This window comes from Zea mays, chromosome 7 (genome assembly GCF_902167145.1).
Source record: "Zea mays cultivar B73 chromosome 7, Zm-B73-REFERENCE-NAM-5.0, whole genome shotgun sequence".
NCBI classification, from domain to species: Eukaryota; Viridiplantae; Streptophyta; class Magnoliopsida; order Poales; family Poaceae; genus Zea; species Zea mays.
In genome coordinates, this window is record NC_050102.1 from 174,459,899 (window position 1) to 174,530,037 (window position 70,139).

The 70,139-nt window shown below is 45.3% G+C and overlaps 6 protein-coding genes and 2 non-coding genes across 8 annotated transcripts; 3 read left to right on the forward strand and 5 right to left on the reverse strand.

The window, feature by feature from the left end:
- Window positions 1–4,655: 4,655 nt before the first annotated feature.
- On the reverse strand, window positions 4,656–5,542 carry LOC100276535 (uncharacterized). Its single transcript, NM_001150299.2, has one exon. It carries the CDS (start codon window positions 5,388–5,390, stop codon window positions 4,923–4,925), a length of 468 nt encoding a protein of 155 aa, NP_001143771.1. The 5' UTR covers window positions 5,391–5,542; the 3' UTR covers window positions 4,656–4,922.
- A 468-nt stretch (window positions 5,543–6,010) lies between these two features.
- On the reverse strand, window positions 6,011–10,908 carry LOC100283940 (proteasome subunit alpha type 6). Its single transcript, NM_001156838.2, has 9 exons — window positions 10,732–10,908; window positions 10,516–10,625; window positions 10,328–10,409; window positions 9,001–9,097; window positions 8,501–8,559; window positions 8,266–8,351; window positions 7,487–7,582; window positions 6,669–6,728; window positions 6,011–6,569 (listed from the first exon to the last, which is right to left on the reverse strand). The coding sequence occupies exons 1-9, from the start codon at window positions 10,850–10,852 to the stop codon at window positions 6,423–6,425; spliced, it is 858 nt and encodes a 285-aa protein (NP_001150310.1). The 5' UTR covers window positions 10,853–10,908; the 3' UTR covers window positions 6,011–6,422.
- An 833-nt stretch (window positions 10,909–11,741) lies between these two features.
- On the forward strand, window positions 11,742–11,937 carry LOC111589881 (U2 spliceosomal RNA). The gene has a single exon (XR_004851702.1). It is a non-coding gene; the product is annotated as a U2 spliceosomal RNA (small nuclear RNA).
- Window positions 11,938–20,735: 8,798 nt separating this feature from the next.
- LOC103633419 (uncharacterized) lies at window positions 20,736–29,555 on the forward strand. The gene is made up of 13 exons (XM_020540929.3): window positions 20,736–21,601; window positions 22,899–23,048; window positions 23,143–23,355; window positions 23,447–23,536; window positions 23,686–23,799; window positions 24,059–24,328; window positions 24,426–24,582; window positions 24,873–24,950; window positions 26,833–26,933; window positions 27,500–27,670; window positions 28,090–28,164; window positions 28,628–28,723; window positions 28,963–29,555. The coding sequence occupies exons 1-13, from the start codon at window positions 21,194–21,196 to the stop codon at window positions 29,290–29,292; spliced, it is 2,253 nt and encodes a 750-aa protein (XP_020396518.1). The 5' UTR covers window positions 20,736–21,193; the 3' UTR covers window positions 29,293–29,555.
- Window positions 29,556–35,551: 5,996 nt separating this feature from the next.
- LOC103634391 (uncharacterized) lies at window positions 35,552–37,894 on the forward strand. The gene is made up of 6 exons (XM_008655924.2): window positions 35,552–35,794; window positions 35,919–36,000; window positions 36,173–36,750; window positions 36,975–37,167; window positions 37,308–37,372; window positions 37,492–37,894. The coding sequence occupies exons 1-5, from the start codon at window positions 35,789–35,791 to the stop codon at window positions 37,325–37,327; spliced, it is 879 nt and encodes a 292-aa protein (XP_008654146.1). The 5' UTR covers window positions 35,552–35,788; the 3' UTR covers window positions 37,328–37,372; window positions 37,492–37,894.
- Window positions 37,895–45,645: 7,751 nt separating this feature from the next.
- LOC100282885 (elongation factor 1-delta 1) lies at window positions 45,646–48,151 on the reverse strand. The gene is given in 8 exon segments (NM_001155791.2): window positions 45,646–45,852; window positions 45,986–46,147; window positions 46,251–46,364; window positions 46,533–46,656; window positions 46,903–46,987; window positions 47,071–47,187; window positions 47,267–47,380; window positions 48,065–48,151. Coding segments are annotated over 7 exon segments (690 nt in total). The 5' UTR covers window positions 47,353–47,380; window positions 48,065–48,151; the 3' UTR covers window positions 45,646–45,850.
- A 9,189-nt stretch (window positions 48,152–57,340) lies between these two features.
- Window positions 57,341–58,751, reverse strand: LOC103633422 (uncharacterized). The gene is made up of 4 exons (XM_020540906.1): window positions 58,555–58,751; window positions 58,180–58,487; window positions 57,972–58,044; window positions 57,341–57,894 (listed from the first exon to the last, which is right to left on the reverse strand). Exons 1-4 carry the CDS (start codon window positions 58,691–58,693, stop codon window positions 57,341–57,343), a joined length of 1,074 nt encoding a protein of 357 aa, XP_020396495.1. The 5' UTR covers window positions 58,694–58,751.
- Window positions 58,752–62,035: 3,284 nt separating this feature from the next.
- Window positions 62,036–62,232, reverse strand: LOC111589874 (U2 spliceosomal RNA). Its single transcript, XR_004851701.1, has one exon. It is a non-coding gene; the product is annotated as a U2 spliceosomal RNA (small nuclear RNA).
- Window positions 62,233–70,139: the final 7,907 nt, after the last annotated feature.

The following is a 70,139-nucleotide window of genomic DNA, read 5'->3' on the forward strand; positions in this document are numbered from 1 at the left end:
ATGGCGCTTCCTGTTGACGTGGCGGGTCTGTGCCCTAGGCAGGGTGACGTGGGGGCTCCTTCGAAGCCGAGGTTGAGTCTGTCCTCTGTTGCCGAGGCCGAGCCCGAGCCATGGGGTCGGGCGAGGCAGAAGTCGTTCGGCCGAGGCCAGGGCGGAGTCCGAGCCCTGGGGTCGGGCGAGGCGGAGTTTCGTCGTCTTCCGGGTCTTAGCCCGAGTCCGAGCCCTGGGGTCGGGCGAGGCGGAGTTTCGTCGTCTTCCGGGTCTTAGCCCGAGTCCGAGCCCTGGGGTCGGGCGAGGCGGAGTTTCGTCGTCTTTCGGGTCTTAGCCCGAGTCCGAGCCCTGGGGTCGGGCGGAGCGGAGTTCGCCGTCTTCCGGGTCTTAGCCCGAGTCCGAGCCCTGGGGTCGGGCGGAGCGGAGTTCGCCGTCTTCCGGGTCTTAGCCCGAGTCCGAGCCCTGGGGTCGGGCGGAGCGGAGTTCGCCGTCTTCCGGGTCTTAGCCCGAGTCCGAGCCCTGGGGTCGGGTGGTGCGGAGTTCGCCGTGGCGCCTTTGGCAAGGCCTGACTGCCTGTCAGACTCACTCTGTCGAGTGGCACCGCAGTCGGAGTGGCGCAGGCGGCGCTGTCCTTCTGTCAGACTGGTCAGAGGAGCGGTGGAGTGACGGCAGTCATTTCGGCTCTGCCGGGGGGGCGCGCGTCAGGATAAAGGTGTCAGGCCACCTTTATGTTAAATGCTCCTGCAATTTGGTCAGTCGGTGTGGCGATTTAGTCAGGGTTGCTTCTGAGCGAAGCCAAGGCCTCGGACGAGCCGGTGATGTGTCCGCCGTAAAAAGGGGGGCCTCGGGCGAGACAGAAGTCTCTCGAGGTCGGCTGCCCTTGGCCGAGGCTAGGCTCGGGTGAAGCGTGATCGAGTCACTCGTGTGGACTGATCCCTGACTTAATCGTACCCATCAGGCCTTTGCAGCTTTATGCTGATGGGGGTTACCAGCTGAGAATTAGGCGTCTTGAGGGTACCCCTAATTATGGTCCCCGACAAACACAGAACTAAGACACGTCCGACCATAATGACAACCAAAAACTCCATTCATCTAGAAATGCGTCGATCACTCGGACTTTATCCAGAAATGCGTCGATCACTCGGACTCCATCCGTACGCCCGGCAAAGCACTTCACTTGCTATCTTTCTGATTAATTTGCTTCCTTGGACCACCATCTTTTTTTCCTTCTCTTTCTAACGAATAGCCCAGGAATCCAACCAAAAGCAACTGAGAAAAACGACGTTAGAAGGATCAAGCAAAAAAATCTCCAAAGCACCAATCGTTTCTGGTTCTCCAAATTGCCCAAAACACAGCACCACAACCAAACAGTAGCAAATTGGTGACTTTAATCTTAGGATTGTTCATCCAACTATCACAGAGCTCTCTGGTGTTTTTTGGAATGAAATCCAAATTTAAGGCGACTTGAATCACTCTCCACACATATCTTGCAATATAACATTTAAAGAATAGATGATCAATCGATTCAGAGCAACCACAGAAACAACAATCTCCAGAACCGCGTCAATTTCTTTTTTTAAGTTGTCTTTTGTGAAAATTTTGTTTCTCACCACCAGCCAGATAAATTTTTTGATTTTATGTGGTAATTTTGATTTCCACAAGAACCTATATGGCACCGCCACTTGATCACTCATCTTCTTTTTATACAAAGAGTTCACAGAAAAAACATTTTTTACCAAGTGACCAAACAATTCTATCTTCCTGGTCAGACAAAGTCTGATTATTGCAACACCCCAAAAGCTCCTCATACATCAAGTTCAAATTACCAATAATCATCCTAAAAGAGAGGGCTTCAAAATTAGAATACAAGACTTTATTAACTGAAATGTCCTTATCATAAGCCAAATCAAATAGACAAGGGAATTTGCCAGCCAAAGGATAATCACCTGTCCAGGAATTTTTCCAGAAACTAGTTTTCCTGCCATTACCAACAATTATTTTACAGTGCCTATAAAATACTTTCCTGCCATTACCAACAATTATTTTACAGTGCCTATAAAATACATCTCTCAGACTCAGTATCTTTTTCCAAAAATGAGAATCATCTTGTTTTTGTCTAACCGAAATAAGGGGTTTTCCCTTAATATATGTTTCTTTAATGATTTTTTAATATTCGAAAGCCATTTAGCCATCAAAAGCATCATTCATGGTTTCAAGATTCAAGACACCTAAACCTCCTTGACTTTTAGGAGATCAAACAGTGTTCCATTTGACATGGTGAAATTTTTTTTATTGATGACCTCCTTTCCACAAAAGCTTTTTCTTGTGAATGTCCAATTTCCTAATAACTGACTTAGGAGCAGGATAAATGGATAACATATACAGAGGCACATTGAAAAGACAACTATTTAATAAAGTCAATCTACCACCCAAACTCAAAAATCTTCCTTGCCAACCTGCAAGCATTTTCTCCATTTTTTATTCCATGGAGCACCAAAGGTTTTTGTTAAGTTTTTTGTTATCAATTGGAACTCCAAGATATTTTATAGGGAGATTACCAATATGACAAGTGCAAATATCATCATACAATTCTTCAATTTCCTTAGCCTCCCCCAAACAATAAATTTCACTCTTGTGGAAATTGATTTTAAGACCAGACATGCGTTCAAAAAGACAAAGAATGAATTTAAGATTTCTAGCACATTCCAAACAATCTTGAATGAAGAAAATAGTGTCATCAGCGTACTGAAGGCAACAACAACCATTCTGAATGATATGGGTAATAAGACCTTCAATAAGGCCCTCATCTTGAGCTTTATGGATCAGACAAGCCAGGCCATCTGCAACCAGATTAAAAAGGAGGGGAGAGAAATGATCCCCTTGTCTCACCCCTTTATGAGTGGTAAAATAAGGACCCATAACATCATTAGTCTTGATGGCGACTTTGCCACCTCTAACAGTTCTCATAACCCAAGTGCACCAAGTACTCCCAAATCCTTTTTTTCCAGCATGCAGTACAGAAAATGTCAGTTGATTTTATCATAGGTTTTTTTAAAGTTAATTTTGAGCACCACTCCACTATGTTTTTTCTTTTTCACCTCATGAAGAATCTCATTGAGAGATACCACACCATCCATTATGTATCTGCCTTGAATAAAACCATACTGAGATTCACTTATCACTTTAGTGATACAAAAGGCCAATCTGTTGTTTAAAACCTTGGTAATGATTTTATAGCACAAAAGACTGATAGGCCTAAAAATTTTCATTTCAACAACATTATTCACCTTAGGAAAAAGAGTCACCATCCCATAATTTAATCTTTAAATATCAAGATTCCCACCATAAAAGTATTCGAATAAATTCCAAAGATCAAGATAAATAAGCTCCCAAAAATCTTGAAAGAATTCAGCGGGTAAACCATCGGGACCAAGAGCGTTGTTATGTTTTAGATCAAACACCACCTTTTTAATCTCATCGACGCCAAATGGATGTTTTTATATCATATAGCAATAAAAATAAGTGACCAACATGTATGAACGTGTGAGTACTTTGTTTTGAAAAGAAAAAAAGGAAATAAGTCTGATCAATGCAGTCCTCGGCATGCTCGTCCGTGGCACGACACGTCTCGGCCGAACCAGACAGGTTACCGTGGCTCGTGCCTAGTACTGCTCCAGCATCTTTGCGAACGCCGACAGATTAGCCGTTAATTCTGGCCTGAAGATCTGACTGAGAAGATAAAGACACTGCAGTACTGCTCTGCCTCTAAATAAAACCAACACTTAAATTGTATCAAATCAACCTTTTTAACAAGCAAAATTTTAATACAAAACATTGTTATTCACGTCAAAAAATAATCATACAATAAACATGTACTCACTCCGTCCCAGAATAGTACTACATCCATATTTTTCATTTGTCGCGTTTTAGTTCAAAAATAAACTAGCCGACGACAAATATTCGAGAACGGATGTAGTATTCGTTTTAGAGTGTTAATTAATAGATTTATATAATATATTTAATATATGTGTTTGTTATCTATTTGAATAAAAATAGAAAGATAAGACGAATAATATTTTGGGATGGAACGTCGATATAATATTTAGTGCCACAAATAATTATGTGATCTGTGAATTCACTATGACCTAGATTTGTTCTGGGTTTACGACTCTAGAAGTTGATCGGGAGTACTAGGCTACTAGCAGTAGTATACTAAGGAACGATCGAGATGGCAGTAGATGGAGTGCGCGGATTTGATAGCGAGCTTGGAGCCTGCGTCAAGGCAGCTAGCTAGCTAGCTTCGACGCGCGATGCACGGGCAGCGATTCGCGCGATCAGCGTCAGCGAGACCGCCCGATGAAAAACTACTGGCGCGTCGCTGTGGTTGTACGCCTAACGCCTGTGCTCGTTCGGTTCCGTATCTATTCCGCATACCTCTTGCCTGTGGATGCTCCGATGCAAGTGCAACCCATAAAAAAAACTGAAGCTGAAATCGTTTTGGATGCTTTGCTGTGCTCTCGGTTTGGGAGCAGAGGTCATCTTCTCCTTGAAGCTGAAACCAGAACCTGACTTGTGCATTATTGTACCCAAGCAGAATATTGCGTTCGAAAAAAAAAAGCGCAGGAGCAGAATCACAAATGAAGCGGAGTGTAGACTCTCACTGATCCGTGCCTGAGAAAAACATGGAATTACTTCCTTTTTCTCATACAAGTGTATACTATATCATAAATAACACAGATCGTCGTCGATCTTCCTCCCCATCATATATATATATACACGGATGTTTATTGGCACCTCTAGTACTACTACCTACGCACTCCTCCATAGATAGAAACGAGCAGAAATACATTACACATTGAAGGCAAAATAGAGAGAGAGAGAGACTACCCTGATCTTTTCCCCTTCCGTCAGTCCGTCCTCGTTTCCCCTTCTCATTCGACGAGCGCGGCGAAGCAGCTCCCCGTGCGCGCCAGCGAGCTCCGGGACGCCCCCGCGGCGAGGGCGGAGACGCCGGGGTCGGCGGCGTCGCGCGTCGGGCTGCTCGGCGTGGACCGCGCCTTCCTCGACGCCGGCGGGGACCCGAGCCTGCGGCGCAGCAGCAGGCGCAGCGCAGCGATGAGCCCGTCGGGGCTGCCCGCGGGCGACGGCGGCGCGGACGCCCCGCGGCAGGCGCGGGCGTGCCGGTCCAGCGCCTCGGCGGGGGAGATGGGCGGGGTCCCCGCGCGCCCCAGCTCCTCGCCCACCGCGTCCCCGCACAGCCCGCAGATCCACCGCCCGCCGAACCGCGCGCGCACGCCCGCGATGTACGGCGCCGTGCACTCCTCCGTGAAGCCGCAGCACTCGCACGCCACCTCCTCCTCGTCGTCGTCCTCCTCCTCGACCGCCGGCTCCCTCTCCATGGCCTCCAGAGCTCCCGCCTCACGGGACACGCGCGCAACTAGGAATAGGTCAGATCGGCGGCTCCTCGCCCTCCGCTGCTGTTACGGTGACAAGCTGCCGGTCGTGGCCGTGGCCGCCGCCTGCTTCCATCTACTTCCCCTTCCCCGTGAGCGCGTGATTGGCAATTGGCGCTGGCTTTTAACGTGGGACGCTGGCGGCGCCCACACGGGCTGGGAGCTGGGAGTGAATTATGGAGCGGGGCCCGCCCCTCTTCCCGCCACGTCGGACGGGGCCACGGGACGCGGCCCGGGTGGGCAGCTGTCGCCACTGAGCTCGCTTCCTTCCTGCCGTGACGTCTCTCCGCGTTGCGTTGAGCGTGCCCGCGGCCGTTTCGTGCGCCGGGGTTTGCTTGCCCGACGAAAGCACGGCACTGGTCTTATCGCCTTGTTGTTTAATACGGAGTATATAAATAGTCGAAAGGTTGTCCACAGGACGGCAGCACCGTGGCGCACTGCATTATATTTATATGTATTTGCAGTAACGACATCATTCGACAGCCATTATGCAGGGCTGTACACGTAACGGTATTGCTCGGCGATTGGACATGGGCAGGGTCTCGTGGAACATGAAGGGGCATATATTTCTTAAGGAAGAAAAGTAACGGGGAAACCATAATAATTACCACGTTCATAGCTAGTGCTATGGTCATTGCTTGGATATGGTACGGCTAAAGAACATTTTAGATGTCAGTATTGCTCGGTATTGCTCGGTGATGCATGAATTGGCCCGGCCGTCCGCTGAGGGACGGTAGACGGCGGCTGTGATACCACGTCGTCAAGCACTGACCGCGCGGGGCTCGCCTGACTTGGCGGATGGCCGGTCGTGTGTGCCCAGTAGGTTTACCAAACCGTTTTTCCACTGAAAACCGCTAGTCACTGGAACGAAAAAACCGCCCAAAAACCGCTAATCCAATGTCCATAGAGCCGTCGTAAAGAACCACATGAAAGCTTTGACTTTCCGGTGCCCAAAATGCAGCTGAGGTCGCCATGGTTTCAGTTCTCCAATGTCAGTTTATCCCGGAATAAACCGGGGAGCATTTCAGAGTGCCGCGGCTCTGGGTTGATGGCTTCCAGATGCTCATCGATTTCAGCTTCTGTCAGCACTCTGAAAGTTGGATCATCCGTCCTGACAACCCCAACCTGGAACAGCGGTTACTAGTTATATACGCTTGCATTGTTCAGAGCATGATGGTGGCTGAATATGACAGCGTATCAACAGAAGTTAAAAATGATAAGTACCTCGACTTCCGAGGCTTTGAGGTCAGCCTTCAGGGCGAACTGCAATGCTGATATTGCCATCTGGAAACGAGAGGAGAAGAATAAATCAAAATTGGACCGAACCACCAAGTCAGGAATCTGGTCGCGGTGCTATAAGGATAAAGGCCAAATCAGCTCACAGACAGATGCAATAATACTATCGAGTCCAACATGGATTCACAAACTAATAGGCAAACTAGGCGTTAAACTGTAAACAAGCTTCTGAAGCAAGTGTTAGAAGAAACAAATAACAAAGTGGCATTTAGTAGTTTATTATAACAATAATGAAGTCTCCAGATACAGTTTTATTGGACTTGCTAAATCATCCCGGAAAGTGATCTATAATAACAGAAAAAAACGCCCAAAAGTTCAGCAAGTGTTTGGAGATTACCTGGTTTTCCTTTTCAAAAAAGATTACCTGGTTTTGATATGATTTTTCAATAGCATGTGTAGACAACCAACAAAATGGAATTCCTGATTTTCTATAATAATGTTCACTAGAGATATCCTACAGTGTTATTGTTATACACACTACCTCTTGTCTTAAAAATGCTTACTACTGCAATGGTAAGAACCATGCTGTATAAAATGCATGCTGTCGTAAACACAGACTATGGAATCAATATGATATTAAAAAACATGTAAAAAACAACTCAAGTAAAACGGTCATGTTCAAGGTAATTTAAAAAGACATCAGGAAGATGGTCATGTGCAGTAAATCAATTATTCAAGTCTTTATTGACCCAGATGTGTTGCATACCTTCATTGAGTCCGCTCTTAAGAAATAAAAACACACGCACCTGAATGGTTTCCTGAAATGGTAGTGAAGGATTGTTCTTCATTTTCTTCTCAAGAAAGTTGACAGCCTCCGTATCTCTTTGGCCAGCACTTGCTGCCTGAGAAGAATGCATGGGAGAAGTCATGTCTTTCTGATATAGAATGTTATGTGGGGCGCAATGTATAAGCGCGGGCCACAGCCGCCCCCATCCGATGAGAAAGAATAGGACTGGCCAACAGGAGGTTAGAGAAAGAATAGGAGAAGGTAGAATTGAGTAGTTGAGACAATTTAGGGATAAGAGATAGATTGGACCGGCCAGCACTTAGAGAAATAATATGAGAAAGTTTAGCGATAAGCAGCAGTAGCCGCAGGTCCCCTAGGCCTATTTATTGTAACCGGATGTGAAGGAAAAGCAAGCAAGAAGTTCATTCTAAACCCTCCCCTACTCTTCTAGTCTCTCCCCTGCTGTCAACATAGATCGTCGGCCCCCTGCTGACGATCGTCCCTGCCTGCACAGCCAAGGGCCGGCGCCCAGTCCCCCATCGTTACCTCCCTATCGCCGGGGTCGTAACATAGAATGTATTCCAAATTGATGCATGTACAATGGGATGATATAAGCTTATCTATCGAGAATGTTTATCAAGGTTATAAACTGAAGAAGTTTCTACAGAATTTATAAATAAAGACTGTCTTGTTTGGAGAGGTGAAAATCATCCAAAACAGAAACGGTTAGCTTGCATTACGAGTTGGATGAACCAAGGAAGTCAGTGAGTAGCTCAGATTTCCTTGAATAATAATTACCTTGTGACCGAAAAAATACCCAGCAGGATCACATGTAAAGAGTTGTGGAGTTCCTTTCTCATCATCAATGCCCAGAATCATGGCAACTGCGTGGGAGAGTACAAGGGCGGTCTAAGGCTCTAAGCATTAAGATATATAACAGAAAATAGTAAAACATGGCTACAGGTTCCACCACTCCCATTTTGTTGTGGGGAAGGAACACCGCCCTCAAATATGTAAGTCTCATTGCACTAACCAACTCCAGAAGGTCTCTTGGAAACATACTGGGTCCAGATCTGTGCTCTGTCTGCAATCCTGTGAATAAACAAGCATATGCAGTTGGTTACATGCAGAAGAACCCTGTTTAAATACAGAAGCATGCCAGGTTACTGAAAAATATCATGTTTATATATAAATTATCATTGATGAAAGAAAAAAACATTATACATAGTAAATATAAAGATAGTTTTGGTTTGTGACGACCGCTCCCTGTACTGTACAGGTGTGTGAAATTCACAGGCCCCACTTAATTTCTTTCCTTCACCTTAATGTGCAGGATCAACAGACAGACAAAATATATGCATAAATCAGGATAAATACTTTCGAGAGGATATCTCAGTGTCCTCTCATACATCCAACACGACACTGAACATGAGTGAGATTTAACTAATGTTACAGACAGAATTATTTTCATGTCATCAAACAATTATAGGCACTGCCAGTCTGAAGTCCTGATATACTAAACTCATTTTTTACCATTGTGCCAAAACATCAGGAGGCATTTCATATCCCCAATTGAAACGAAATTCTGCAGTTTGATTCCTTGCCTCATGTGCCAATGCTCTCCCCTCACCTGTAATGATGATTGAAGAAAAAAATATGATTATCAGCATTCTAAAACAAACATGCAAATAAAAATAACTATTATGTCATGTTTTGATGTTACCATCTTTGGTGCTCCACGCGGCAGTACTGGTAATGGTGATTCGAGTTGGTTCAAATTTGAACAGCAAATTCTAAACCATTTCAGGTGTTAAATTTAATGGCAATTGTGTGATGTTTAACAAGGTACCAAGCCAATGGTCAGATGCAATGGTGATTAGAAACAGAAGTAATAAAGTGGCAGAGCCACCTTGCTTCAAGTGGTGTCAAGCTAGCAATAATGCATTCCATGCTCATGAACATAAGGCAGAAATAGCTCACATCAATCAGTAAAACCAAACAGATCATTAGAATTTAGACCAACTTCTACAAAGTGATGCATTAATGCATTATATGTCTGCGTTAATGATGACAGTCGAATTGACCCTCTTCTGTGTATGACCAAAGGTTTCAGATTATCAAATTGAATATGATTACAGCATGTTGGTGTGTCAACGAACCAAAATGCAAGTCTAAAGAACTCAATTTAAAAAGGTTCATAGGTGAATTTTGAGGAAACACCTAGTAGTTTAAATTTTCAAACGCCCTCATGCTATGCCATGGGTATTACACCATTACCCCAAAACTCCCGGGCAACATCACCCCAAAAACCGTAAGAGCATCTCCAATGAGGGGCCTCAAAATAGTGCCCCGAAATTAAAATACCATATCATTTAAAGTGTTTGTGGCACTAAAAACAAATTGAGCTCCAACCATTAAACTCTAAATCATGTATTTTAGAAAATAAATGACATTATTAGGGAAGAAAAAGTTGAGGATGATGTAGAAAATAAGGATAGGACACTAATCCATGACTTAATATATTTAGGTCATTTCAGAGCCTATACTATATTTTTTGATAAAAATTTATTGAGTACGGTTGGAGCTATTTTTTATGAGCTAAGCCTATGGGCGTGTTCGGTTGGCTGCAAGCCGACACTGTTGCAGCTGTTTGGACTGCTGCAGCTGCAATCCATAGAGAGAAAAATACTGTAGAAGCCGCAGCCGGATTGCAGCCGCAGCAAGCCGCAGCGAACAAGCTGTATATTTCTGATTTAACCGCAAAGCAAATGAAGAATGGATGGGACAGAGTGCGGAGCGCGTACATTCTGCAAAGCATTCTGGCAGAAATGACATGAGAAGCAAGCACTGGTGAGGTCACCTGCGATCCCCGTGGCGAGCAACCCCAGCCGGTCGGTGATCGGGAACAGGCGCGAAACGCTGGTCATGTCCAGCAATTTGTCCTAGAAGCAAACAAGCAGAAGAGCACCACAACCGACTAATCAACCAAACGCTAGAGACTAAACTTGGACCGATCTCCGCCGCAGGCGCGGGACCAGGGGTGCTAACCTTGGGCGCGTGCGTGTTCGCCCTCCGCTGGCCGACGACGCATACGGAGTCGGTCCCACGCACCCCGACGGAGGTGACGCCCGCCAGCTTCGTAGCGTTCCACGCGTAATCTGCAAAGGACACGCGGAAGAGGAGTGAAGGACCATCAGAAACCGCAGGCGGCGCGCGGGCGGCACGGAGCTTCATGTTTGGAGGTTGTCATGCGCGCGCACTCACCGACTTGGTAGAGGCGACCGTCGGAGCAGAATACGGTGATGCGGCGATCTTCGGAGAGGGTTCTGAACGCACCGGCGCCACGGCGGCTACTCTCGCTGCTGGACACCCCGGCTCTCGGCATCGGTGTCGGCGTGGGTTTGGAAGGAGGAGCGTTCGCTCAGCCGTGCCTGCCGTGCTGAGATGAGAACAGGGTCCACCAAACCGCGTTTAAGTTCAAATACCGCTTCCCATAAAAAAAACAGTTTCGCGTTTTCGCCAAAAGAAAACCGTTAAAAACAAGAAAAACCAAATGATTTGACATTTTAAATTTAAAACCGTCCGAGAAACCACCATATTCCAAAGAAAAAATGATTTTCGTCGGTTTTCAGTTGTTTAACCGATTTGTGTTTTCAAATTCAAACAGAACGGTTTTCAGAGATTTCACGGCAATAAACTGTTATCCTTTATCGGTTTTCGTTGTTTTGCCACCATTTTTATTGTTTTCTTTACAAAAATAATGATTAATTTGAAAATTTAAAATATATATAAGATATACTAGATCTTTTATCATATTTTTTGTATTTTATAATTTTTTGAACTTGGAACAAAGCTTTTAAAAAATTAGGTGAAAATTGTTCCTGCGACCTACGATTTCGAAAAACAGGCCAGTTTACCGTGGTTTTTTTAACCTTGGCTGAGAATGATACGGGACAAGACGATGGAGGGAAGGGGAGACAAAAGATGGAATAATTGGTATTTTACCTAGTAAACAGTAAATCTCTATTTTTCTACTCCTTTAAAGAACAGTTTCATGCGTTATGCTTTACGTTTACCTACGAAATCGTAGGTCTGCTCATCTTCCTCTGCTTGTCGTCTACAAATGAACTGTTACGCCATAATATAGACTTTTTTAAAAATACCTAAGCTCAATACGACAGAAAGCCACACGCCGCCGTGCTTTCACATAGTACCACCGCACTAACTAAAAGAGAAACGAGCTATAAGAAAGAGGTCTGGCTCATTTTCAACTCATACTTTTCTTGACCTTTTGGCTAAGAAAAAGTATAGTATTTGTTCTTATCAGTTTAATATATAATATATGTACGATGTGGTTTTTATATTAAAATTATTTTTTATATAGATATCGAATATGATTTTGTGATGTCGCAACGTACGAGCGTTGAACTAGTAGGCTTTGGATGTAGGTCGCTCGATCGACGGCCTTGTCAGAGAGTAAACTCAAGCCATGTGCCAGAATACACCTACCTAATCCTAAGAATATGGAGTTGCCTATGGTTTTTCTGATGAGATAGATGAACATATGAACACAATAATTTAGAATGGTTTGGTCCGCCGGAGCATAATACCCTACTTCGCTGCGAGTTGTTCTGTCAAGAGCTTGAGAAAACCTAGGTCTAAGTAGAGATGCCTCCAAGGGAGTTCAAATGAGCATGTCACCGTGGAGAGCCCGATAGAGCTTCCAGGGTTCAAGTATATCTCCCTCTTTGCAACGCATGTGCCCTTATTTCTATAGAAAAGGGGAGCACGTAAAGGGGGTTGGCCCTGTCAGGTGAGTCTAGTAATACTGAAATGCAAAGCCCTGAGCGACAAACAGAGCTGGTGGACCAAGATCTTCTCTCGTGGATTCTCTTGGTCATCGTGCGGGCTCCTCTAGCCAGACTCGTCTTTGCCTTGTCTTGTTGGCATGTGGGTGAAGGCTCTAGCGTAGGCTAGACGTAGGCCGACTTGTCAACTTGCATAAGAGAGTATGTGGACGGTGTCATTCTGTCCCTTCTGCTTGTTTTCGTCGCCTACCTCCGCACCGGGAATAGTAGAAATCACGATGAGAGTTGCCCACACGTGGCGTAGTGGGTCAATGGTCTTTGCCTCGGTAACGTGCAAGTTACTGGCGTGCCCCTGACCTTGTGGACTGCACATGTCGCATGCATTTAATGCAGGGTGCACGCCGCCTGTCCCAACAGCATCATCATAGTTGTCATATCTAGATCCTAAATATTCAACATCATCACATATCTTAAATTTGGATCCAAAATACTGTTGTTGATAATGGAGACACGAAGAAGATATAAAATACCAGTTTTTCAATAAAGGTGTAATCAATAGGTCCGAGCATAAGTCATCCAACCCAACGAAACCCACAACGAGCAGATATGGGCTTGACCCACAATAATCCACGCGTTGGGCACGAACCATGAGTTTTGACCCAAAAATCGACTCCCGACCCCAACCACAAAAAAATCCATGACGCAACAAGCACAACAGAAAAGCACGAGCCTACCCGACCCGATGCTAGGCACGGGTCGGATATAGACTGTGTCCAACGACCCACGACCCAATCTTTATCCGACCCAACGTTTAAAGAAGTCTAGTAAATATAAAGAGACATGAAACAATAGTAAAACATTTCTTATTTTCTCTCTCGATATTATTATAAAAATACATAAATTTATTATATAGAAAAATAAGATTCTCTGGTATATACATTTGGTGTGTGCTCATGGTACCTTTCTATAAGGTTCCTCAACGAGACGAACGTCGTTGGTCTACATGAAGGAGCACCGGTAACGAATAACAGTTCACAATTCATAGTGGAATAAACAAAATAAAAAATGAGAGGGAAGGGGGGAAATTGAAATTAAAAGGTACGGAATATCAAGAATAAGTAAGTAAAAAAGAAAAAAAAAACAAAGATAAAAAATAAACTAGTAAAAATAAAGTAAAGTAATTAAAGCAAACGAAAATAAAACACAAAATAATGCTGGGTAGATAATTAATTAGAGTAAAAACAACAAAAGAAGAATAAAATATTCCGAGAAAAGAAAAAGAAAATGACATGCGGCCTATCTTCGGTGAGCGGGCCCACGGGCTGCTGACTCGGGCGCTTCGTTCGCGGAATGCTGGGCCGTACGCAGGCCCCGAGACCTTACAGAGAAAAAAAGGTATGGGCGCTACAAAATTCATATTCTTGGCTGGCACAGATTATTTTGGAGCATCACGAGTTGACGACTAGTTCAAGCACTATCCTCGCGCGCCATTTGGGGCACTTCACCGAGCCACAATGACACGCAAAATTTTTTTAAAAAATGATATGTGATCATGACGTACGTACAGATCTAAGGTATTAGCAGCCCATATGTACCACACTTTTCTCTATCAATGGTACGCGCGGTTGTATTTTCGCCATAAATTACCGGATTTTCGATCGCGACGAAGAGGCAGCTGCACGAGGAAAACAAAGGACGAGCGAATGATCCGTGGATTCGGCCAGGATGGGCCCACGATTACCACGACAGAAACACAGAGAAAGGCTAATCTGAGCGCCCGATCCCGTGCCGTGACCGTCGCGCGGCAGCCTGTGTCCGAGCTCAGGTGGATCGGATGCCAGCTCCCGTTCACCCCGCATGGCGAATTGGCGAGCCCTGGTCCACGCGAGCACGCCACGTCTCCTACGACCTCGAGGGCGGCTCCCGGGGATACACCGTATCGACAGCGACCCAAAGTTTTTCTTTTTCGTAAGAAAGGGGATCACGTCACGTGGACTAGATGGAAGATGGGTACAGAAACGATTGTTGCCGACTGTCGAGCGAGCTTTCTGGACGGACCCGGTGTTCATCAATCGCCCGCGTCTGGCGTTGTCGCTGTCGGACGCTGCGGCAAATAATCAGTCGTGTAGTGCAGCTGCGGGCGGAGTAACGTACGCTACGTTTTTTATTTTCTAGCACGAAAAAAAAACAAAAAGAGTCTGAACGGGCGAACACGGTAGCCGTGGTGACGGGTATGCAAGCAGTCTCTATATGCAAGTGTGCAGCCGAACTGTGTAATTCGTTAGATTATAATTTTTCATGAGTTGCCAACTGATCTAAAGGAAGACCATGTTTACACCATTCGAAACCACATTGAAGTCGTGGAAGACCTCTCATTCATTCGTGGAAGAGATGCTAGAGAAGGTCCCACTTGCCGTAGGCCACGCAGAGAATTTGTGTGGAGCTACGGCGTGCCGGACTCTATCGGAGAAAAAAGAGAGAGATCAAAGGATCGCAGAGGCAGGGATTTTGGTCATCGAGGCTGGGATCATGATGATGATGAGGACTTTCAGCAGGATAGACGTCATGGCACTCGTAGGCACCGCAGTCTTTCGGGCTGGGCGCGTTCTTCGCGGTGCCGTGGCGGTCCGGAGGACTGCTTCAGTTCAAGTGGAAGGCGCAGGCCGGCTACCCCTTTTCGTCGTCGTGGGCTGGTTGGGCGCTGGATTCCAAAGGTGAAGGTCAGATCGGTCTCTTTTGCTGATCCACTAATCTCTGCTGTTTGGCCCCCAATTGGTGTGGAAGAGCTGGAAGATGAAATTGGTGCTATTCCTGCTGGCGATTCGATTTCAGGCGTCCTGACAGCACAGCAGCCTCGGCTTGCTGTCCCTTCCAAGGTGGATTTGATGGAACAGCTTGCAAGGCATTTCATAAGGCCCCTTACTAAGGATCAAATGGAGGCAATTATGGAGTTGGCAATTCAGGGAAAGGAGAAAGAAGGGACCAAGAAGAAGGGCAGAAAGGTGGCACCTCTCAAGGCTCCTTTCATAGAGGCTGCTGAGAGGATCTGAGTGATGTTTTTAGATCTTGTGTGGGTCGGTCTGGTGCAGAATGTTATCTCGCATGTGTAATAGTCTGTGGGTCACCCAACTACTTTTGATGACTGCTTTGGGTAGCAGGTTGTGGGATTGTCAGCAGTGTTTTTTCTTTTGGCTTGCTCTGTCGGTGTTTCTGTCTGTCATTATTTCAGGCGTGGGATGCATGCTTTTCCCAACTAGCAATGTGCTGCTGTCGCTGGTTGTCTGGTCAGGTCCTGTCTTGTGTGGCTCTACTTGGGCATGTAGGGGAACTACTTTTGATTAATGAATGCCAACTGTTGTATTTTGTCATGGAATGTGAGGGGGCTAAATGACCCAGCTAAAAGGGCAAGTGTGAAGCATTTGATTCTCTCTTCTGGGGCAACTATTGTCTGTCTTCAAGAAACAAAGATAATGAGCTGGAATAATAATCTTCTAAACGAAACACTGGGTTACAAGCTAGCTGCTCAGACGGTTCATTTACCATCTCTTGGAGCGTCAGGTGGGATCCTAATTGCATGTGATGAGGATCTGTTTGACATAACTGCTATTCCTTATCCATCAGTATACTCGTTATCTGTCAGAATCTGCTCCCGTATGAGTGACGTGGTGTGGGACCTCACAGGGGTTTATGGTCCTCAACCTGAAAATGAAAAAATGAATTTTCTGGCAGAGCTGCGCCATATTCGTAATCTGATGAAGCCGGAATGGCTGATTTTAGGTGATTTTAACATGATAAGGAGAGCAAGGGAGAAAAACAAAGGAATAATTAATAGAAGACTGATGAGGCAGTTCAACCACACAATTGATTACCTTCAGCTTTTAGAGCTTGACCTCAACGGTAAATTATACATATGGTCAAATGAACAGGACACCCCTACGATGTCTAGGATTGACAGGTTTTTAGCGTCTACGGAATGGCATGATTTCTTCCCTCAGGCTGATCTGCAGGCCATTGGGTCCATGACCTCGGATCATTGCCCCTTAGTTATGCAAGGTAATGCTGCCTTTAGTTTCTATAAGGGATTTAGATTTGAAGCTTTTTGGACAAAAATTGATGGATTCAATGAGGTAATTCAGCAAGCTTGGACATCCAGTGTTCGTTCTTCCGATGCCATTCTTCGGCTGCACGTGAAGATGACCCGCACGGCTAAAGCGCTATTGATCTGGAGACGAAAGACAGTAGGCAATTTTAATGTGCAACTAGAAATCATTCAGACCGTTCTTACCCTCCTTGAGAAAGCGCAGGAATCCAGGCAACTCTCCGGGGATGAGCTAGAGTTCAGGAGAAGTCTAAAAATGAAAATCTTAGGGCTAGTGGCAATCCAAAAGGCAAGAGCTAGACAGCATTCAAGACTTACCTGGCTGCGTCTGGGAGATGCAAACACAAAATTTTTTCACCTCATGGCAAATCATAGAAGAAGGAAAAATTTCATCAGATCACTGGTTCGCGGTGATAGGCTGCTCACCAGTCAGGATGAGAAACTGCAGGAGACCCATCATCATTTCTCTCAAGTTATTGGCAGAAGGGGTACTAGACAAAGAGCTGTTCGGTGGGATAACATAGGCTATAGTCCATTTGAATTATCAGATCTTGATCTTATGTTCAATGAAGATGAGATTAAAAATGTGGTTATGGGGCTGCACTCCGAAAAGGCACCAGGTCCAGATGGTTTCATAGGGATTTTTTATAAGAGTTGTTTTGATCTGATTAAAGATGATTTATCCAGTGCAATTCATGATTTCTATCACCATAGATGCAAATACCTGAATCTCGTTAATGAGGCAAATATCACGCTTTTACAAAAAAGGGAGGGTGCTGACAGGATTGACATGTTTAGACCGATCAGTCTCATCAATAGTTTCATGAAAATATTAACCAAGATTTTAGCAAACAGGCTTGCGCCAAGAATGAATGAGATCGTCTCCACTGCTCAAAATGCGTTCATTCAAAAACGTTCAATTCACGATAACTTTCTCTATGTCCAAAAAGTTATTCAGAAACTTCATAAGAATAATCAGCCAGCTCTTTTCGTCAAGCTTGACATATCAAAAGCTTTTGATTCCATCAATTGGGCTTATCTGTTAGAGGTTCTGAGAGCTCTAGGTTTTTCCCAGAAATGGAGAAATTGGATTGCAACAATATTAGGATCTTCCTCCTCAAAAATCATCATCAACGGTCAACAAACAAATGCAATTAAGCACATGCGTGGCGTCCGTCAGGGTGATCCGCTATCACCGTTTTTGTTTATTCTCGCAATGGACCCTCTGCAGAGGATGATTGAGATGGCGGCAGATGCTGGGCTCCTGGGGCGGGTTCTGCCAAATAAGGCTAAACAGCGATGTTCTCTTTATGCAGATGATGCAGGGGTGTTTGTTAGAGCAGATAAAGAGGATCTGAAGGTTTTGAAAAAGATTCTGGAAGTTTTTGAAGGGTGTTCAGGGATGAAGATTAATTTTGATAAAACTGAAATTTTCCCGATTCGATATTCCCAAACTCTTTGGCCAGATCTGATGGATGTGTTCCCGGGCAAATACTCAAAATTTCCGGGGAGGTATCTTGGTCTACCTCTGCATGTCAGAAACGTTAGGAGAATAGATGTCCAACCGCTAATTGACAAAATTAATAAAAGGCTAGCAGGATGGAAAGGCAGACTACTCTCAAAGGCAGGTAGGGAAACCTTGGTTAAAGCGGTGATTTCTGCTCAGCCTTTATACCATCTGACGGTTTTCCCTGCGCAGAAATGGCTTCTTAAAAGAATTGACAAGCTAAGAAGAAGCTTCCTTTGGAAAGGTAATAGTCCAGAATTTTGTAATGGGGGTCACTGTTTGATTAACTGGTCCACAACTTGCCTTCCAAAGAATAGGGGGGGGGCCTGGGAGTTCTAGATCTGGAGCGTTTTGCAAGAGCGCTTAGGCTAAGATGGCTGTGGTTAAGGTGGAAAGTTAAAGATAAAGCATGGGTTGGCATGCAGCTACCGTGTGACAAGGCGGATATAGATCTTTTTAACGCATCAACAGTTGTGACTATTGGCAATGGGAAAATGGCGGACTTCTGGGGATCTAGTTGGATTGAAGGGCAGGCTCCAAAGAATATGGCACCTAAGCTATATAAGAAAGCAAGAAGAAAGAATATCTCGGTTTTCAAGGCTCTTAGGAACAATTTCTGGATGCAGTTTTGTGCGCCTTTCTCTCGGGAGGAGGAAGTGAGAGAATTCGTATTACTTTGGCAAGCGATCAGCAACGTGCAAGGTCTCAATGAACTCGATGACACCATTTCTTGGAGATGGTCGGCAGATGGGGAATACAGTTCAAGTAGCGCCTACAAAATTCAGTTCACAACGAACTTCTGTAAAACCAACATCAATCCCATTTGGAAAGCCAAAACTGAACCAAAATGTCGTTTCTTTGCTTGGACTTTGTTGCATAACAAAATATTAACTTCAGACAATCTGCAGAAACGGGGTTGGCCTTGCAACCAAAATTGTTCGCTTTGTAATGGGTCTCCGGAGACAGCTGCTCACCTTTGTAAGGATTGCCCCTTCGCCGAGGAAGCATGGAGCATGATCCTGACTTGGGCTGATTTGCGGTTCCTGGACGGTATTTCCAAAACCGGATCTCTTCACGAGTGGTGGTTCAGACTGAGGAAGCTCTGTAGTAAGCAATCAAGAAAACATTTTGATGGCCTCATAATATATTTCTGGTGGAGTTTATGGCTGGAAAGAAACAACAGAATTTTTAAGGGTCAGCAGAGAACGACAAAGCAAATGGTGCAGGTGGTGAAAGAGCTCATTGGTGGAGGTGTAGCCTGTCTGTAGCGGCTGGAGTCCTGGTCAGGGGGGGTTTTTTGGGTCTTTTTCTTTATGCGTCAGTGTTCTATCTAGGTCCTTATTGTTAAGTTTTATCGGGCTGTGTCTGTTTGTAAAGTTTATTTTTACCTCTTCTAATATATTGGAATGACAAATCTTTTGCCTTTCTCTTTCAAAAAAAAGATATAACTGTATCTTAAGGTTGTTTTATAAATATACTTGGCTACTGGTGTAATGGTTCTAAATATTAAACATGACATACTGTTAGATCATAATATAACAAATCATATGGTTCGATTGAACACTTGTATATATGAAATACTTGGATGAGAACTTATAGAATGCAAACCATGTTTTGGTGTAAATCTCGTGCAAACCTATTAAAAAGGCCAAAAAAATCTAAAAAACATGAATGTACATCTATGCTTACATATATATACAAAATTTTATGGTTAAATTCATCTTACTCTATTAGTTACAAAAGGACAAATTTTGGTGCATTTGAACTATTATTATATGTCAGAAATTTTGTATTTTTTGTGAGCTATAGTAAAATGACTTTAACTATTAAATTTTGTATATAGATGAGGTAAACTCAAAGTATATTTATGTTTTTTCTTAAAATTTGCTGAAACTATTTTAGTAAGTTTCCATAGAATTTACAAAAAATGTGGTTTATATTTGATATGTTCTCTATCTGTCTGCATACCAGTTGTTGCCGCTAGCCCACAGCCACAAATACTATGCACAGCATGATTGCTGGTCCCGAAGAAAGATGCAGAGGCTGAGAGGCCACACGCCCAGAATAGAACCGCACCGTCCAGTCCAGTCCAACGGTAGCCAGAATAGAACCGCACCGTCGAGTCCAACGGTAGCAGATCCGCGGAAGGGCCCAGGCAGTCCGCCGCGGCCCCAGAAAAGAGACAGCGGGCCAGGTGCGCCGCCCTCACATCATATGCACACCGAAAGCGAAGGCTTGGATACCAACTAGCCGTTGCAGTCGTATGCACAGGCCGGACCAGGGGGCCCGGACTCGCCGCGTGACGGTCCCCCGACTCCGCGCCACGGCCGCCACGCGGTGGCGCCTGGATCCAGCCCGTTTGCTTCCGAGGAAGAGGAAGGGCGGAGCGCTCCAACGGCCACACGTGGCGGTGGGCGTGTCGGCCGGCCGCCGCGGCGGGGCCAGCGTGGAAACTGGCCGTTGGGGCGGCGCCGCGGCGGTGATTTCGGACTTTTGTGCGTTAACAACGGACGAGTCGACGAGAGAGTTCACGGGACACTGAAGTCGTTCCGCGAGTCCGCTCAACCTGCCCGCGGAGAAGTGCCTGGGCGGGGCCCGGGGGGCGACCGTCGGCAGCTGCTCGCATGAGCAACGCTAGCTAATCCACTAGCTTTGCTAAACAAAAACAAATGCTAGCAAGCATCCAGCAAACGTTTGGGGGCAGGCAATGTGGATGGTGACACAGTGTAAACAATACAAAGAAAACCGTGAGAGGCAAAGAAAGATTAGATACCAACCCTCAGGTTCCACCATAACAACAGCATTGTACCAACCCAATCTCACTGGCTTACCCCCAACGATTAACGACGGACGAATCAATCAATCAGCCAGCCACAGCCCACACAGGTCGTCGTCGTCCACGCGACGCCACCACGCACACGGCGCCTCTCCCTCCTCACGTTTATTCTCACACGCCCACGCAGCCGACCACGCCCCAGCCAGCTCATCATTTCCCTCTCCGGGCGCGGACGGGAGGGGCAGTTTCATCAATCCACATCTCGCCCTTCGCCTGCCTTCCTTCACCCGGACGCAGCAGCGGCCAACCAAATAAAAACACGCCGCGCCGCCCCGACGCGGCGCGCTCCGTCTTCCTCTCTCCCCGATCCCTGCGACGGGCGACGCGGCCTTGCCTTCCACATCAAAACCAACCTGACCGCCACAGCCGCCGCGTCCTCGTCCTCTTCCTCTGCCATCCTCCCGGCATCGCCCTTCGGGATCACCGCGTCGGAACCCTACCGGATCACCATTCGTTCGCGCGCGCCCCGCCCCGCCATGGAGGACTTCGCGCGCGCGGTGGAGGACGGACTCAAGCTCTCGAAGAGGCTCGTGCTCCCGGGAGGGGTGCCGCCGCCGCGCCCGCCGGCGGGGATGGAGCGCACCGTGTCGGCCGCCTCGGCGTCGGGTCCCGACCCGCGGCTGCTCCCTACCGCGCCGATGGCCTACGCGCTCGTCACCGACCCGGCCGCCGTCGACACCCCCGACGTGCCCAGCTACCAGCCCTACGTCTACGGCGACCTCGACCCGCCCGCGCTCATCCCGCTGCAGATGAAGGAGGTCGACCTGGCCGTCGACTGCGCGCTCGACGCCGCGCACGTCACCCTGCGCGCGCGCTGGTGGCTGCACTGCATCACGCGAAGCCGCGACTCCGACGTGCGCCTCGTCGTGCCCTTGGGCGAGCAGGTGAGCACGATCGGCTTTCTACGCTATGTTATCGCGGTTTGGCATTTCACATTATCTCCCCCCACCCCCACCCCCCACACACAGAGTGATTCTGTTGATTCTTTTTTTTTTGTTGTTGACTTGCCTCGTAAGATTCAGTTTGGTGGGGGCTCAAATGATTGCGGTTGTAATATAACCAAACTGTTTGACCAGACCGATTGGGTCAGGGATGCTCATGTATTGATTTGATGGTCGGTGTATGGACTTGCTGTCCATTGCGTTTTTATCTGTGACGATAGGTGGTTTTTTTTTCTGTTTGCCACTTTTTCCATGTTTTTGATCGATCTTCTTGCTGCAATGGTAATATTTACTGCGGCCAATTATTTGTTATGTAAACTACTGGTGTGTTTGGTTCGAAGAATCAACTTATCCTAATGCAGTGATGCATCATAAGTTTATTCCTCAGATTTAGTGGGATGACCTCATTCCTCATGCTAGTATTAATTATTAACCCGTGAGGAATGGTGTCGGATCAATGGATCACATCATTCCACCAACCAAACACCCCATACAGGTATCACTAAAGCTGGGTTCATGGATTCTTAGAAAAGCTACAAGAGGGTATTCATGCTTTAGATATAACAGAACAGTAATTTTCAGTCTAGTTGCTTAAGCAGTTAAAAGTAATTCATTCCTTTGTCCATGGGCAATGTTGGTTCTGCCAAGAGGTAACCTGCTTTTCATGACAGTGAACCTGTTATGCAATGGGCAATCTTGCTCATTGTGCATGAGGGATTATTTTGCTTGGCATTTGGACACACATTGGATTGCTTGGGCTTCGATTTGGCAACTCTGCAGTGACAATATATGTGATGTTCCTTAACATCCAGTGGAATACATGCTTTGCAAAATGTGAATTAATTTTGATATTCAAGTTCTTCTCTTTCTATAGCTGTTGCATGTCATCATTAGGTCTGTGCAAGGTCGTCATCTTGCCTGCTTTCAGAGTTGGCAAGGACTTGGATAAGATAAATACAAAATATTTCAAGCACTTGCTTGAACATTAGGTTCTTGTGAAACAGAGATATTTTTTTATCGAATGATGTTCTGATTGCCGGTGTTATTTTTTTATCGATTGATGTTCTGAACATTAAGTAACAAAGAATTTTCCTTTTTCAACATTTGTTTATTTGTATTGATTTCATCCATCATTGATAGACATCACCATATCAAACCAGCTGTTGACTATCTTGCATACATATGTTAAGATCAGTTTCCATTTGGATTGGTCTCAAGCTAAGAACGGTTTGGCTAATAGGGTTCAATTCTAGGCGCTGAGGTTACTGTTGGAAGAAGATCATATAATACCCAAGTAATCGAAGTAGAAGACCACACTTTGGAGAAACATGCAAAAATTGAGAGTGGTGGCCTTTTGCAGCCACATCTGTTTTTCTTGACAATACCTCAGGTATATACTCTGGTCTCCCCACTCCCTGGTACCTTGTTTTTGATAATTGGAAGTGCTATCATGCTTTGCTGATTCGCTAGTATTGTTAATGAAGGTTGAGGGAGGAGCAGATATTTGTGCTACATTTCAATGGTCTCAGAAGTTACTTTATGATAGCGGGCGTTTCTCTGTTGACATACCTTTCCGTTTTCCGTACTTTGTGAATCCATTACCAAAAGTGTTCATGAAGAAGGAAAAAATTCAGTTGACTGTGCACAGTGGTTTCAGTAAAGAGATTTTGCTGCAAGGAACAAGCCACCCGTTGAAGGTGATCTAATTTTATTAACTGTCCTGATGTGTGTTTGGAGCATTAGGAACTCTACATAGGTTTGATCTTCCATATTTTATTTTTATTTCAGGAAAAGAGTAGGCAAGGAGATAAATTGTTTTTCCATCATGAAGCCATTGTTGAGAATTGGTCGATCAAAGATTTCAATTTTTCATACAATGTGAGCTTTTCTGCAATGATGTTCCCTACAGGCCGATGCTGAACTACCTTGTGAATCTAGCTAATCATGATATTCAGCTGATAAAAGTTTATAATCTTGCAGAATATTCTTTTCTTTGTCTAATTTAAATTTTATGTTGCTATGTGTAGGTTTACTCGGGTGATTTGTCTGGTGGTGTGCTTGTGCAACCAGCAACATTATGTGACTATGATGATAGAGATATGTTCTGCATTTTTCTTCTACCTGGAAGTGGCAACAGAAAGGTTAGTTGCTGCTACTTGCAACATTACCTTGATTGATATCCCTGCACCAGGAATGTCAAGCTGATACAGCTCCTTTTAAGCTGCATGTAACTATATTATGAGATTCTCCTAAATTGCCATTCATCTCTATTCTCCTTTTAGTACCTGTTTTGGTTCATTGGCTCAGAAGAAGTTCGCCATCATGTTGCCCACTTGCCCTCTTTGTATTTCAAGAAATATGCCTTCATGGCCCTTCATCTCATCTGAGCTATTTCAATAGGTATTTGGAAAAGCAGTTGTGTTTATTGTTGACACAAGTGGAAGCATGCAAGGAAAGCCTCTTGAGAATGTCAAGCATGCAGTTTCTACTGCTCTTTCAGAGCTTGTGGAAGGGGATTATTTCAACATTATAACATTTAATGATGAGCTTCACTCATTCTCTTCCTGTTTAGAGCAAGTAAATGACAAAGCAATAGCAAGCGCAACTGAGTGGATGAATGCAAACTTTGTTGCTGAGGGTGGTACAGATATTATGCATCCTTTGAGTGAGGTATGACATCTTGAACAATCTCAGTTGGGATTTTTCTTATTTTATAATCTGGATTTCTCCTATTTTGTTATTCATACTGGTCATTTCTTCATGTAAGGCAATGGCATTACTATCAAGTGTTCATGACACACTTCCACAAATATATCTTATCACGGATGGTTCTGTTGATGATGAGCATAACATCTGCCGAACTACAAAAACTGATCTCTCCAACAGAGGGTCTAGGTCTCCTCGAATTTCTACTTTTGGACTAGGTAATAACTATTGTGCCTTCCAATCAAAACACATTTTTGCAGTACCTTAGTTCTTGACTTAACTAAAGTTCTTCTGCCTTATTTTACCTATGGTCTTCTCATAAGTTTATATGCAACAATTCATTCCTGTACAAACAAAAACTATGGGCAATTTAATAGGACTGTTAACTCTGTGATTTGTAACTTGTGAATCAAATTATGTTTTACTCTTTCTTGTGTAGTTTGTCAAGTTATGTTTTAGATATTACTTGTTTTCTATTTTTTCTGATGTTGTGACTTGAACGTGTTAGGATCGTATTGCAACCACTATTTCCTGCGCATGTTAGCTTCAATTGGCAAGGGACATTATGATGCTGCACTTGGGACAGGTACCCATGGTTCTTGTCTTTTCATTATGATCCGGCTTTATGTACCTTTCCTATTATCGTTTGTATTAGCAATGGGTACGGTATGGCCTCATGATTCCATTGCTTGTTGACATATTACATATATAAGGCGTAATCAGTTCTAGCTGTGTGTGCGCACACACACACATACATACTAGTTAGGTGCACATATGTTGCTACAATTTCTATATATCATATAAGTAGACGTTGTTTAAATGGGATACTTATTTATACACGTTCCAAACCTTTACAACAATACTAACCATGAAGATAAGCGACATATCTCAATTGCAACTATTTGAATACTAAGACAAATATAAAGAATAAAGAACTCACAAATGTTTGAATACACCAAACATGAAGGACAGATATTACAAAGAATTTTCAAAACAATCTACGCTTTGCAACATGATTGCGTGGTAATAATTACCGAAAACAGAATTAAAAGTTTAAAACAAAGAAGATGTGTGGGTTCAAAGCAAACCACATGACAGATATTACAGAATACAAATACATGTGGATTAAATTAATCTGTAGAACTGAGAATAAAAACTAATAAAGATATAAATCAAGGTGCAACAACAGTGGACAAAAAAGAAGTGAATTAAATATAATTTCTTTTTGGGCTGCACTGTGCACAACCTTATTCAGGGTCAATATAGATTCAATTTGTGGAGCGGATAAATCTATAGTAGAAAAGGGAAACGAATTAAAATAAACTAAGAAAAAAATCTCATTAATTCCCCCTTATTTCCTTCTCTTTTTTTCGCACATAGGACCCTGTCCATGTCTGCCAAACAGACCTGTCATCGGCACAGTGGCGGTCCCTTGTGCAACTCGTGTGCTGTGCCACGAGCCCTGCCCATAGAAAAAGGCAGTATGCAGCGGAGTTCAAATCACGGACGCGCCAACCGTCCTGGGATGGCAACGGGGAATTCTCCGTCGGGTTTTAGCTTCGCATCCCCGTCCCCGCGACGGAAAAAATTCCCCGCGGGATCCCCACGAAAGCTTGCAGGGGACATTTTTTTCATCCCCATTCCCCGCGGGGATAAATCCCCGTCAGCAATCCCTGCCCCCGCTTAAATTATAATTAGAACATAATTCATTTGTTATTAATGCAAAACATTATCACTTATACACATTGTTAGATGTAAAAAATCATTATGTGCACATTAAAATGAACACATTTGTACAACAAGTGATCACTTGACAATGTAATTGTTTATTTCTAGCATTAACTATTACATGAAAATATCATCACATCTAAGTTTAACGGGTCCCCGCGGGGAACAGGGATGGGGAATGTTTCCCCATCCCCGTCCTCGTTTACCCATCGGGGGAGAACTTTTCCCCGTTTACATCCCCGTGGGGGAAGAAACTTCCCCATCCCCATCTTTTAATAGAAGAATTCCCCGCGGGGAATCGGGGCCCCGTTGCCATCTCAACATGCATGTATGTATGTGGAGAGGAGAGGCACTGTGCACGTCAGAAGGAAACTGTCCACACCGGTTCAGCGTCGCGTGGACGCACAAAGGAAGAAAGTGCCACTTTATATTAGTAGAGATAGAGATATATATGTACACACATATATACATATGTATATCTATACCTATATATATTATTATCCTTGACATGGTCCCAAAAACAATTATTGAACTTTCTTGTTTTGTATTCTGGGTCTTCAGAGCTAGCAAGCTTTTTTGTTCTCATTTTGTTCTGTTCGTGTTTGCTCTTGTTTTTACATGTTACAAGGTCTATGATATTATTGTATACATTATTGATCTAGAGTTCAATAAACGAATTTAATCTTTCAGAAATATGTGGTTTTAACTTAACCAGATTTTTTAATGTATCTGTTGTCCAGCATCAATCGAGAATCAGATTCTTAAATGGTTCAGGAGAGCGTCGAGTACAATTGTGGCAAATATCTCCATTGATGCTTTGACACATCTTGATGAATTCGAAGTGAGTTTGTGCATGATTGATTAGTAATTATACTTTTTTCAGTGACCTTGTGGCAGTACAATCTATACTCCTTGGTTATTGACCTTCTTGGCTGATACAAATTTCATTTTCAAAGTTCATGATGCCCTCAAATGCTGTAATGCTTTACCATTTTGTGTCAAGTTGGTACCTGATTCCAGATGGTTGAGCCCACCTTGCCAAGCAATGTGGATATGCTGTTTGGACAGAATAAACCTATGTACTTCATAAAACTACCTTAGTGTGCTTAATTGTGGAGATGCAGATGTATAAACTAAAACTTGTACTGTATAAGGCATGATAAGTTTTTCATTATTTTTAAGTTTCCATTGTGTGTTCTTCAGATTATGAGTCCTTGGTAACTATTATATTTGTCGATAATGAAACTATAACAACTTTTTAGGCCGGGTTAGTGGCCAGTCATAATTCTGCATGTTTTATCTAGAACGCGCAAGGGAGCTTTGTATCATTATATTAAGAAAGATCCTGCAGGTTTTGCTGGAGCAGTACTGGTTTTGGTTGTCTAATTGTCGTTCTTTATTCTTTAGGTGGATTCTGAGTACATTCCAGACCTTTCAGCGAACTCTCCTTTGTGTGTATCTGGAAAATACAAAGGAAAATTCCCGGACACAATTAAAGCTAAAGGTTACTTAGCTGACATGAAGGAGATCTCGGTTGAACTGAAGGTCCAACAACTAAAGGAAATACCTCTTGACAAAGTAAGATTCTTAAGCTATTTTGTTTGTATGTTATGCTTGTGATTTCTCTCCACTTGAGTTTTGACTTAGGACAAAATTACAACATGATAGCCTTCATCAATCAAAGTTTTGGTAGGCAACTAATGCATCACAAAAGTACTCTCTAGAAAAGGAGTTTCCCCAAAATCACTTGTTCTTCTCGACAGTGGACTATCTTAAAACTCACTTTTTAAAAGTTCCACTTGGTGGGATTGGTTTTATTTATGTTGACTGGAAGGGAATAGGTCATTAAGAAGTTAGTATTAATTTTTTGTGAGACAATGTGTGTTATTATTGCGAAAGTTTTCCTGGGAGCTGTACTTTTGTGAGAGTTTGGTCAAAACATGTGTTGTCGTCCAAAATATATTTACTCATTAAGGATCTTTATGTATGAATTTCAGGTATTGGTGATACAACAGATTGATTTTATGACATCAAAGGCATGGATGTCTGCAGATAAACAAGTGGAGAGAAAGGTTGGGCATTTGATCAGACAAATGATTGCACTAGGGTGTGTTTAGTTTATGGTAGTGCAGTTTAAGCAAAAAAATGACCATGCCAAGTAAACTTGGCCTTCGTTTGGTTGGATGCCGAAGTGTTGATGGCCAGCCAAGCCAAATTCTGTTCAACAACAAAAAAAACTTAAGTGAACTCAGGTGACCAAAATGGCCTTCCCAATTTTTGGCTTATAACCACCAAAAAGGACAAATTTTGACCGGCCAAAGCATGACTGTTTTTTGCTTTGTCTGCACGGACCTAGATTTCATTGGCAGATTTGATCTCAGTGTTATGTTATGGTATGAATTGAAGGGCAAAGTAACAGAACTGAAAACGCACTGCTATGTAGTGTGAGAGAAACTATGAATGAATAAGTTTATTTTTGCTTTGATTTCCTCTCCTGTGCATTTTTTGAATCAGAGATTCTTCTCAATCTTGCAGGTGATTAAATTAAGTACACAAAATGGTGTTCCGTCGGAGTACACAGATATGATCTTTCTTCAAACAAATCTGGATAAAGTAGAAGGAACACAAAAGGTAGGTCTAACATGTTATTCTTCGAGGATATTCACTATCTTCTGGTGCAGGGGTTTTCATGAAATAACTTCGGATCACTTATGTTCATTTTCTAAATATAAATCAGTTAAAAAAGGGGGTCTTTTCATATATGGAGGCAATAATTAATTAGCTCATAATTATTTACTGTTGTTGGCCCCTGCAATTATAAATAGTTTGATGTGAAGGGACTTCTTCCTGAGCTTTGTGTACTTGAACAGGTCAAGCAAAAACTGAAAGGACACAAAGGCAGAGATGAGCAACAGATTTATGGCCTGAAACTGGGATTCGGTAACAAAGATGCTACACGGGAAAATCTCATCACAGGATTTGGAGACATGAATCCGGCAGAGAAATCTGTGATGCTCCAAAAGGGATCGGGCTGTTGCAGCCGCGTCGCAGACTGCCTCTGCTGCATGTGCTGCATCAAGGCGTGCAACAGGATGAACGACCAGTGCGCCGTTCTGATGGCACAGATCTGCGCGGCTCTAGCGTGCCTCGGCTGCTACGAGTGTTGTGCAGAGGTGTGCTGTGGAGGGTCGGAGTCGTAGTAGGAAGTGTTTTGTATATTTGTATGGAAGATTGGAGAATTGGAGTGTACATAATAGAGTTCGCGGAAGCCCGGTTCTGGCCCGGCTCTTGGTTGTATCCGTCCAAACGTTCTATAATTTGCTCGTTACATGCAATGCAAAAGAGGGATGGCACACTTGAGTAGTATTTTGCTGTTGTGCAGTGCAAACGAGGGATGTATCTGCTGGCAGTTCGTGTGCTTGGAGTCGGAGGTGATATAAAATAACAGTTATCATTAGATCTAGATCGGATGTACCAGATCGTTTGATTGCATGCTTGCATCAGGATAAGTGATTGCATAGGATATTTTCCCGACTTGTTATGCTATTAAGTAGCTAAAATTAGGGTACAGGACCCGCTAAATTTAGAGGACGTAGATCTGGAGGGAGTAGAGGACGTCCTCGTCCTAAATAGTACAGGACCCGCTAGTCTTAGCCGGTTCCTCCCGAATGGACGTACTCGGAGGATGATAGAAAAGCCCGTCTATGGCTTAGTGCAGGTACCAGCCTTCCCAGGTACGATGCAGTTTAAGTACGTGCCAGAGAAAAAGAAGGTCCATGATTGTGGCCGGACTGCCTAAACTGTTAAACATACTAGTACGTAAGTTGCATCTATCTAAGTACATAAAGAAAGAGTGGTGGCGTGCGCTGTGCGCGCCACCTCTGGTCTGGGACTGGGCGCTGGGCAGGGGCAGCCAATGGGAGGCCCGTCCGTGCGATGCGAGAGCCGGGACAAGTGTCACGACAGCGTGCACGGCCAGGGCTCCCCGTGTCGGGCTGACACCTGTTTGTTAATGACCCGTTCCTCCCGCCTAAGCATCCGGATTAGTGGAGCGCCGTGAATATAACTACTCCCCACGAGGTCCTCTCCTCCCGCCCTGCCGCCGCCTGATTGCCGGGGAGCGGAGCAGAGCTCATGGGCCGCGCGCGACTCCCGACGGCCGACGCGCGATGCCGCGGACGAGGGAAGGAATACAATAGGGGCCGAATGGCTGGGTGCGCGCGAGCCCACGTCCGCGCGCCGGGATTTGGCCCGAACGGACTGGGGCGTACCGCGTACCACGTCGTCGAAGGCCATTGGCTGCTGCGCACAGAGCACCTGGGATAAATTCTACGGGGTCTCGGTTTACTGGCCGGGATCTGGCTATATCATTGGTCGGGATTTTTTTTACAGCAGCAGAGAACGATGGGCGATGGCAAGCTCGCAGGCGCTACTCCTCTGTCTGCATTCTTCCTCCTTTTTTATTATTAAGCTCTATAATTTCTGAACTTAAGAACTAAAAGTGACCTAAAATTAACACTAAACTTATTTAGAGCTTTAAAATGATATAAAAATGTTTATTTAAAAAAACTCTAAAATTTAAAGAAGTAGATCTAAAGGCACCCACAATACATAATTGTACATCGTTATCGTGAAAACATCCATTAGCAGCCGAGACGACACAGTCATTGGCATACAGCTGCAAAAGCCACCACACGGTGGCAGTGGCTCTTCTGGCATATTAGCATGTGTAACCTCGAGACACGCAGGAGCACAAAGTTCACCAAACAAGTTGCTTAGCAAAACAACAGCCAGGCCGATAGCCGATTAAGACTATCTCTAGTAGACTGTCTATCCCACCTCCCATCTCACCTTCTATTTCAAACTTCACTCTGCACACGGTGCAATCTAAATTGTAAAACAGTGTTTTGCACGCCCATTTACACGACTTGCTGAAGATGGCCTAATTGTGATAAATTGGTAGAACCGGCCAAATTCAAATCCAAACTATGCTACATGTATTTCAACCATTTTAGCTTGTTTTCATGATGCACTAGATGAATGAAATATTTGGATACACAAATGACTTATGCATTGCTTTGCAAAGGAGAGAGCAAGATATTGTGAATGCAATGGATCTTCTTGAGTTCACTATGGTGGAATTGAGTGTTTTGAGAGAAAATCATGGATGAAATGAATTTCTTTGAAAGGTCTATTCTTTTTGTGAAAACCACAAAGTTAAATTGGTTGATATGGATGGGAAGTACAAACCTATATAAAGAGATAAGAAGTTCTATAAAAATGCCATTAATTACCACCAGTTTCATGCTGATATGTTTTTGGGTGTAATTGATATTTGTCGGCGTTTCGAGACCGGGGGGTCCCTGAGCCGACGAGTGAGTGTGCCGCGTGCCCCAGCCCAGATGGGTCGAGCGCGTGGGCGAGCGCGAAGGGGGGAGAAGCGAGGTGGCCGGAGACGGGCGTGAGAGAGGTGGAGATCCCGCGGCCTTCGTGTTCGTCCCGCGCCCAGGTCGGGTGCGCTTGTAGTAGGGGGGGTTACAAGCGTCCACGCGGGTGAGGGAAGCGAGCGGCCCCAAGAGAGCGCCTGTCCCGTCCTCGGTCCCGCGCGGCCAACCTTCTCTAAGAAGGCCCTGGTCCTCCCTTTTATAGTCGTAAGGAGAGGATCCAGGTGTACAATGGGGAGTGTAGCAGAGTGCTACGTGTCTAGCGGAGGGAGAGCTAGCGCCCTAAGTACATGCCAATGTGGCAGCCGGAGAGATCTTGGCACCCTGCTGGCGTGATGTCGTGGCTGTCGGAGGAGCAACGGAGCCTGGCGGAGGGACAGCTGTCGGAGCGGTCGAGTCCTTGCTGACGTCGCCCTGCTTCCGTAAGAGAGCTGAGAGCCGCCGTCGTCACAGAGCTTGTGGGGCGTCATCATTGCCCATCTGGCGGAGCTAGCCAGATGGGACGCCGGTCTTGTTCTCCGTGACCCGAGTCGGCTCGGGGTAGGATGATGATGGCGCTTCCTGTTGACGTGGCGGGCCTGTGCCCTAGGTCGGGCGACGTGGGGGCTCCTCCGAAGCCGAGGTCGAGTCTGTCTTCCGTGGCCGAGGCCGAGCCCGAGCCCCCGGGTCGGGCGAGGCGGAGATCGTTCGGCAGAGGCCAGGGCGGAGTCCGAGCCCTGGGGTCGGGCGAAGCGGAGTTTCGTCGTCTTCTGGGTCTTAGCCCGAGTCCGAGCCCTGGGTCGGGCGGAGCGGAGTTCGCCGTCTTCCGGGTCTTAGCCCGAGTCCGAGCCCTGGGTCGGGCGGAGCGGAGTTCGCCGTCTTCCGGGTCTTAGCCCGAGTCCGAGCCCTGGGTCGGGCGGAGCGGATTTTCCTATGGCGCCTTTGGCAAGGCCTGACTGCCTGTCAGACTCACTCTGTCGAGTGGCACTGCAGTCGGAGTGGCGCAGGCGGCGCTGTCCTGTCAGACCGGTCAGTGGAGCGGCGGAGTGACGACGGTCACTTCGGCTCTGCCGGGGGGCGCGTGTCAGGATAAAGGTGTCAGGCCACCCTTGCGTTAAATGCTCCTGCAACTCGGTCAGTCGGTGCGGCGATTTAGTCAGGGTTGCTTCTTAGCGAAGCCAAGGCCTCGGGCGAGCCGGAGATGTGTCCGCCGTTAAAAGGGGGGCCTCGGGCGAGACGGAAGTCCCTCGAGGTCGGCTGCCCTTGGCCGAGGCTAGGCTCGGGCGAAGCATGATCGAGTCACTCGTATGGACTGATCCCTGACTTAATCGCACCCATCAGGCCTTTGCAGCTTTATGCTGATGGGGGTTACCAGCTGAGAATTAGGCGCCTTGAGGGTACCCCTAATTATGGTCCCCGACAATATTCAACTCATGGAACTTAATAGTAGATTTGATGAGGTAAACACGGAGTTGCTTAGAAGTATGGCATGTTTCAACCCAATCAATTCTTTTGTTGCATTTAATCAAGATAAGTTGGTTAAACTTGCTGGGTTTTATCCTCATGACTTTGAATTTGAAGAAATGAACCAACTCCCTTTTCAATTGAATCGATACATTGAAAATGTGAAGAGAGGCAACAACTTAAAAAATTTGAGAAGTCTAACAAACTATCTATGATGCTTGTAAAAACACAAATGACTCTACGATATGATATTGTTTACAAGCTTCTCAAGTTGGTATTATTCTTCCTGTTGCAACTGTTGGTGTTTAGAGAGTATTTTCTTCAATGAACCACATAAAAAACAAGCAAAGAAACAAGATGGGTCAAGAATTCTTGAAAGGTTGTTTGGTTACATTTTTTGAAAGAGAATTCTTCTTGCAAGCCAAGGATAAGGACATCATCGCTCATTTTCAAAATAAGAAGGATTAGAAACTTGTAATGTAAGTTTCCTTATCATTTAGATATTTATTATCGTTTATATATTTCAAATATTGCCACTTTTCATTAGTATTTAATTTTTTTATTTTTTTTCAATTTTATGCTCATATAAGACTTGATTTTGTTTGATATATCATGTGTATGCTATAAAATTGTTGCCATGTAATATATTATGGTATTATATATACCAAATAGTTAGAGTTTATGCGGTAATATATATACTATTTTTTACCTCTTAGCAATTTCAAATACTCATCCTTAAAATCCTAGGCCCGCCACTAGTTTCTAATTGGTCCTTACATGTGCCATGTCAGCAAGCTATTTTGTAACTATTTATAGTCCAAAAATAAAAATAAAAATCCTAGAATCGAGTCTATAAATTAGATTCTATTTATGAATTTTTTATTTTTTATATTTAAGTTATGTAACTTTATTTATAAATTATGTCTTTATATTTATATTTGAGTTATGTATTTTTTAAATTGTTTTTATGAATTATATATTTTGTTGACTTGATTAATTAATTATATGTATTTGTTTTTCAATAAAACACCATGTGTTATATCACCTAACAATCTACTCCATCCGTTCAAATTTATAATTATAATTCGTTTGATTTTTTAACCCTAAGTTTGACTGACTCGTCTTATTAAAAAAATTATTATTATTATTAATTTTTTGATATTATTTAGTATATAATATACTTCAAATGTGGTTTTGAATTTTTCATTTTTCCCAGAAAGATGAATAGCACGAGCCGGTCAAATGTTACACAAAAAAGTCAAACAGATTATAATTTGGAACATAAGGAGTATAAAATAAAAGTTAATGTTGTGATGAGATGGTTATATGCCGATGATAAAGGTTATGCACTGAAGCCTCGTCAAGGTAGACTGGTAGAGGTTTGCAACAGCGGACGTGACAATATATATAGGGTCGTACCTGAGGGGGTGCGGAGGGTGCGGCCGCACCGGGCCCCCAAAAACAGAGGGCCCCCTAGCCACTGGACGCTAGCACTTTTTCCTGTTAAATCTATCTATTCTAGACATAAATACACAAAGAGCGATGCGCTATTGACCAGTCTCGTTTAGATTGTTAAAGTAATGTCTCGATTACTTATCGAATAATCCATCCGTTTCAAAATAGTATTTGTTTTAGCTCTTGATTTTTATGTTTATATTCAACTAGATGATGATAAATCCACTAAAGAAGCAAAACAAATTCTATTTTTATATATAGAGAGTATTATTTACTATACACATGATGGTTGTATCTGCATAGAGAAGCTTTTTAGAATTGAAATATTTTTGTGAACTATTTATGGTCAACAATAACTCAAGAGAGGTTATATGTCTTGTCGATTCTATATATCGAAAAAGTTGTTGAATGGTATTGATCTCAATTGTATAAGTAATGACTTTGTATCACAAAATGTTAGAGGATATTTTTAATGATATCAGATAACAAGTACATGTTTTTAGCTATATTTTACATTTGTTATCTTATAAACATCAAAACAGTGCATAATAATTTTTACACGTCAAATATTCGATACTATAGTCTATATATAATTATATATATTTATGTGTGGACGGAGCCTTCATATCGGATTTCGCACCGGGCCCCTGAAAAGTCAGGAACGGCCCTAGGTATATATTATCCGAAAGGGTTGGATATAGCCTTATGCTTCATGTAATCAAAGAAATAAAAATAAAGCTTTTCTACTATGCTTGTTTTTGGTTTGTCTACTTTAAAAAATGTGCTCTAATTGATGTCCATGACTCGCCTCGGCAGGTGTAAAAAAACTCTCACATACATTGGTCCCAGAACCAGAAAAGAGGTGCTGCGAGCTTTGTTATTATTGATTGGGAAAATATTTTTTTAAAAAAAAAACCCGCAGTAATACAATACCGACATAGTATTTTATACTTCACTCAAGTAGTAAAATTTCTCATGTAATTAACAGCTCATGCACATGTAAGAACGTAACTCTGGGCGCGATTATGCAATTTGGCCACTACCATCAATCTAGCTAGCCCTGGGTTTATTAGGCCCTCCCTAGTCCCTAACCCTATTTAATTGGGGGAAGGGGGACCCTGGTTACATCCAAAGCCACTCCGCCATCACTCCTCTCTTCTTTCACTGCATGCTTAGCTAGTTAGCTTCTCCTTTTCAACATCCTGGAGCTGCCCAATCACAGGACACCTTCAAAACCCTTTGAGCTTCTGTTGCCTCCCCGGCCGCCGCTCTTGCAGACTGTCACCACAGACTGCTCTGCTCGGCCGGGTATTCACGGGTCCTTCTCCGGGAGCAGTACGTACCATACAAAGACATGGGGGTAAATTCCTCCCACTGAAACTAAGCTAGCTTTTGGTTTTTCATCCACTGACAGCTATGTTCTTCCTTCCATATATGTGTTCTTTTCTAGTGTTCCACGGTTAATTTTGCATTATTGCCTGCAGATCATTAACTGGATGCAGGATCGCTTCAACGGTAAACACGATAAGAGGCGACCCGAGGCCATTAACTCGGGATCAGCTCGCGGTGAGTGATTCTGAATCCTTTCGTGGTACTGGTACGGTAATTGGTAATTTGTTACCACGCCCGGCCGGCGCACTTACGTGGCGTTCTTCTTAGCTTTCGTGCTGACGAACGAACTGATATGGCCGCTGCTCTTTTTGCTGCATGCATGCATGGCGCCTCGTTTCTACATCAGAAAGCTGCCGCCAAGACGACCGCGCGCGCGAGGGCAAGAGCCGCAACGACGGCGGCGACTGGCCGGCGCCACAGCACGGCCTCCTGTCGATCGGGACGCTGGGAGACGACGACCCGCCGCCGCCGCGCGCGTCGTCGCAGGCCGACGACGTGCTGGACTTCACCATCGAGGAGGTGAAAAAGCTCCAGGACGCGCTGAACAAGCTGCTCCGGCGCGCCAAGTCCAAGTCCAGCTCCAGCTCCAGCTCCTCCCGCGGGTCGGGCGCCAGCGCCACCGACGAGGACCGCCGCGCCAGCCACAGCCAGCTGCCGCTCGACAGGTTCCTCAACTGCCCCTCCAGCCTCGAGGTCGACCGGAGGGTCTCGCTGATCAGGCACGACGGTGGTGGCGAGAGCGGCGAGTTCTCGCCGGACACGCAGATCATACTCAGCAAGGCCAGGGATCTCCTCGTCCACAGCAACGGCACCGCCATCAGGAAGAAGTCGTTCAAGTTCCTCCTGAAGAAGATGTTCGTCTGCCATGGCGGCTTCGCCCCCGCGCCGAGCTTGAAGGATCCAGTTGAATCGAGAATGGAGAAGGTAGGTACATGTGTTATATATATATATATATATATATATATATATATATATATATATATATATATATATATATATATATATATATATATATATATATATATATATATGTAAGCAGCGCACGTGGAATATGTCTGAATTCACGCATTGTCAGTCGTAAGATTAAATGCTAGTAATGTATACGTACATGGTTCTCTCCTTTTGTTTTTGAGTGCACGCACATACAGTTGTTCAGAACGATGCTTCAGAAGAAGATGAATGCTCGCCCGAGCAACGCTGCAGTGTCATCCAGGAAGTACTACCTCGACGACAAGCCGAGCGGGAGGATGATGACACGGGATGGTCGTCGTCGTCACGATGGAGAGGACGATGACGAGAAGGGCTCTGACAGAATCAAGTGGGATAAAACTGATACTGACTGTAAGAACATATTTATACGCTGCTAGCTGCACACGGTTAAATAACAGTGCATGTGCAAGCTTTATTATGCGATTATGAGCTATACCAGTAATAATAAGCAATAAGGGGTCACTGAATGAAATCTCTCTTGCGCTTTGCAGTCATCGTTCTGGAGATCTAGATCAAGAGGCTCGAGTTCAAAGGTCCTTGTGATATCCAGTGTGTGGTAAGCTACATTGAAACGCCTGTCAAAGTTTTATGATACGATGACAGTGTTTTTTTTTTTGGGTAGGCAATTCGTTGCTGGTGCTAAAATTTTGTGGTGGTTTGATCTTTATTTCGCAGCTTACGAGTGGTGGTGATGACCTTGAGTCAGAGGAGAAATCCACTACAATAATCCGTATTAAAGGAGTGTTCAGTTGAACTGCGAATAGATCACACAAGATATTCATATATATGCCTGATGCGCACCAGGGTGTAATACTGGATGAAGATCACAATCCACACGTACGTTGGCGGGATCGTTCAAGCGCGCGCAGCAATGGAGGTGTTAATAATAGGAAGAAAGAGTTCACAGCTTTGCGCTCTCGATCCTTTCCCATCTCATCTTCAGATCCTACACACACACACACACACTATCCTACGTTTTGTAGTTCTTTTGCGTCATATCTTGTGGACAAATTAAGAGAAATGGTTTCAGTTAGTGAACGTAACCCTGATGATAATGATATATAAAATTATTGTTCAATTGTGGCCCCATCATCATCTCAGGAACATGGCATTGCTCGTGAAGCATATGACTGCGTGAAATTTTTATACATAGCAGGAGTCCCGAGTGTACAGAAATAGCATTGCAACTTTTTTTTTTGAAAGGAAGGGGCAAAAGGCTTGCCTCTCCGATCTATATTAGATGAGGAAGAAAAACAAAAGGGAACAACAGACACGAAGAACCGAAGTGAAGAAGAAAAAAGGAGCAAGGAAAAAATACAAAAACAAAAAAGCCACTAGGTAGACTCCTAACAAGACCTCAGCTACTAGCAATGCCCAAGATAGCCAAAGTAACTTGGTCAACACCCCTATGCTGTCCTTGAAAGATTCTGAAATTTCTTTCTAGCCATAGATTCCACCAGAATTGAATTAGCAGGCCGTCGAAGTCCCTCCTTCTCTGACTGCTGCAAAGACTACGCAGATCTGTCCACCAATCGTACAAGGAAGAGCCACTAGGGACCCCAGTCAGGAAATGAAGATTGCCCCGAGACAAAACTTTGCTCCATACCTCTCTACTAAAGGGGCAATCCTTGCATAAATGCAGAATTGTTTCCGGGGCTGAGTTGCAAAGACAGCAGATTGGGTTACAAGGCCAGCCTCTTTTTTGAAGGTTATCAGCAGTCAGTATTCTCTTATGCAGTAACGTCCAAGCAAAAAAAACGGCACTTCGGTTCCACTTTAGCCTTCCAAATGGGGCAAAGATTCATTCTGCTGAAATTGGAAGCGAATTGTATTTTGTATGCACTGCTAGCACTGTACTGCCCATCTGCCGTCCATCTCCAAGAAATGTTGTCCTCTGACCCGTTGAGCTCTGGCATGCTACCAATGGCCTGCCAAAGGGAGAAGAACTCACTAAACTCCCCCTCACCCGAGAATGGGTAGCATAATCGAATCCAAGTGTTGTTAGTGAGCGCTTTGGCGACCGTGATGTTCTTCCTCTTTGCCTTCTTGAACAGCGAGGGCGCAATATTTCTAGGGGCTTGGCCTTGGATCCAACTAGAATTCCAGAATCCCGCTATCTTTCCATTGCCTACCGTAACAGTTGTGGATGCATTGAAGAGGTCTTCATCAATTTTGTCACACGGTAGTCTCATGGCGGTCCACGGCCTGTCTTTGCTCTTCCATCGTAGCCACAGCCATCTTAGTCTTAGCCCCCTCGCAAAACGATCAAGATCAAGAATTCCAAGACCCCCTTGTTCTTTGGAAGGCATGTAATGGACCAATTGATGAGGCAGTGACCCCCGCTGCAAGCTAGTGGATTGCTACCTCTCCAAAGGAAGTTTCTTCGTATTTTGTCAATTGCTTGCAGCAGCCATTTTTTGGGACGAAAAAACCGTTAGATGGTAGATTGGCTGTGCGGATAGCACCGCTTTTACAAGTGTTTCTCTTCCAGCTTTGGACAGCAGCTTCCCTTTCCAGCCAGCTAACCTGTTATTAATTTTTTCAATAAGGGGTTGTAGGTCGATCCTCTTCACATTCTTGTAATGAAGGGGGAGCCCAAGGTACTTCCCGGGAAGGCTAGAGTATTTGCCCGGAAACACCTCCTTAAGAGCCGGCCATGATGATTCCGGGTACCGAATTGGGAAAATTTCTGTTTTGTCATAGTTGATCTTTAGTCCTGAACATCCCTCGAACGCATTGAGAATCTCTTTCAGCACCTCCAAGTCTGCTTTGTCAGCTTTAATGAATACTCCCGCGTCATCCGCGTAGAGTGAGCAGCGAAGCTTAGCCCCTCTAGGCAGTACCTGTCCCAGCAGTCCCACATCAGCAGCTTTCTCAATCATCCGATGTAGCGGGTCCATTGCTAAGATGAAAAGAAAGGGGGATAGCGGGTCTCCTTGTCTCACCCCACGCCTGTGTATGATAGCGTTTGACCGCTCTCCGTTGATAATTATTCTTGAGGATGAAGATCTCAGAATATCTGCTACCCAATTGCGCCATTTCAGGGAGAACCCACAGGCTCTTAACACATCTAGGAGATATGCCCAATTTAGGGTGTCGAAGGCTTTAGAGATGTCTAGCTTGACGAAGAGAGCTGGATTACCTTTCTTATGCAAATTCATAATCACCCTTTGCACGTATAGAAAATTGTCGTGAATTGAACGGTTCTGGATGAAAGCGTTCTGAGCATTGGAGATAATTTCGTTCATTCTTGGAGCTAGCCTATTTGCCATGATTTTTGTTATAATTTTCATGAAGCTATTGATCAGGCTGATCGGCCTAAATCTATCAATTCTGTCCGCGTTTTCCCCCTTAGGTATGAGGATGATGTTTGCTTCATTGACCCGAAGCAGGCTTTTGGATCTGTGATGGAAAAAATCGTTTATTGCCATGGAGAGGTCATTTTTGATCAACTCGAAACAACTTTTGTAGAACAGCCCAATGAACCCGTCCGGCCCGGGGGCCTTTTCAGATTGAAGCCCCATTACAACATTCTTGATTTCACTGTCATCAATCAAGTTGTCTAACTCAGATAGCTCGAAAGGGGTGTACCCCAGATGGTCCCAACGGACAGCCCTGCACCTCCTACCTGTCGTGCCTAGCACCTGGCTAAAGTGATGCTGGACCTCGTTCATTTTGTCTTCCTGACTCGTTAGCAGATTGCCATCACTCATTAATGATCTGATTAAATTTTTCCGTCTTCTATTATTGGCTGTCATGTGAAAGAACTTAGTGTTAGCATCGCCCAACCGCATCCAAGTGAGCCTGGAGTGTTGTCTTGCTCGTGCCCTCTGAGCGGAGGCCATATCAAGAATCTTGGTTTTAAGAGACCTCCTGAAATCAATTTCTTCAAAGGATAGCTGTCTAATCTCATGCGCTTTCTCCAGGAGAGTGAGGATGATCTGAATGATGGCCATCTGCACTTTGAAGTTGCCAACAGTGTTGCGCCTCCAGGCCAAAAGAGCCTTGGCTGTGCGAGACATCTTTACATGAAGTCGAAGGATGGCATCATCAGAGTTCACAGCAGAGTTCCATGCTTGATTGACAACCTCTTTGAACCCCTCAATCTGAGGCCAAAAAGATTCGAATCTGAACCCATGGTATGGGGAACCCAAAGAGTGGCTTTGCATTATAAGAGGGCAGTGGTCCGACGTCATGGTGCACATGGAGCGAAGGTCAGCCGAGGGGAATAGATCGTGCCACTCTGTTGTCGCTAAGAATCTGTCAATCTTAGTCATGGTTGGGTTAATTTGTTCATTTGACCAGGTGAATGCTCTATCGGTGAGCTCTAGCTCAAGGAGGTGTAGGTAATCAATCGTGTTATTAAATTGTCTCATGACTCTTCTGTTGATTGATCCTTTGTTTTTCTCCCTTGCTCTCCTGATCATGTTGAAGTCACCAAGTAATACCCATTCTGGTCTGACCATGGCTTGGATGTTACGGAGTTCAGAAAGGAAAATCATTTTTTCATTGTCCAGCTGAGGCCCGTAAACCCCCGTGAGGTCCCAAACCTCCTCATGTGATCTAGAGCTGATCCTGACTGATAGAGAATATGCTGCTGAACATGGCAAGAGAGCCATGTCAAAGAAATCCGAATCCGCAGCAATAAGGATGCCGCCCGAGGTGCCCAGAGAAGGCAAGTGAAAAACTTGATTAGCAAGCTTGGTGCCTACAGTTTCCTTTAATAAAACATTGGACCAATTCGAGATCTTTGTTTCTTGTAGGCAAACGATGGAAGCACCGGTGGACAGAATTGTATGTCTAACACTTGCTCTCTTCGCATGGTCGTTTAGCCCCCGAACATTCCAAGAAAAAATAGCACATTTTTGATTCATAAGGAAAAGGCTGCCACTCCACTTAACACAGCATGCTGCCATACATGGATCAGCAGGAGAGCCTGCTGTAAAATCCTAACAGGAGGGGAAACCTCCAAACAAGGACCCGCCGAGCAAAGACACAGCTCGGCCACAACCGACAACCAGAAAGAACAACAGAGGTACACAGGCAAGCTGGGGGACCTTGACCAGCGCCCAGAAGTAAAACCGCCAGAGGAGATACAACCGCTCCAAAAGAGCCTGACCATCTGAGAACACATTGGTCACCAAAAGCTCCACCAACCGGCCCAGACAAAGCAGCTCAGTTGACCCCCGCCTCGACATCTTCGATGGCCGGCATCACCTTTCTCCCCTTTTTTTTATTCTTCGCTGTCTTCACCTTGTCTTGGTTTAAAAGCTCCATGATTGCATCCATTTGCTTCTTCGAGAGAGGCGTTGTGAGAAGGCTTGTCATCTGCTCAAAAGACTCATCAAAGTTAGAACAATTTGAAGAACTAGAGCAGTCAACCTTTTTAACAGCCGAGTTGTTAAGTTTGGCAAGTATGATTTCCTGGGCCTTGGATATTGCATCCCGGTTACGCCCGGGCTTAATGCATTTCTTAGCAGCCAACCTAACACTTGATCTTCTAGTGGTGGGTTGCTTCTGAGATTTTAACAGGTGTGGTTGCGGCGGGGATGAGATCAAAGGTGGCTCTGGTGTCTTGGTTATTGTGGCTATGAAGTCTGTCAATTTGGTGTTGTCTGTCGGTAGGTTCTCTGATCCGAGGGAAGGTAGATTTCTCACGACTTCCTGATTGTCAGTGACAACTGGATCATGGGCGACTGAGCCACCTAACAGCCCACCCAGATCAGGAGCAGGCATGATGAAGTCAATAGCTCGATTATCGTTCACAAGTTGTGACTCTGAAAGCAAAGTCTGTTGGCCAGATAAAAAATTGTCCGGCCAAGCAGAGACCGGAACAGCGCTAGGGCCACTCTCTAGGATACTGTCTAAGCAGTTGGTATGTGGGCACTCAATCGGATGGGCAGCTGGGGCAGAGTTCAGTAAAGTGGTACTCATATTGATCATGCCAACGCCGAGGGAGCAAACAGGCACACTGTCTAAGCTTTTGTGGATTGTAGTGAAAACATTAGCAAGATCAACCGTATTGTTTACCTTGTGTGTGGAGGCAGCAGAGCCGTGCAGCGCAACCTGAACGTCAGTGGCCATCGGAGCCGGACTGCCTCCAACATCTTCAGGTGGCCCATGGCACTCCTCCTGCGGCCAAACAGCGGAAACAACGGGGTCTGCAAAAGAGACTGAGCCGACCTTCCCCTTGGGCACCCAGCGCGCTGCCGGCATCAAACCAAGACCACGGCGGCGAAAGGGTGTTGAGTGCCTGTTCCTGTCGTTGGAGCTGTAGCAGTCATCCAATCCCCCCCTGCATCGCGACGAACGCGCCCAACCAGAGAGGCTGCGATGGCGACGGTTGCCACTGCGTCTGTCACGGTGGAAATCCCCATTATCATCATCATGACCCCAATCACGTCGCACCATCTCTCTTCCTCTGCAAGCTTCAGCACGTTCTCTTTTTTCGCCCTCTGTGTCCGGAGCGCCGTAACTCCACACAAACTCCCTACGCTTCTTACGGTTAGGCGGTCCCCCCTGGCACCCCTCCCACGAAGGAATGAGAGGTCCTCCACCACCTCAATATGATTGCGAAGTGTGTAGACGTGACCAGCTTTCAGATCAGCAGGAGAGTCGTGTTGGGCACCAACTAGAGTTAAGGGCGCGGTGACCGGAGGAAGATCTCTGTCCGGTTCTAAAACCGTTAGCATGACCTCCTTAGGAATGTCACAAGGGTCAGAGCACCAGGCCCAGAGATCAAAAGACCTAGTACGCTCTCTACGTCTTGTGCGCTCTTGCACATAATGGATTGCGCAGCTCTTGCCCAAAGCCTTTGAAGCCACTTCTTCCCCCCAGCAGTGCACCGGAATCCCCTCAACACGAACCTTAACTCTAAATTCAAAGTTTGTCCTCCTAGCATAGCTGTCCTCCGACCAATCACCAAAGTGGAAAACCCGGCCACGAAACGAGACAGATCTCCTATCTAATGCCCACTGTTTCGACCTTGGATCCGAGAATACAATAAAGAATTGCTCCGGAAAGTGCTTGACTAGTTGGTACTGACCATGATGTAGATTGAACTTTTCCCTCAGCATATCTCCTGCAGATAGAGCATCAACTTCATGGCTGTTGCCATCAAAGGAGCAAACGACGGCCTTGTCGATCAGCTCATCCCTCCGGCGACGAAAGGAGCCAGTCGCTGAGACAGCACAGAAGGCACGAGCCGGCCTTCCCCGGGGATCTCCCGGGTATCGTGCCTCCATATCGTGGCCTCCCCGAACCGCCTGAAGGTATGACTTCTTGTGGAGTAGGGGTGGCTGACCAAGTGAACAATCCTGTTGCTGGTCCTGGTACTTATGGAGGCAAAAGGGCGATGGCGCCAATTTCTGGTAGGTGGAGCTCCTTGAAGACAGTTCGGCTGGTTGAGGAGTGCAGCGAGCAGCATTGAATGTTTCCTGATAACCTTTGCAACTGGGGTGCTTGGAACATGCTCATTGCCGAAACCGGAAAGCTGGCTAGGCTGGACCTGGAAGTGCGTCCGAGATCTCCATTGGCCGTCAGGATCCGGAGGCAGCTCCCCGGCACATTTGTGTGTGTTCGTGCCCAGTTGTAGGCGGGGAGAAGAAAAAAAAGGGGGCGCCAAGGAGTGAGTGCCAAGCAACATTGCACACCTTTGGCAGATGCCGATGTGCCATTGAATATCTGCTCACTGCTCGCTGTAGTCGTATCTATTCTATAATATCTATAGATATATCTCCAGGCTTGCAGATATATATAATACTCTCTCCGTTCTTTTTAACTTGTTGTAGTTTAGCTTAAACATAAACTAGCCGACGATAAATATTCGAGAACGAAGGCAGTAGTACTTAGCAATACATCTAACTTGGTAGATGAGGATCTCCACCTTCTAGTGACATCTGGTCTTTGTTAGTTCTGGGAAGGATCCTAGGGATCCACAAGATAAAAAGGTTGCCATCGGGAGCTAGACGACGACCTATTGTTTAGTTGATCTAGAACTTAGCTCATGCGTCTCTTTTCTCCCTGGCTGGGACAAGAATGTTTGGGCAGGGTGGAGACACCTATCACACTTTCATCGTTGGTGCTTGGATGGATCGATGCACAAGACTATCGGGAAAAAAATCGAAGAATCGTGGCCAAAATCTGCCGCGATGTGACCCTGAATTGGGTGTCACATTCTTTTTTTTTGAATGGCGTGCTCCAGATTTCGGAGAGGATCTAGATCCGTCTGAGCGAGTTCCTTTGTGCTGCATAAAGGATTTTTTTCTAGTGAATTTGAGTCAGTTTTTAAACGTAGGATTCTGGTTCCACCCAAGGATATGTATAACAACATATCTGATGCATGTGTGTGTAGCCTTTCTCGACACACACTTCGCATAGCCTGAAAGTCGAAGGACTAATATCTGCAGCAATATCACTATGGGAACTAGCACCAGGCTGGGGTTCAGACGTTGACGCACAGTAGGACTCAGAGCAAGAGGACCGGAACGAGTTTATTCTTAGGTAGCTCAAGCTTAGGGGAGTGTAGTAGTTGACTAGTAGACATTCAGTGCTCGCGTTTGTTCAGATCCCAACAGGCAGACGACTGGGCAGCGAATGCCACGAGACGAGGTTGCAAGCCTTTTCAGCTCTGCAATCTGAGACTACATGTCACCCAACAGCTCTGTCACGCGCGATAGCATGTTTCCGATCACACAAAAACAAGAATCTAGACCAACACAGTCTGACCTGAACCACAACAGCCAATGCAAAAAAAAATAAAGGAACCACCACCAGCCGATGCAAAAAAAAGAAGAAATAGAGGTACTGCAAGCAAAGAACACGGGTAACAGAATTCCAACTGGAACGGTGTTTCGAATTAAAGCAAATTAACTCTGGTACTGGTACATTCGACTCGAATAGGATCCAAAAATACTCACGGCAATATCACTGGCCACACAAAGCAGACATATAGCTATGGATAAATTAGGCTGGTGCATTGCCCAGCCACCACCATCGCCAGCACCCCAGGGGAAGGACTGATCGGAAGTCACGCCTCTGAACCAACAGAAAAGTCAGTGTTAGCCTTGAGTAAAAATCACAAACTGGACACGGCAATGTAATGGGCAGTTAAAGCAACGGCCTAGTAATGCTACTGCAGCTGTAAGGGGTCAAGAGTTGAGTGACTTACAGATCTTGTTGAAGGCAACTATGTCGCAGCTCTGCACGTACTCGTTCACTGGCTCAGCGCACAGATAGTCCTCAATGAGAGTGTCGACAGAGACAAGGTCGTCGACGATGGTCATCATGATTTGCAGCTTCTTGATACCATATCCAACTGGGACAAGCTTGGCTGCAAAGGGCAGTAGATGTTCACGTCACAAACCATACTAAATGGTTAAAAAAACAAGTTCATGAATGACTAAATTAATGCGCGGAAAACTGAGGTAACATACATGCGCCCCAGAGCAGCCCTTCCATCTGGACACTCCTAACAGCTTCCTCGAGCTTGGCCATGTCAGTCTCATCGTCCCATGGCTTCACATCAAGTAAAACTGATGACTTCCCAGCTGACAATGTATGGAAAGAAGATTGATGAAATCACAAGTTTTTGGATATCAAACAGAGCTTCAAAAAACGATATAGTGGTCCAAGGGTGTCATTATAGATTAGTGTCAGCACATGTCAACACAGTGTGATGAGAGAATGAAACAGAAAAAATATGCACACTGACATACATTCTTTCTTCTTGCCAGAAGCCTTGGCAGCTGCAGCACGCTCTTCAGCAGCCTTCTTCTCATCTTCGGTCTCCTCACCAAAAAGGTCAACATCATCGTCGTCGTCCTCCTCAGCAACTGGGGCCTGTGGTTATTAGAAAATGGATTTCAGTGACTAAACTATGTAACTCAAGTAGTGTACAACTGTACAAGTTTCATTTTTCTGATATTGAACCATACGGTTGATAGTAACTTCAGTGACCAATAATGATTCAAGTCAGCGATCAGCACAAAATAACTATGTGGATGTGAGCTTGTAAAGCAACTGACAATTTTCAGCCAAAAATCATAAGGAATCTGCACAATCAGCCAAATCATTGGTTGAGTTTACCTGTGCTTCAGCAACATCTGGAGTTGGGGCTGAAGGAACTGCTGAGGATTCAACCTTCACACCTTGGCCCTCTGCAGTAATTCCGCTGAACAAGTATTGATCATTAGCACATCCACACAGGTAACAGAACACCTTGAAAAATATAAAAAACTGGGAAGATGGGTACACCTCAGCCTCACGAGCGCATCAATGTGGTTAAACCACCTTGCTACGTTGATATACTTGGACGAGGGAGCAGCCGAAAACGAAGTGTAGACAGCCAAGTCATCCTTGGAAGCTTGGTAGCTAGAGAAAGATTAATGCAGCGTAAGTTCAGTGCAAAGGTTACAACTGTGGTGCAAACATAGTATCTCGAATCACATACCCAGTGATGTAGCTGCGAGTGAGAAGGTACTCATCAAGCTTTTTAAGCCCTGCCTCGGAGTTGAGGTTTGCGAAAGAAACCGCCATCACCCCTCAACAAAGTTTAACAAGTGATCTGATGGCACATATGAGAGCAGTGTTAGAACTTGAAATGTCAACTCGTGACAACAGTTACACAGACGTTCAATGAACAGAGAAAAAATGCTGCTACTGTTACTGTGAGCATAATCCTTAAACAACTATGCAGATATTACATCTAACAAGCACCCTGAACCAAAATCCAAACCAAATCTATGTTTCTGAAATGTCATAGCTTAATTCAAAGCTTGAGTAACAACTTATGGGCACAGAAAAAACATATCCCATCAACCAAATTTCTTGAAATCATGATACTGAGTTGGGATCAGAGCCCTAATAGGACAATAATAGGATCACAGATCATAGAATTGTAAAACCATATGTTCTACTTAATAGTAGATTCGACCAGACAGAGTATCATAATAACTAAGATTGTAAAGCTCGCCATATAATCGCAATTATAACCGTTATGACAGCAACGGAGGAACATAAAGAGCTACGAGCTAAATCTGCATATCGGTATTGCTGCACAATAGAACGGATAACTAACAGCTAACGAAAAAATTCAGATTAGATGCTATCTCGAAACACTAGTACCCAGGGCCGGATCTAGAAAACGGAGTAGAAATTAGTACGCATCAAATAGCCAAATAGCTCGAGGTTAGAGATTCGGAACTCGATTTCACACAGTAGACATGGAAGAGAAAGAGGGTGCCAATACCTGGTGGGCGACTGGGGGTTCTTCGCCGGAGAAGAGATGACGAAAGACTCTGCACCTGGTGGCGGCTGGATGGGAGTGTGAGGGGTTAGGGTGATCTCGCCAGGCTCCAGTATATATATCCGCTGGTTGTAGTTGGGCCTTTATTGGGCCTTTTCTTACGTGGCTGAGGACGCCGGTAGCCTGTACGCAAGTGCAGCTGATACGATTAGAGTAACTCCAATAGAAGTTCTAAATATATTGATATTTTGAAATATAGGGCAATCTCTTAAAAAACACCTCCAACAGAACCCCTTTTTTCTAAAAGATCAACAAGTCAAAAATCCAATCCTATCGGTCTTAAATTTAGGCCTCAGCTGGATTGGCTCTATTCCTTCTTCCCACGTCGCCCAACTTCCACCGACATTTCCGATCAATCTCCTCCCCACGCCGTCGCTAGCGCACTTGTCCCCTGGCCCTGCAACCCCTACGGCGCCGAGCCACCGGATGGACGGAGGTCTGTTCCACACTGCCACTACTGCTCTTCTCCCTCGCAGCCCGAAAGTATTCTTGATATAATTTTCTATCATTCTCTGCTCTACTACGATCATGAACCTGATGGCCAAAAACTGAACCTCGATGTCTTTTACATTGTGTATTATTCCTCTTCTTGTACTCACCCATCATAATAAGCAAAGCATGGTCTACTTCCTCATCTAACTCAATATCCTTAAGATGCCTCATTGATCTCTTAATTTCAGACATTGTTTTGCAATGCATATTACAATGTGTCCAGTAACTGAATAAATTAGACCATAAAAATGTGTAATAAGATTGCATATTTCAAAACGGATGGTGACATAGGCTAACCGTGTGGTCTGCACAGCATGTCTTGGAGCTACATTTCATTAGTTCATATACTCCCTCCGTTTCTTTTTATTAGTCGCTGGATAGTGCAATTTTGCACTATCCAGCGACTAATAAAAAGAAACGGAGGGAGTACTATTTACTGACACACGTATTGCAGTGAAGATTGTGAGCTAAATTGCTAAATATCATACTCTTTTTTTTTCCCAAACCCAAATTAACGGTTCTTCTAAATTCAGTTTTGGCAGCAGACAACTGCATCAAACCAAATCATCCAACAAAAGCATACATCAAGCCATGCATCTAAGAGAACCAGGTTCGTGACATATTATACTTGATGAAAGGCATCAGGGTAGGGTACCATCGACTGCCTGACCTGAAGGTTTTGGGCTGCAGCTTGAGGACGACGCGATGGACTGGTGAGGAAAACAACATATTGTAGGACGTTTTAGCGTGATCGCCACGCCCTTGTGCATGTGCTCTTCCTTCTCGGTATTGAGCTCACAAGTGATGAGGGGAGGTTTTAGCGTTTAATTCAGGTTTCAGACCTAAATTACAGGCAACGAGAGCTGATGAAACATTAAACTTTGGGTGTGAATTGATCCCAAACAACATTCTGCCGTATGCCCGTATCCTACGTGTAGTAGGTCGGTTGAGCATCGGCACTCAGCTGTACAGCAGAAACTAAGCATCAATGGTGTTCAGCATCAGCAGTTCAGAATTCAGATGATCAAGCACCAGCAGTCAGCATAATTGGTGATTCGGTGGCGGAGAACGCGTTAAAATTGAGGTATTGGTAACGTAAGAACCAAAGAAAATTTTATAGCTATAAAATAAGCGATAAATGTGAAAAAAAAAACTATTTTATTCAAGAGTCATCTTGTCGATAATCCATTTACAGCCAAATATTATAAAGCAAGTAAAATCTGAAAAAAAAATATAAGACAATTTAATGATGGTAAATTGAAGTAAAATGATATAAGAATATACCTCTAGTTTAGTCAAGTTCTAGAAGACCTGGACAACTGCATTTATATATTTTTCTTACTTTGAGATGTCTTTTTAATTTTATGAAGATCAAGTCCTTTTAATTTTTTTCTTTTGGTATAGCACATCATCAAATCATTTAACTAATCATTGGTCATCTTGTTGCGTGGAGCTAGACGGATGTTGTTGTGTTGATTTGCTTTGACCTCTTCGTCGTTCTAAGAATAGGGATGAGCGAATGGCGATAGGGGTTGCAATACAATAGGAACCGGAGCGGGACGATGGGCGAAATAGGGGCCAGGGGTGAATCGTAGAGCTAGGCCGGACAAAGTCGCGCCGGACAGGTGGAGCTAGGCGATGGGTGAAGCGAGGGCACGCGACGGAGTGCGAAGCTAAGCCTGGATGGAGACGTGTGGAGCTGGCTGGGCCGCTGAGGCACGCCACACGCGGAGCTGGCGGTTAGGCAGACGACGAAGGGCCCGTTTGTTTGGGCTTTTTTGAGCTTCCGACCACCAAAAGCTGTTGCAGACTGCCAAACGCCCCTAGCTTTTCAGCCCACCTATATAAGAATTGTTTTGGTAAAAATCGTTCAAATCAACATGAACACAAAATCGGTCGAGTCGTCACGATAGGAATCCATCACTTTCTAGATCCTAAACCCTTTGGACCACTTCATCTTCCTCTGTATGTAATCCCCACGATAGTCAGATTCTTCCACGGTTAGATTCTCTCTACAACCAGTTTCTCAGAAAAAGTTAGTCAGAAGAAAACTGAACCAAACAGGCCTCAAGGCTCGTGGAGCTAAGCGGAGGTAGTCCTAGTCGGCTAGAGACAATAGAGCGTGTGATAGAGATTTATTTTACTACTGGTATTTTATTGGGTTGAATCAAGGTATTGTTTGAGCAAGGTCGAGCAATATTGGGTCCTCCGCCCATGCTAGCTAGCCTCATGGGCCGTGGGGCATAGCCGTCGTCAACCAAGTCAGCACTGGGACATTGAGGCGGGTATTTCGGGTCCTCGAGTGTGGTACCCGAATTACCCAAAATAAATTCGGGTTTTAAGTTAACACGCGAAATTTCCATATTAAAACGGGTTTTCGGAGTCGGGTAATGGCTTTGTTGTCCAGCCCTACGCTCTTGTACTCGGCGAATATGCCCCTGTTTGTTTCAGCTTTTTGCAGCTTCTAGCCACCAAAAGCTGCTACGGACTGCCAAACGCGTCAGCTTTTCAGCCAGCTTCTATAAAATTCATTTAGGTAAAAACTATTCAAAATCAACATAAACATATAATCGGTTGAGTTGTTGCAATAGTAGGAATCTGTCACTTTCTAGATCCCGAGCCCTATGAACATCTTTATCTTCCTCCGCATGTAATCCTAATAATACTCAGATTCTCCCCACAGCCAGATTCTCTTCACAGCCAGATTCTCAGAAAAGCTGGTCAGAAAAAAGCTGAACCGTCGGGTGGTAGTACACTGTGGCGAACGTGGGACAAAAAATATAAGGGACCAAGAAAACCACGTGACAAAACTAAGGTTGTAGAAAAACTATAGCTGCGTAGAATTTAAGTTTCATATTAATATATAGAAGTTCAAAGAATTAAACTATATGTCGGTGTTGTGACCTAAGGATCCTAACCAACAAGTGAATTTATGGTATGTGCCCCGGTCCAGATGGGATATGCAAGAAAACACAATATTTGTCCTGGTTTGGGCAAGAGAAGGCCCTACTTTTAGCGAGGGGTGAGACTTATATTATCTTGCACCTACGTGCTCATAATAGGGGGTACAAGTCTCTGAGACTGATTGATGCGAGTGCCAACGACGGGAGAAGAGCCAATGGTGAAGTGTAGTTTCTTTCTCCTCCCCTCGGGACCCTGGACTCCTCCTTTTATAGACGCAAGGGGGAAGCCCAAGAGTACAAGGGTCGTCATGCTGATGTTATGTTTAGGGGTGATGAATCTGAGCCCATGTAGCAGTATGGTCGGCTAGATGGTCCTTGTCCTGGATGTTGCTTTTGATCAGGAGAAGGATGTCTGGTCCTTGTAACCCGCACTTTGTCCGGTTAGAGAGCCGAGGTAGGGGTCAGGGGCTCGGATGCGTACCCGAGCCTGTCCCGTGAGGGGCAAGAATGAGACGTTTGAAGTGTGTCGAGTCGTAGTGGTTGAAATAGGGCCCGACATGGTGAAAAGTGTGTGGTAATCTGGCTCGTCCGTCATCCGAGATGGTAGAAAGCAGATGGGACACCGGCCTTGCGGTTTCTATAGCCATCTTGTCTTCAGTGGCGTTCGTGGGAGGGTCGGCGGCGGCGTGCGTTTCTTTGTTGGTGCTATTGGCCGAGGGCGGGCTCGGGTGCGACGGAGACTTCTCTCGAGGCGGGGTCAGTGCACGGGTACTCAGTCATGTTTGGAGTGGTTGGAATAGCAGTCGGAGTGGTCTCCTGCGGGATTCGCGAGAGAGTATATGGCATTTAATGCGCCCTACTTTTAATGAGGTTGAGCTCGGGCAAGGCAGAGTTTTCTCCAGAGGTCGAGGCCTTCATCAGATGTCATGTGTCCCATCTCGGAGTTGTTGAAACAGTAACCAGAGTGGGGGAATAGTGCCCGATATTCGTGCATGTGCGTCATTGTGGGCAGTGAAAGTAGATTTGACCGCGGTCGCATCGTTCTTTGTGACTTTAGCGTCTTCGGTGGGGCAGGTGTTCTTACAGTGTGCATTAAATACATATGTCCTGAGGTTTTGAGAATTTTGGGCGAGGGCAGACTCGTGGGACCTTCGCGCGAGATGTCCTCGGGCGAGGCAGATATGTGTTTTCAGTCCAAGGGTGCCCCGGGTGAGTCAAATACCCATGCAGGCGTAGCGTTTGCTCGAGGTTGGGCTCGGACGATGCGTAGTTGTGCGGCCGACATGTGGAGCCTTGGGCGGATCGTGATTTGGTCTTGCATGACCTTGGAGATCGGGGAGCACGTTTTGCCTTGTGATTCCCCAGTACTCCTGTGTCTTGGTACGTTTAGGGACATAATCTGGGTGCCCCTAATTATGGTGCTCGACAATAGCCCCCGAGACTCCCATGCACATGTTTGGAGGTTCTTTTAGACTTTTGCAGGTGTTTTGCTTGGGTTTTTTTGAAAGGTGGTAGGTTTGTTTTTGATGGTTGCGCGCCAGCGCACCCGTTGGGTGTAGCCCCCGAGACCTCAGAGGAGTGGTTACTCCTTCGAGGTCTTTATGTTTCCCTCTGTGGACTTCATTGATCTGTCAATTGTTCGTAATTTGGCCACAACCTGGGTGCAAAGGTAGCCCCCGAGCCCTGGGTTGGTACGAGGAGGCCGAGGATGACTGGCGCTACGCAATGGCGGCCATACGACCGGAACAAATAACATTTTACTTATATGTGATGTCGACAAACTAATCAGATTACGTGGAGTCATACAATGATAAATATCACACCATTAGAAGACATGATTTGAAGTCATCGATTTAACTCATATGTGATGAGATGATTCAAAACATTGTACACAAGGGTTCCTAGCTTAAAACAAGTGAAGAAACATGGTCACAAGTCTAAGGGAAAAGGTATCAAGGAAAGAAACTGTAAAGGGCTCATGGATGTGTAAACTTTGGTAGGAATGACTAAAATAATAAATTAAGAAAGAATAAGATTTTGGGTCATCACGGTGTTTGAATATGTTCTTGATGACTATTGTAGCATATTGGAACTCAATGGAATAAGATGATTGCTCTGATTTGGAGTTTTGAGCTCCAAGTGTTTATTAGAGAATAAGTTTGAATTTTATTTGAATTATTGAGTTTAGGAATCACCGTACTATAAAGAGGGATCCACGAATGAGTATTATTACTTGCAATGAAGTTCAAAGTCATGGCTACAAAACCCCTCTTTTGTCTCTGCTCAAATGCAGTTGAAGTGGATAGTTCAACGGGTCCCTAGCCAACTTCAACACGGTTCATCTCTAGTAAATGTCGGCGGAACCAGCCCGAAGTGTGGTTCAACCATGAAGGAAACGATGATGCCTAAGAGGGTGGGGTGAATTAGGACTTCTAAAACTTTCTCTAGACTAGGCCAAAAATAAATCCCTAGAGCAAAGCCTAGGCAAATAATCAAACTATAATGTGTAAATTAGGTTTTGTCTAAGTGTTGCTATCTCTACCGCAAATGTTAAGTTTCAATCTAAATAAAAGACAAGATTGAAACTTAAATACTTAATGTAGATGCGAAAGTTAAATATCAAGATAGAGAGCAAACTCTCGTGGATAACGCTGGTATTTTTATCAATGTATCCGGAACCACGCAAGGTCCCGACTAATCCTCATTGGTGCCCCTACGCAGAGGGAAGTCCACGCGAGGGCCAAGCACCTCGGTCGAGTAACTCCGTAAAGAGCAGCGAGCCTTCTCCACATGCAAGTGATACTTCGCTTCCGGCTCCTCTCGGACGCTCCACACCATCTCCACTATCGAGCTTCCGACCGAAACGCCGCGGGCCTTATTCCCTCCGGTACACGATGGCGGTCGTGACACAAACTCGGTTGTCACGGTCTCGCAAGACTCTCGCGGTCTCGCCCCACTCGGTACAATTTCAACGGCTCACACAAGAGCCGATTGGTTGTGTGTTTTTTCTAAACTCACTCAACTAACTAGGATTCACCTAGAGCAAGCGCTAAAGCGGTCTAACTAACCTAAGCACTTCGCAAAGCACCTACGCTAATCACCGAGTGATTCTATTAAGCACTTGGGTGTATCAGCACTTGAAAATATCTACAATATGCCTTGGTATATGTTGCTTGGGCTCCCACACCTTGAACTGACGGTTGGGGGTATTTATAGCCTCTCCCCATAATTATAACCGTTGGACATAAGCAACAACTTTCTGTCGATGGACGCACCGGACAGTACGGTGACCACTAAATATGCACCGTTCACTGTCCAGTGTCCTAGCCACATCAAGAGCACCGGGGGTGGCCGGCCTCGGCGCCGCGTTCTTCGCCGTCACGGAGGCCCTCGAGGTCAACGAGAACGTCGGCACCGTGAGCGACCACTCGCCGTCGCCGATGAGGAGTTTGTTCCCGGTACTCCCTGTGGCAGTCCTCAACGCTGTGTTCGTGTACTGGATCTTCAGCTCGTTGTCGAAGACGCTGAACAAGCTCAAGGTGAGGATCAACACTGTTTTGGCCTTCCATTTCGGCTTTTTATTTCTTCAGTATGAAAAAGCAACTTTTGATGTTTGCAGTCGAAAAAGAATGACGACGAAGCTGGAGATGTATCGGAGGTTGAACAACGCCTTGATCATCGCGGTGGCCATGTCACTCGTCTGGATCACATTTGAGGTAAACGCTTGTGACAAACAAACCCTCCTATCTTTTCTTTTTTTGTGAGCAAGAACATGAATTCATTCAACTACTCTTGCTGTCCAAGCCTCAATCTTTTATTGAACACGTCCCAGTTTGAGTGGAGCAGTACACAGCCTTGGTCTTTAACCCATCATATTGAACAATCAACATTGCTACTTTTTCTCTACATCTTAGCCCAGATGTTCAGTCCAGGATCGATAGAGAAAGAATCCTCTTCTCGTGACTTTTATCGACCAATCTGTCGCAACCAATGTGCTAGTAATGTTTCGATGGGCACATGATGGATTGGAAAAAGAACCATCTTTTGTGACCGATGCAATCCTGATGCTTCTGGTCTATAGCATAGGCGAGTGATCAGAATGCTCCATCATAGTCTGAATGTGAACGATGTGCAACTGAAAGAAAGTACTCTTGTACATCACCCTGCACTTAGGGCTGACCATGGACTATAATTTTTGCACTATAAGATTTAAGGATCGAAGCGGGTTAGGATCGGGCTTTATTTCTAGTCATTTTTGAACTATAATTTATTTAGTACTTTGACATTTTGTGAAAAACTATTTGGATCACGATCCATTACCACCTCTACATGCACTTCCGTCTTTCTTAGACAACGACAAGACTTCCCGGCGGTTTCCAAACAACATGTCTGGTCATCTGCAAAATCGCTACGCGCTTCGCTTGCAGGTCCACTTCAAGTCGACGGACGAGTACAACGAGCAGTGACGCGCGGCGTGGGTCATCCCGGCGGTGTGGCAGCTCATCTCCTCGCTGCTCTGCACCGTTTGCCTCATATGGGCGCCCTCGCAGAGCGCGGCGAGGTACGCCTACCTGGATGACGAGGACCGTGACATGGAGGACACGCGGCCGCTGATTAGGCCCGGCCCGCTGTCGTATGTGGACAACCGGGCGATCTCTGTGTCCAAGGACACCACCACCATCATCTTGAGAACCGACTCCCGCGTGTACGCGAAAGCCGCCGACGATGGAGGCAAGTGGGTGTAGCGCCAGCGACGAAGAGTTTTGACGATACAGATACGAGAGCAAGAAATGGTTTGTGGCAGTTGTCTGTATGCTGGTTTGCGGTGTTGCTCGTTTCTTGGGTATAATCTCAACGCTTTGAAAATTACACTACAGACTGTGACGTGTGACAGATACTTCAATAGCTTTACGTCCGCTATTCCGATCATGATTTTCCTACCCTCAGGGAGAAAGTAAAGGTCCTTCCCCCTTTAGGCTATGTTCGGTAGTCGTGGTTATAATCCATAAGTGGAATTAATCCAGACGTGGATTGAGTGGATCCCCTGCCATCACTTTTTAAATTGGGGTTTAATTCCCTGTCCATTAATTCCATGTCTTCTTTTTAACTTGTTCGGTTAGCCCATACAGTAAACAGCAATGACACTTCTTGTTCGGTTAGCTGTACGCAGTAATAGTAACCTGTACAAGAGGTCAACAGAATAATTTTATTATAACAGTAACAGTAACTTGTAGAGTTTAAGATGCACCAGAACGTTCATATCACTTCATGCACCAGAACGTTTAGAATATAAGCAGAACGTGTACAGTTTAACATGCACCAGAACCACTAGCCATACACAGATTGACATGCACCAGAACGTGCAGAACCGGTTACAGTTTGGCATTTCATCATCTATACATCAAAAATCGTTGTCCAACTGGTCTAGACCTTCTCATCTCTCTAGCAACTCGAGCCACATCTAGCCATCATCTTACTAAGATCTGTATGTGAGAAACACCAATGAATTAGCTTTTGCATCCCAAATTGTAATCGTTCTTCAGAGTACAAAGTTAAGAAATGAGACATGTAAAATGCTAAGGTAATAGACAATACAAGTTTCAACCATATAATAGTGTACTTCGAGCTAACAGATAAGACAAGTTAATGTTTAAGATCAATGCTACAAACAATGCTAACTAGCTATTATAAAAAATGGCATCAGGAAAAGAATATTTGCAGTTAGGCGTGATCTCATGACATTTATATATACTTATTGTGCAGAATTCATGACCTTATCATGCAAAATCGAGTTAGGATATGCAGTTAACCTTAGGTATACCTGCTAAGCCATCTCGTCCCTCAACCACATCAATGCAGCCTCTCTATCATCATTGCATGCACTCAAGAAAATTTGGCGATTGTCAGGGTCCTTGAACACCTTATAGGCTTTGACCTTCTCCTCCTTGGTGACCTCCAATGTGTTTAGAACTGATATGCAATTCTTAATTGAGAAGTCATCACCTCCTCTTGCCTCCCTTTCTCTTGTTAATAGTGTTGCTTCATCTTCAGCTTGTTTGCTTCTAATGTCTAGATACCTCTCCATCAATACTTCTATGTTGGAACTCTTCTTCGGCCTCTTTGGTCCTTTTTCTTCTTCATTCCTTGAAACAGCAAAAGTCCTTTTTGACCTTTCATCCTGCCTATTAGCATTTACATCAACCTCTTCAACTTCATACACTCTGTCTTCTACTTCATTTTGTCTGTGATCTGCCAAAGGGTCTCCCACATCTTCACGGTCTTCTACATTGATAGGAACATCTCCAGACCCAATTTGTGTGAGATCTGGACCATTTGGTTGAGTAGAAGTGAAGTTGTAGGTCCCTTCAGCAGTATTACCTATACAATGAAGTTTTAGTGAAATAAATAGTAAAACATAGTGAATAAACTTAGTTACTGGTAAAAGGAAAACTAACCATCATGTAGCTCTCCCAAAGCTTCAAACAGAGGAAAAGATTTGTTGCGGAATTTTTTAGCCCTTGGAAATGACTGCACAATAAAGTAAGAAACTAAATGTGAGATGAATAAAACAAACAACACTTAAATATTCATGTAAATGCCAAGCTAAGAACTGACAACACACAAAAAGATCTCAAGTTTACAGAAACATGGTAATAAACTTACTTTGATTATGTTGTCCCATATCGGTGGATCAGCTTGAATCATACACCTTTTCTCATCCCAAGAAACTCCACTTTGTTTCCTCGCATCTTTCAACATCCTGTAATCTCTCTTTAACTCCTTTTCTTTTTCTTGGATTTGAACTTTTGAGAAACCTGCATATCTTTCCCTCTCTTGAAATTCCTTGGCAATCTTGTTCCATGCATCGGGTGTCCAACCATTGTTACCCTTAAATTCAGGTGTATTGTGTTCATGTAACAAGTCAACAAGGGTCTTCTCTAACATAGAATTCCAATTTGCTCTTGTTTTCCCTACAAATCAGCACATAAGCAACATAAGAAAGAACCAAAACTAATCAGAAAGAACCAACATGTATACCTTTTGGAGAGCCTCCATGTGTCTTTGAAGCAGTAGCTATAGGAGATTTTTTCTTTTGTGCACCTTTAGATAAGAGCATGTTAAATCTAGGAGACCCCCTTGCAAGCATGTTTAATCTTGGAGACCCCCTTCCAAGCATGGTAACTTATAACATGAGCATAATTAGAACATGAAAGCATAATTGTGAACAACAATAATTTTTAGAGATTATTGAACTGAAAGCATATTCGAATAACGTTAAAGCATCATAACTAGTACAAACTACATTTCCTAAGAACTTATTGCAATCCCAATAACATTAAAACATATTCTAATGCATCACTAATTGTTTCTATGTTGTTGATAATCAATCCACATTTGTTGTGCAATTGTGTCTCTGAGATTGTTGCCTTGTTCACTGCCTTGATCATTGCTTTGATCTCCATCCGGAAGGTCAACAACATTGCCTTGAACATTTTCTGCCTGATCTTCTAACCATTGTTCATCTCCTTTCAAAGACCGAATAATGTTGTGCAACACGGCAGCTGCTACCGGTATCTTCACTTGGTTTTCTATTTTGTGAAACGTGGCCACCTTAAGGATGGGGAAGCGTTTCTTTATAACTCCCAAGGCCCTTTCAATATGATTCCTCAACACTGCATGGCGATGATTAAAGATCTCCTTGTAGTTTTGTGGTCTTCGACGACCTGCCCCATATTCCTTCAAATGATACCTAACTCCGCGATATGGGGCAAGGAAAGATGGTGTGTTGGCATAACCGCCATCTACTAAATAAAATTTCCCCAGGGGTACTTGAAAGCCATTGTTCATTGCAGCCCTAAGAACTCTAGCATCCGTCGCGGACCCCTCCCACCCAGTGGATATGAAAGTTACATTGAGATCAAAATCACACGCTACCATTACATTTTGAGTAAGAGTGCCCTTCCTATTCCTAAATGGAGCGACTTTGTCAGGTGATATCGATATAGGCACATGAGTGCCATCGATTGCACCAATGCAATTCTGCATAGAAAAAAACTGCATGTGATTTTCTAAACATTGGAAGGAAAAGAACAGTTATTGACATATGATAGAATAGTCCATGTAATCACCTTGAAGTAGGGATAAAATCGAGGATTCCTTTCGATTTTTTGATGGACATGATTAGGATTTGGTGGCTTCAAGAATTGCTTGGAGAGGACAGGAACAACTAGGTCAAAGAAATGCTTTATGTGATGATGAAATGTATCACCACTATGCCCAAATTCTTCTATTAGGTCTTCAAACGAGGCATTATGGCTGAGCATGTATAAGAAGAATGCTAGCTTTTCCTCGACCTTAATTAGTATTCTGTGCATATAACTAGTAGTTTTGACCAATCACAGTTCACAACTAATGATGATGGGTAACCATTATAAACTATAAACATCAAGAGTACAACCATAGACTCCAGGTGAAGAAATACAGACTATTGCAACATGGCTTCAAGACGACCACCAATTGAATAAGTACCCTTTTTGTTTCTAATCTTTTCAGATACCAATTGTGAAAACAACGCAATACACCATCAGATTTGTGCGTTCACAGAAGTATGACTTAGTCCAAACATCAATTCAATCAAATACCAGCAAATAATATATGCATTTTAGAGCCAAGTGGATCCAGCGTATGCAGCATGGAAATTCAATGCAGAGCAGTTCACACATGTCAGCACCAAGCACCAGCTTAGTGGCCCATAACATCAAGAAAGATATGCACAATATGGAACATGCAAGATGAACGGAAAAGAAGTAGTAGCATTTCTTGCACCTACAGGCGAACCAAATATTTAATATGACATTTTTTGGCAGTCTCGTATCTTTGGAATCACGTTCAGCTGATGAAAATGCAAAATGTAAGAATGGATTAGCCGGGAAACAGGAGTATTAGAACGCAATGGTTACATGAGACTGCTGACAATCAGCCGATGTCCAGTTAATTCCAGAACCGCGCAGACGGCAGGAATCGCTACGAAGAATAATAAATCTGAGGAAGTCCACTTCACTTCTATCTTTATTCAGTGGACTCAGGAACCCATCACGACGCAGTTATACACGAAGTTCCCCAAGATGGCCGTCTGGCAATTAAATTCCACACGGGTGGCCGCTCATCTGGGGTCCACGAGTTGAGCTCGATGGTACCACCGGTATAGGTCCTCGGACCTCCGATTGAAGTCATGGGGTTGCTCCAGGTGGTGATAGAACTCCGCGACGGCATCGACGCAAGAATCAAGAACCCTAAATGCTTGAGGAGATCGATGCCGGAGCAGATCCTAGTTGCGATAGAAGAGACAGGAGGAATAAGAATACCGGGGAGAAGGTGGCCGCCGGAAGAGATCGACGCCGGAGCGGGGAATCTCGCGTCGCCGCCACCGCCGGAGCAGGGAATCTCGCGTCGCCGCCACCGCCTTCGCTTGCCTTCACGCGTGCTGCTTCACGTACGTGCGCTTGACAGCGCTTGATGGGATATGTTCCACCCCCTATCGAGCGGGCGTCGTTCCTAGGCCGGGGTGGCGGGGAAAGGCCGGGCTGAGCCGGGATGTAGCCCATGGGAGGCTTAATCGAACGCTATTTTCTTTTGGGCCGGGATTACTTCCAGGCGGCGGAGGTCCACGGGGATTGGGCTGCAATCCCCACCGGGAAGGGCCTAAGCAAACATGCCCTTAGGAGGCTGTGGGCGAGGAGGGATTCGAACCCCCGACACTGTGGTTCGTAGCCACGTGCTCTAATCCTCTGAGCTACAGGCCCACCCCGTCTCCACTGGATCTCTTCTCGGGGATACCCAAAAGGAACCTTCTTCTCAGCCATTTCATTTCGAGTTAAGAAGATGGGAAAGCGTCTTTATCTCTATAAGAACAGTGCGTTCTGAGGTGTGATCTAGGGAAGCTTATCATAAAGGGCTTCAACAAGGGGTTTTATTCGTTCTTTGAGCAAAAAGATAAAGATCGGATAGATTCGAACCGTAATTGCAAAGATAATAACTACTATGCCAGCCTAAATCATGATCTTCACCAACTTGGATTTAGTTCGGGGCCCAGTAGAGAGAGCCCATTGAAAACACTAATGTTCTAGCTAGCTTAAGCACGAGAGAGCCCATTGAAAACACTAATGTTCTAGCTAGCTTAAGCCCGATAGTCACCATTCAAAAAGACTAATGTTGGGCTTCCAAAGCTGAATTAAAGGCCTTCTACTTTTTTAATTACGATCTATACACGCTCCCAGTATATTTAAATAGTCAAGAAAATTTAATTTTAAGTTAAAAAACACTTGTTACCGGAAGCAAAATAGGAAACACTAATGTAGGGTCTCCAAAGCTGAATCGACGAAACTTATAATTTAACAATGTCTACTTCGATCAAAACTTATGATTTAACAATGTCTACTTCGAACAATAATAATATTAATACCAGGTTACTTGGACGAGGTAACATGACCAAGCCCAAATGAAAATTTACATAGTATTGTTGGGGTGCGCCAGGCCCGGGCTGTAGTGCAACGCCCGAGCGACACGTGAAGACTCCAGTAGCAAGCTACTGTGGTGAGTCTTCCCCCACAAAAAATAAATTTAATATCGAAGTGAACACATGGTCCACATATCAGATATTAAACTGATAAGAACAGATACTACACTTGATCTTAGCCAAAAGGCCGAGAAAGGTATGAGTTGAGCTGGTGCCCTGGGTCGCCTTTTATTGCCTTCCTCCGTCTCCGCCAACTCAAAGCCGCCGAGCTGGGACTAAACTGAAGCACCGCACATCACCGCAGCGCGTGTGCTTGCTATCGGTTTGGCTATTTGGGCCGTTTGGACTCGTAATTTGGCAATCCCACACGTTGCTCTCGGCCCGGTGCTTCTTGCTCGCCTCCTCCCAACGGACCGTGGCCCAATTTCTCCACTCCGTAGGCAGCGGCGCTGTTCAATGTTCACCGAGACGCCGTCGCCGCCGTTGTTCCACGCCGTCCTCCCCTCCGCTAGTCCCCTTCCGTGCAACGGTGCAAGTCATGGTGAAGGGCATACGGAGCGGAATTTTGCTCCCGCAACTTTCCCCTCGCCCCTTGTGTATTCGCCTCCATCTCTCGCTGCCTGACGCAGCGGGAAGCAGGAGACCTGGGCCCTGCAGCGAATCATTGAAGCTGCACGAGGCGCGGGACGGCAGACCGGAGACCATCGGGGCCACCACGACATCCTCCAGTTCGAGCCAAGATGCGGCGCCGTCGACTCCTTCGCGGCTGCCGGAGTTACCAGACTTGGATGCTGCCTCAGCAGTCAGCAGGTGCAAACTGTCGTGCTATTGAATGTAATGTTCTATCTTTTCTTTATGAAGTACAATGTTCTGTCTTTTTATTTATGTTGTCATGCTCTGGAGCAGTTTAACATATCATTTCTGTTAAGATTAAGACTTTAAGAACCTCAAAAGTGAGTGCTTACTTACAGGCTTGCAGCTATCTTGGTCTTAGGTTACTTGCATCCATTAGTTGAGCGTTTGTCTAACAAAGTACGGTCCGCCTGATGACGTTTTTCTTATGTTATACTCTCTCTTTGTCTTAGTCTACAGGGTGTTATCAATGTATGTTAGCCCTTGCCTTATTCAAATAATTGGATGAGATCGATATTAGTATGCGTTTTAAAAATGCTCCTTTTGCTTAAAGTGTTACTTAACTGTTTTAACTTCAGGTTACTTGAGATATACAATCACACTGAAATTTTTCCCTGCTTTCCAAGTTTCATGTTTAGAAAGGTTTTCTCCATTTGTTTCTACAATGCATTCAACCATGCTATTATTTTCCAGATTGTTTTCATGTAGAATCTTTTTTACCATCTGTAGCACTTGTAAAGCTATGAATTTGACTGATCTGAAAGATCACAGCAATTCATGAAAGCAATCAAATGGCCACGCTCCACACCTGAAGTCAATTCCATGTCATTAATAAGTTGGTTGATGCTCCCTGCCTTTCCATCCTCTTCAAAGAGCAAAACCTCATTTAATCCATCTTGTATCTAAGAAATATCCTCTCATGTGTGGCTTAGGGAGTTTGGGTCCTTCTTTAGACTGATGTATGAGCTGCCACGCAGTAAGACACTACACTGTGACTCAGGCCACCACAATACCACATGGCTTAAGAGGCAAGACACTCCAGGTCACCATGCCGCCGCCCCTGTTTTGAAATCCCTTGAATAAATTACTGTTTGGTAGAAAGCACATTAGGTTTTCCATGGTGCCCATAAATCAATTGTATTAAAAGGCAATGCTATTATTTTTCATTTGTAGAAAGTGCGCTATGTCTGAAGTCTAGTGTTACCGACTCCTCGCTGGTGAGTCCGTAACCTTGGTTTCCTGGTGTCCTTCAATGGGGAGTGGAGAGGGAGATTGGAGTGGCGCAAGGTGTATGGAAGAAGAGGGCGCTGATCACCCAGATCTCCTGCGCCGGCGTCGTGCCTGGCCAGGATGATCCCAGGTGATCTCGCCCAAACAAAAGGGAGATCTTATTCCTGGTTGATTATTACAGCTGATGCCCAACCGCCTTTATAGCCATAGGCGGTCTCAGGATAGACATATCTACTGCTACTATTTAGCCACATAAAAAGGAACTAACCTATTATTTAGGAACTGCTACTATTTAGCCACATAAAAAGGAACTAACCTATTATTTAGGAACTGATAAAACAGAAACTATTCCTGACTTATCTCCTCTTTCCTATTTCTGCGCCTTGTGAATTGGCGGCCCACAAAAGCATCTATAACATTTCCCTCCTCTCCGACAAACAACTCGTCCTCGAGTTGTATTTCTGGATATCTTCTCTTGAACTCATTACATTGTTCCCATGTAGCATCGGTCGGCTCACGTCCAAGCCACTGGACCAGTAACTCCCAAACACCTCTATTTAAACGAGCCTTCACTACTTGTGCTGGAACCAGAAGTACCTTGCCATGCAGAATCGTTGGTAAGGGTACTAGTGCGGATGGGGGATCCCCTTGGAATTTCTTGAGAAGTGCCACATGAAAAACATCATGGATTCTTGCATTGGTTGGCAGCTGTAGCTTATAGGCGACCTCTCCAATGTGTTGCAGAATTTGATATGACCCATAGAACTTAGGTCCTAATTTGGATGTTGCTGCTGGAGTGACACCCATTGCCGACCTTTGGTGCAGACGCAGCCAAACCCAATCGCCGACAGCATACTGCACATCTCGACGGCCACTGTCCTGCGCCTGCTTCATTGTTACCTGAGCTTGGATTAGCCTTTGTTTGATGTCTGCCAAGAAAACATCTCGATCCTGAAGTTGCTGATCGACGGCAGCTACTCTGGTTGTCCCAGGTGTATAAGAAAGCATTGTTGGAGGGTCCCGGCCATATACAATCCTGAATGGAGTGCACTTGACCGCAGTCTGGTATGATGTATTGTAACAAAATTCAGCCCATGGAAGCCATTGTAACCAAGTTTTTGGCCGATCACCTGCCAAGCAGCGTAAGTACATCACAATAATTCTGTTAACCACTTCCGACTGTCCATCGGTCTGGGGGTGAAACGCGGAACTAAGTAACAACTTGACCCCAGCAAGGTGAAAAAGCTCGGACCAGAAGGCACTAGTAAACACTGTATCTCTATCACTTACAATTGAGCACGGAATACCATGAAGGCGCACAATCCCTTCGAAAAATGTCCTAGCCACGGTCACTGCGGTATATGGATGGCCAAGAGGAATAAAGTGGGCGAACTTAGAGAACCTGTCGACCACTGTTAATACCACTGTCTTGCCACCAACCTTAGGAAATCCTTCAACAAAGTCCATGGAGATGTCGTTCCAAATTTCCGATGGTACCGGCAGGGGTTGCAACAGACCTGCTGGATGTAGATGCTCAGTTTTATTCCGTTGGCAAGTGACGCATGCTTGCACAAATTCTCTGACCCGTCGTAAGGCCTGTGGGCTGTAGAAGGATGCTCTCCATCGATGTACAGTCTTCTCAATGCCCTCGTGACCACAATTGTGTGCTGCTGCCAGGATTTCTGTCCAAACTGCTGAAGCGTCCGGAATGAAGACCTTCCCTTGAAATAGTAGCAGACCATCAGCTTCCGTCCATCCTGATTTTGCAGTTCCCGCTGTAATGGCAGCCCGTAAGCTTAAGACCTGTGGGTCGGTGGCAGCTTCATTGCGAAGGGTGTCAAACAGCTGAAAATGTGGTGCCGAGATGCTGTTAATTTCTGCGGTGTCTTCGTCGCGTCGAGACAAGGCATCTGCTGCACCATTCAATTTGCCCGGCCTATACTCCACTGACAGATCATATCCAAACAATTTGCTGACCCATGTATGTTGCGGTATTGTAGACAACCGTTGATCCAGGAGGAATTTAAGGCTATAGTGATCTGTCCATACCAGAAAAGTTCTTCCCCATAAATATGGTCTCCAATTCCTCAGTGCTTTGACTAAACCAATCAATTCTCGCTCATATGCTGGTAATTTCTGATGGTGTGGTGCTACAACACGACTGAAATATGCAATGGCCCCATCTCCTTGATGAAGGACTGCTCCAAAACCAGTCCCTGATGCATCACAGTCCACTATAAACTGTTTAGAAAAATCCGGCATTTGTAACAGTGGTGCTGATATAAGGGCTTGCTTGAGTTGAAGAAATGCCTCCTCTGCCCTTTCCGACCAACGGAACGCCTCACGCTTGAGAAGAGCCGTGAGGGGTGCAGCTATGGTCCCATAATCCGCTATAAACTTGCGGTAATAGCCAGTGAGACCCAAGAAACCTCGAAGTGCCCGAATAGACCGAGGGCGCGGCCAAACTTCTACTGCTGCCACCTTATCCAAATCCATAGAAACGCCCTGAGCTGAAATAACATGACCCAAGTAAGCGACTGATGTTTTGCCAAACGAACACTTGGACTGTTTGACTGATAACTTGTTTGCTCGGAGTGCTGTAAATACTTCCCTGACATGTTGTAAGTGCGCTGCCCAGGAAGAGCTGAATACCAGAATATCATCGAAGAAGACCAGGACAAACTTCCGGATGAAGAGTTTCAGGACATCATTCATGAGGGCCTGAAATGTGGACGGTGCGTTGGTGAGGCCGAATGGCATGACTAGAAACTCGAAGTGACCTCGATGAGTGCGGAACGCTGTCTTCTCAATATCATCTGGGTGCATGCGTACTTGGTGATATCCACTGCGGAGGTCCAACTTTGTGAAGAAGCAGGCACCGTGTAACTCATCCAAGAGTTCGTTGACCACCGGAATGGGAAACTTGTCCTTGACTGTTTTGGTATTGAGGGCCCGATAGTCAATGCAGAAACACCAGGATTTATCAGCTTTCTTCACAAGTAACACTGGAGAAGAGTAGGCCAATGTGCACTCTCGAATGATGCCTTGCTGCAACATGTCTTCGCACTGGCGCTCGATCTCGTCTTTCAACAATTGGGGGTATCTATAGGGCCGAACTGCAACTGGTGGCGTCCCTGGCAGCAGCCTGATGTGATGGTCGTGACGCCGAGGTGGCGGAAGGCCACGTGGTTCAGCGAAGATGTCGGCGTAGGACTGCAGTAATGCCTGTAGTAGTTCGCGGGGTTCGGACAGGGCTACGCACTGAGTATGTGGCGCACCCAGTCCTACCCAAGGCACCTTGCGTCCCAGGTGCCAGAACTCCATGGATAAGGCGTTGAAGTTCCACAATATGGGTCCCAATGACCGAAGCCACTGGACCCCCAGGACAATGTCGAAGCCGGCCAGAGGAAGACCGTAGCAGGTGATGTGGAAGGTCTCCTCGGCAATAGTAATTCGGATCTTGGAATATATCCCGCTGCTGGCGACGTTGTCCCCGTTTGCTACCTTCACAGAGAGACCCGGTCTTGGTGTGACTTGGAGGCCCAGCTGGGTGGCCACAACTTCCCGGATGAATGTGTGGGTAGAGCCTGTGTCCACCAGCGCCACCAATGTCCGATCCTTGACCCTGACTTGGAGCTTCATGGTGTTGCTGATGTCAATGCCCGTGAGGGCATGAAGAGAAATGCCCAGATCTTCCGCTGCTGCATTTTCCTCCATGTCGTCGTCCATTTCCAGCAAGAATACCCCCCCCCCTTGCAGTGCACTTGTGATCAGTCGAGTACTTCTCGTTGCAGTGGTAACATTCTCCACTTGCCCGTTTCGCTGCTAATTCTTCTGGTGTTAGACATCTGAAACGCGGCCGATTTGGAGCAGTCGGCCTGGCCCCCGGTCCTGAACCAGTCCCTTTGATGGCGGACAGGTTTTGGTGACTTTGTCTATCTCTGAGTGTTGCAATGTTCTCCTCCTTGCGCTCATAAGCATGGGCCAGACTCATTGCGGTCTGCAGGTTTGTCGGGGCCAGCAGCTCAACATCGGTGCGGAGGGGATCTCCAAGACCTGCTGTAAACATGTTCACCTGCTGCATAGGAGACAAGTCATCACAGCGACAAAGCAAGACTGAAAACTGTCGCTGATATGCCTCCACGGTGCCTGTCCTATATAGGCCTTTCAGTTCTGCCAGGCCATTGGATCGGATGGGTGGTCCAAACCTCATGTGGATGTAGTCAACAAATCGTGCCCACGACAGAATGCCATGATCACGTTCCAGGGCATAGTACCACTCGGCTGCTGCTCCCTCCAAGTGTAATGATGCTAGCCAAACTTTTTCTTCTGCCATGGTTCGCATCCCTCGGAAATAGGTGTTGCACTTGTTGATCCATGTCAATGGATCTGATTCGCCGTCGAAGGATGGAAAGTTGGGTCGCGGTGGACGGCCGCCACCTTCGTCGTCACGACCCCGACCGCGACCATAGCCATCTGGTCGACCATAACGATCCGGGCGACTGTAGAATTCGCTGCCCCCATCACTACGCCCGCGACGTGGGGCCTGACGACCACCATTGTTGTTGTCGTGGTCGCCCTGGTGTGGTGGTCTGTCGCCGTCGTCAATCTCCATGATTTCCTCCAGCTGGACGCCGCCGGGTGGAACCGTTTCCACCCGCGCCAATCGATGATCATGGGTGTCCAGCTGAAAGTCGCCTAGAGGGGGGGTGGATAGGCGAAACCTGAACCCCCAACTAGATCCCTTGATTAGTGGTTAGAACAAGATATATAATAATCGGAGTATAGAAACTAAGTCCTTGCTTGTAAAGAGAGTTGCTTTGAAATAATGCGGAATTGGTAATTAATACAACTACTAGATATATGGATAGTAAAGCAAGACGGCTTAGACAAGAAGAGCAAGAACACAAAGTTCTTTCTTGCAAGGTGTTGCTCCACTAAATAAGAGTGGATCTTAAGGCAACACAAAATGATGATAGCGAAGAATAGTGCAAGAAAACTTTAGAGAGAGAGAAAGCAAACAAATCACAAGCAATAAGCACACGAGACACGGGTGATTTGTTTTACCGAGGTTCGGCCCTCGAAGGCCTAGTCCCCGTTGAGGAGTCCACTTAAGGACGGGTCTTTTTCAACCCTTTCCCTCTCTCCACCGATCACACAAGGATCGGCGAGCTCTTCTTCTCAAGGATCACTCTTGATCCCGCAAGGACCACCACACTCTTTGGTGTCTCTTGCTAGCTTTTACAAGCCTCCAAAACTTTGGAGGAAGTTCGATGGGAGTCAATACTCCACGCGCAAATGAACACAAAGATGTAGCAAACACTATCTCTCAAGGAATCTCACAAGGCACTAGGGCTAAACTCAATTGAGTATCTCTCAATTGCTCGCTCTCTCTTTTGTGGCACTTGTGTTGGTTGTAGTGGGCTAGATCTTGTGTATAGGATGTATCAATGAATATAGGTGGATGGGAGGGCTTGAGTATGTCAACTAGATGACTTGGAATGTTGCTTGGACTCCCACACCTTGAAGTGGCCGGTTGGGGTGGTATTTATAGCCACCAACCAAAAAGTAGCCGTTGGAGAAGGCTGCTGGCGATGGCCGCACCGGACAGTCCGGTGCACACCGGACAGTGTCCGGTGCGCCAGCCACGTCATCCTATCCGTTGCGGTTGGAGCTGGTCGACCGTTGGAGGCTTTGTCCTCATGTGGCACCGGACAGTCCGGTGCCCCTCTGACTTCTGCTCTGACACTCTGAATTCAACTGTACACTTTGCAGAGTCGACCGTTGCGCGCAGATGACCGTTGCTTCGCTGGCACACCGGACAGTCCGGTGTACACCGGACAGTCCGGTGAATTTTAGCGGAGCACCTCCCACTTTCCCGAAGCTGGCCAGTTCAGAGCCGCTTCACTCTGGAGCACCGGACACTGTCCGGTGGTGCACCGGACAGTCCGGTGAATTATAGTGGGCTGCGCCTGAGAAACCCGAAGGTGAAGAGTTTGAAGGCAATCCTCCCTGGTGCACCGGACACTGTTCGGTGGTGCATCGGACACTGTCCGGTGCCACACCGGACAGTCCGGTGTGCCAGACCAGGGAGCACTTCGGTTTCTTTTTGCTCCTTTGTTTTGAACCCTGTCTTGTTCTTTCTATTGGTTTTTGTTGAATCTTTGACACCTGTAGAACATGCAATCTAGAGCAAACTAGTTAGTTCAATTATTTGTGTTGGACATTCAACCACCAAAATCAT

Bases quoted from the DNA above. Each gene is read 5' to 3' on its own strand.
- LOC100276535 (NM_001150299.2), bottom strand. From the start codon at position 5,390: ATGGAGAGGGAGCCGGCGGTCGAGGAGGAGGACGACGACGAGGAGGAG.
- LOC100283940 (NM_001156838.2), bottom strand. From the start codon at position 10,852: ATGCCGAGAGCCGGGGTGTCCAGCAGCGAGAGTAGCCGCCGTGGCGCC. The intron at 7,583-8,265 runs GTAATTATTATT...CATTCTTCTCAG, and splicing joins GGTATTTTTTCGGTCACAAG to GCAGCAAGTGCTGGCCAAAG. The intron at 6,729-7,486 runs GTGCGTGTGTTT...TCTCGTTTCCAG, and splicing joins CATTTCAGGAAACCATTCAG to ATGGCAATATCAGCATTGCA.
- LOC103633419 (XM_020540929.3), top strand. From the start codon at position 21,194: ATGGAGGACTTCGCGCGCGCGGTGGAGGACGGACTCAAGCTCTCGAAG. The intron at 27,671-28,089 runs GTAAGATTCTTA...TATGAATTTCAG, and splicing joins AGGAAATACCTCTTGACAAA to GTATTGGTGATACAACAGAT. The intron at 28,724-28,962 runs GTAGGTCTAACA...GTACTTGAACAG, and splicing joins AAGTAGAAGGAACACAAAAG to GTCAAGCAAAAACTGAAAGG.
- LOC103634391 (XM_008655924.2), top strand. The intron at 36,751-36,974 runs GTAGGTACATGT...ACGCACATACAG, and splicing joins TTGAATCGAGAATGGAGAAG to TTGTTCAGAACGATGCTTCA. The intron at 37,168-37,307 runs GTAAGAACATAT...TGCGCTTTGCAG, and splicing joins GGATAAAACTGATACTGACT to TCATCGTTCTGGAGATCTAG.
- LOC103633422 (XM_020540906.1), bottom strand. From the start codon at position 58,693: ATGCTTGGAAGGGGGTCTCCAAGATTAAACATGCTTGCAAGGGGGTCT. The intron at 58,488-58,554 runs GTATACATGTTG...GCTGATTTGTAG, and splicing joins ACATGGAGGCTCTCCAAAAG to GGAAAACAAGAGCAAATTGG. The intron at 58,045-58,179 runs GTAAGTTTATTA...TTTATTGTGCAG, and splicing joins TATGGGACAACATAATCAAA to TCATTTCCAAGGGCTAAAAA.